We start from the raw sequence: 72089 nt of genomic DNA on the forward strand, positions 1-72089 counted from the left end.
GTGTGAGGAGCACTCGGAGTCCCCGATTCGTCATAGACTTAAACTTCCAAAACTTTTTTGTGCGTTTCGGTGTGACCGATTCACCCATTTCGGTCATACCAAGATCACTAAGTCGATCTAGGTTTTCAATCTCGGTGCAACCGATTTGAACTTTTCGGTCACACCGAGTTGCAGCAACTGCTTGCAGTTATGCATCTCGGTGCCACCGAGTTGTTCCAATTGGTCACACCGACAGGGTCAGGCTATATATACCCACGGGCAAAATTTTGGAAATTTTCTCCGAACTCTTTCGCCCGCACTTAGCCCGCTCTGCCTCCAGGGTCTCCGGATCGTCCTCCTCGTCGCCACTTGCCTCCTGCCGCTGGTCTCCGCTGCCATCAACGGGAATCATCCCCGCCGTTGCCACAGTAGCGAGTTCATCGCCGAACTAGGGTATGAACTTGATCACTGTGCTATCCTTATCTGATTTCTAGCACATTGTGTTCACCATGAATCTTGCCACGATTGAAACTATCTTATCCAGTCAAAAAACACTCCGTAGATTAGAGATGATTTGAAAATTTAGGGTTAGGTTTCCGCCGAAACCATCTCGGACCAACCGAGTTGTGGAACTCGGTACCACCGATTCGGCTCAGGCCATTCCACATGTGATTCTTGGTCTGACCGAGAATTGAAAATTGGTGTGACCGAGTTCAGGACTTTGTGAAACCCTAGCAGTCTCGGTGCCACCGAACTGTGACTCGGTCTGACCAAGTTCACTAGTTTAGGTTCCAACAGCTGCTTCGGTATCACCGAGTTTACAAATTGGTTGATCTGAAATGCTTTCTGAGGAAAACTAAAACTAAGTTTTTGATTCATTCTTTTGCAAAAACCTCTGTATTTTGTGATGCTCACCCACTCTACCTCATCTATAATCTATTCACAAGGTCAGCTGTCAGAGATTGCATTATGTCTGATCAAAGTGACAGTCAGAACAAGTCAGAGGAGCAGGTTCACATGAGTGAGGGCACTAGTCCCTCTAGCAGCTCAGATCATGGAAGCAGGAGCACACCCAACAACTTGCCAAAAGCTGCCACCAGGGCCAGAAAGAAGAAAACTTCTGAATCTGAGGATGAAGACTATGTGGAAGTTGAGGATGAGACCACTTCCAAGAAGAAAGTGGTTAAAAAGGAATATAGCACTACTGTTGCAACTAAGCCAGGTCCGAAGACCAAGAGGCCAGCAGGAAGACAACCAATGTCTAAAGCCAGAGCATCTACTCAAGAGACTTTGGGATCTGCACCCAAAGAGCAGGTTGTGGCAGAAAAGAAAAGGAAAGAGAGGGTCAAGAAGACCACTGCCAGAGTGCTTGGGAGATCTTCAATCATGAAAGACTCTGAAGAAGAGGAAGAGGATGCTGCACCAGCACCTAAGGCACAGAAACTTATGGGAGATGCCATAAGATCAGGGGCTGCTTCATCTAAGCCCAAAGAAGCTCCCAAGCCAGCTGCTCCAAAACCCAAAACTGCACCAAAGAGAAGTGACAGGAACATTCTAGCTGCTGAGAAAAACAAGGCCCCAGTGCCTGAAACTGTTGCTGAAGAAGAAGATGATGAGACACATGTTTTGAGGAAGTTAAAGCCAAAAATTCCAGATCATAATGATGCTCATCCTGTAGCAAAAAACATGAAGATCAGGAAGGACTCAAGATTGAGGCTATGGAGAGAGTCAGATCCATATGCCACCAGAAGGAGAACTGCTGTGGACTACAGGTTCCATACCAAAGAACAACAGGATTTTTATGAGATAGTGTTGCTTGACAAGAAACCAATAGTATGTGACATGAGATGGGTCAACTGGGAGTACATCAAGGAGAATGAAGAACACTATCCAGGAGTATATGACAGTTTCAAGGCTTGTGGATTTGATGAGTTTGTGGCTCAAAAGCTCACAAAGTGGAATGATGAGCTAATCATGCCGTTCTACTCCACAGCTCACTTCTACCCAGATGGCAAGATAGTCTGGATGTCTGAAGGCACTAGATACCAGTCAACAGTAGCAGAATGGGCTCAATTGATCAATGCTCCTGAGGAGAATGAAGATGACTTGGATGTCTATGCCAAGAAGAAGAAGGATCACAACTCCATGGCCAGCATGTACAAGGAGATTCCTGATGCAGATCTTGAGACTCACCAATTTAGACCAGTAAAACACCTGCTGTCAGGACTGCCTACTATCAATTGGATCCTCAGGCACACTCTTCTGCCCAAGTCTGGTGATCACAGAATGATCAGAGGCCACTCCATCAATCTGCTACATATATTTGATGTGCCACAAAAGTTCAAGGTCATGAGTCTTATAGTTGAAACTATCAAGAGGACAGTTGCTGACCAAAAGAGAAGCTGTGGGTATGCACCACAAATCCAGGAGTTGATTAACTCCAAGATGGGCACTGGCACATACTTGTTGGACAAGGAGCAGATGCCTATCTATCCTGACTTTGAGGACAACCAAGTGGTTATGAATGAGGATGAACCATCTTCTGTGCACGTTCAAGCAAAGAGGGAGAAGGCAAAGGCTGAGAAAGCTGCAAAGATGCCAACCATGGAAGAGGCATCTCAGTATCTTCTGAAGAGCAAGCAAAATCAGCTTGGATACTTGATTGCATCCACTCTAAGGATTGAGAAAGGGCTGGCCACCCCGACTCAAAACCAGGAGAGCTTGGAAAGGATCGTGGAGTAGAAGTTCTATGACATGGATGTGAAGGTAACTGAGATCCAGTCTGTTGTGGAGCAACTTCAGGATGATATGCAGGAGAGGAAGGGCAAGACAACCACTGATGCATTTGCCAGAGTGCCTAGATCTCAGAGGTCAACTGCAGTGCCAGTAACAGACACCCGAGCCACTTCATCTGCACCAGCTACAGCTTCAGTGCCATAAGCTCCAGCACCTACTCCATTAGCTCCATCTATATCGACTGAAGCCTTCGTTCTTGGAGTTATCCAGACACCACCACCTGAAGACCAAGCCTGAGAGACCATTTAGTGCTATGCATTTTCTATGAACTTTTTGGTAACTTATTGCCAAAGGGGGAGAAAAATGTATAGATCATAGGCTTCGAGAGAGAGTGTTTCTTTTTTTTATTCTCTCTTGCTTTGGTGGTTGAACTTTATTTGCTTGATTGAGATACTTTCTGTCTGTGTGATACTTGGATGATCATGTGTGTTTGATCATATGCTACATTAATGCTTGTTGGATGACATTATCATTTTATCCCTATATGATCATTCACTTTGCTTGGTGATGAGTGCATGTATTTAATTATTTTCATTTTGAGCGCTCCACCAAGATGTATGTGACATGGAAAAGTAACCCATGAGCCTAACTCTCTGTGCATTTGCAGTCCAAAGCAAATCATAAATTATGCACAAATTTAGGGGGAGCTCTTGCTTTTCACATACTTCTCAAAGCGACAATGTTTTTCACTCTTATTATCATTCGTCGAAGCTTTGATCTATATGTTGTCATCAATTACCACAAAGGGGGAGATTGAAAGTGCAACTATCCCTGGGTGGTTTTGGTAATTTAACAACATATAGATCGTTGAGCTAACATTATTCCAAGATTAATATTTCAAGAAAAGCTCAATGAATGGCATGGCATGGATGAGGAAAGTGGACCCCACAAAATACTAAGGACAAAAAGATTGGCTCAAGCTCAAAGCTCAAGACTCTACATTTTATATTTTAGTGATCCAAGATCACATTGAGTCTATAGGAAAAGCCAATATATCAAGGAGGGATGAGGTGTTGCTTGATGAGGTTCTTGCTTCATAGTGCTTAGTGATATGCTCCAAAACCCTCAACTACCTTCCCACATCCACATATGACCTAAACCAAAAGTCAAACTTGGCCCCACCGATTCTTTCTATCCGGCGCCACTGAGTTCAGATGTCATAGCCACTTCCACAAACCCTAGGCAAATCGGTCTCACCGATAGGGATTTCGGTCACACCGAGATGGGGTTGTAATCTCTCTGTTTCCCTTCGTAACGTTTCGGTCCCACCGAGATTGCAATGTAAACTCTGTGTTTCCCTTTTGTAACATTTTGGTCCCACCGAAATGAGCAAATCGGTCCCACTGAGTTTACCTGACCAACTCTCTGGTTAGCTTATTACCAAAATCGGTCCCACCGACTTTGTGTAATCGGTCACACCGAGATTACGTTATGCCCTAACCCTAACCATATCGGTCCTACCGAGTTGCATCTCAGTCCCACCGAAAATCCTAACGGTCACTAGGTTTGCTAAATCGGTCCGACCGAGTTTCTCAATTCAGTCTCACCGAGATTGGTAAATTGTGTGTAACGGTTAGTTTCTGTGTGCAGGCTATATATACCCCTCCACCCACTCTTCATTCGTGGAGAGAGCCATCAGAACATACCTACACTTCCAATACACATTTTCTGAGAGAGAACCACCTACTCATGTGTTGAGGCCAAGATATTCCATTCCCACCATATGAATCTTGATCTCTAGCCTTCCCCAAGTTGCTTTCCACTCAAATCTTCTTTCCACCAAATCCATATCTTGTGAGAGAGAGTTGAGTGTTGGGGAGACAATCATTTGAAGCACAAGAGCAAGGAGTTCATCATCAACACACCATTTGTTACTTCTTGGAGAGTGGTGTCTCCTAGATTGGCTAGGTGTCACTTGGGAGCCTCCGACAAGATTGTGGAGTTGAACCAAGGAGTTTGTAAGGGCAAGGAGATCGCCTACTTCGTGAAGATCTACCGCTAGTGAGGCAAGTCCTTCGTGCGCGATGGCCATGATGGGATAGACAAGGTTGCTTCTTCGTGGACCCTTCGTGGGTGGAGCCCTCCGTGGACTCGCGCAACTGTTACCCTTCATGGGTTGAAGTCTCCATCAACGTGGATGTACGATAGCACCACCTATCGGAACCACGACAAAAACATCCGTGTCTCCAATTGCGTTTGAATTCTCCAAACCCTTCCCTTTACATTCTTGCAAGTTGCATGCTTTACTTTCCGCTGCTCATAGACTCTTTGCATGCTTGCTTGAATTGTGTTAAGATTGCTTGACTTGTGCTAAGATAGCTAAAATCTGCCAAAGACTAAAATTGGGAAAAGGATAGATTTTTAATTGGTCAAGTAGTCTAATCACCCCCTCTAGACATACTTTCGATCCTACACATATCAGGGCTCAACCGAGCCGCATCTCGGGAGTGCTTCTGGCCTTCACATGTTGGGCGTTGCGAAGGTCCACCTCACAACTACGTTTGTATGCCGTTCGGCCTGCCAAGCATGGCTGCTGCCTTCCAGCGCAACCTGCGGAGTGCCCTGGCTACTCAGGAGGCCAGGCACCACGCCATCCTGACGGAAATGGAGACGGCCCTCAAGGAACCGCCTGGACCCCCAGAGCCTCCCGAGGCTTAGGGCCCCGGTGGCTCGTGAGGAGCGACCCCTTCGCTGCGTACCTTCAGCCGCCCCAACTCTCCTTCATCAACAGAATCAGGTGACATTTTCTGAGTTTATTTAGCTAGGAGCGCCCTCAGGGATGCATCATTCCCAGGACAAGTGGGTCCGTCCATGTGGCATGTATCCCTTTTTATGTCTTTTGCTTACCTTGCTGGGGGCGCCCCTCGGGCTGCATCATCCCCAAGTCGCTCGAGCCAGACCCAGTGGCGCGTATCGTTCATGCATTTACCTGAGCTAGTTTGCCTTCCATGCTTAATCTATCTATGATTATCACCTTCTTGATTGTCGCCCACAGCGGGAGTGTGCGCCGGTTGTTTTTCTTCAGGACCCTTCGCGTGAGAGGGTTAGGCACGGCGTTTGTGCTTGGGTCCGTCCCTGCAGCGTTGATAAATCCAACGACTGAGCTCTGTCCGGCGGGCTGGCCCCGTTCACGTCACCTCCTGGTGCCATTGGTGCTTGGCCTTCTCATGCGATAACCTAAGGAGATTCGTTCGGCGTGGGTTGTCCGACCACCTCACAGGACCAACACAGCGAACAAGAATCAAGACCAGGCATAACCCGCCTTGAGGTAGGGCCTCGTGAGTCCCGCGCTGGCTCACGAGTGCCCAGACACACCTCGTCTAGCCCTGCCGTGCAAGCCACGTGTCAGGGCGGGGCTATAGACGCCCTGGGGGCTCTCCGCAGTAGGGAGTCCCCTCCCACGTACCAGTGGAAGCACCATGTTCCGCGCTGGTAGTCGACACTGCCGAGGAGCGGATATGCCCGTGCAAGTGCGGAAGTGCCATGGTCCGTCCTGGTGATAAACAACTGAGGGCGGCCTCACGGCCGTATCAACCTCAGGGAGCCTCCGGGCTTGGTGTCTGGCCTCAACGCAACGCCTTCCCTCGGGAGAGCCGCGCGAGGGGCTGGGCACGGGGGCTGCACTCAGGTCACTCCCAAGCGTACGCCACCCCGCCAGGTCCCTCGGACCTGTTCGTCATGCGCCCTCCCAAGCAGAGCTAATGTATGAAGGTCGTTTGAACGTCAAGGGGGACTATTGAGCATCGCGACTCAGGAGCCTAACTGATCACATAGCCCCTCACTCCTTGGCCTGTCCTGGTGATCGGGTCGAACCAATGGTGGTTGAGGTATGCGCGGGGTCAGGCCCTGCCGATGTAGAACACAAGACCTACCATTGCATCTCCTTTCCACAAGCTGTTTGCGCCTCAAGGGGGACTCCTGAGCATCGCGACTCAGGAGCCTAATTGACCATGTAGCCCCTCACTCCTTGGACCGTCCTGGTGATCCGGTTGGCCTAACGGCAGCTGAGGTATGCATGGGGTCGGGCTCTGCTGACATAGAACGTAAAGCAAATGGGAAGGAAATCACAAAATCTCAAAGCAAATATTACAAGACATATTGTTCTCCGAATATCAAACACAAGTTTAAACACCTCTACGAGGCATGCTACATGCTGCAGGAGTTTCAACAGGAAAGGAGCCGCAAGCCAGTCATCCCTCGATACCGCTGGCACCTGCAAGAGGTGCCCCCTCTTGGGTGGCATCGCCTTCACCTGCACCACCGGTCAAAGGCGCGGGGGCCAAGGCGTCGAACTTCTCTAGCAGAGCTTCCACCTGACCTTTCACGGCTGCGGCGGCAGCTGAGCAGTGTTCATCAGCCACGGGCTCCAGCAGCTCGTCAAGGCTAGCGGCAGGATCGATGGAGGTGGCTAAAGACGCGCATCAGCGTGGCTGAAGAAAGGACGCGAGCCTCTGCCTCTGCCATGGGGACGATGCCGCGCACGACTTCCTCAAGCGCCTAGACCAAGTAGGGAAGCAACTGGGCAGGGCCGTCCTCATTGGTGGCCAACAGCTTCTCCAAGCCCTTCTCATAGAGCGACTTTAGGGCCTCGCGAGACCTCTTCTCCAGAAGCGCGAAGGCCGCGTGGTCCTCGGCCAAAACCTTTGCCTTGGCATCAAGTTCGGCCTTTTCAGCCTGCACCTTTTGCTCCAGTGCCTCTAGCCGACAGCGCTCAGCGGCCTGCGCCTGCACCAGGTGCTCCAGCCCGGCGTCGTGACCCTTGACGGCGTCCTCCTAGGCCTTCATCCTCTCTTCCTCCGCCTTACGGCCACGGGCAACTTCAGCACGCTCGTCACGCAGGATCTTCAGCTCGGCCTCCAGCGCCTAGCAGCGACCTTGGGCGGCCTCGGCGTGTTGGAAATATGCCCTAGAGGCAATAATAAAATGGTTATTATTATATTTCCTTGTTCATGATAATTTTCTATTGTTCATGCTATAATTGTGTTATCCGGAAATCATAATACATGTGTGAATACATAGACCACAACATGTCCCTAGTGAGCCTCTAGTTGACTAGCTCGTTGATCAATAGATGGTTATGGTTTCCTAACCATGGACATAGGATGTCATTGATAACGGGATCACATCATTAGGATAATGATGTGATGGACAAGACCCAATCCTAAGCATAGCACAAGATCGTGTAGTTCGTCTGCTAAAGCTTTTCTAATGTTAAGTATCTTTTCCTTAGACCATTAGATTGTGCAGCTCCCGGATACCATAAGGGTACTTTGGGTGTGCCAAACATCACAATGTAACTGGGTGGCTATAAAGGTACACTAGGGTATCCCCAAAAGTATCTGTTGGGTTGGCACGAATCGAGACTGGGATTTGTCACTCCGTATGATGGAGAGGTATCTCAGGGCCCACTCGGTAAGACATCATCGTAATGAGCTCAACATGACTAAGGGGTTGGTCACGGTATGATGTGTGACGGAACGAGTAAAGAGACTTGCCGTAACGAGATTGAACAAGGTATCGGTATACCGACGATCGAATCTCGGGCAAGTGCTATACCGGTAGACAAAGGGAATCGCATACGGGATTGATTGAATCCTTGACATCGTGGTTCATCCGATGAGATCATCGTGGAACATGTGGGAGCCAACATGGGTATCCAGATCCTTCTGTTGGTTATTGGCCGGAGAGATGTCTCGGTCATGTCTGCATAGTTCCCGAACCCGTAGGATCTGCACACTTAAGGTTCGGTGACGCTAGAGTTGCAATGGGAATTGTATGTGGTTACCGAAAGTTGTTCGGAGTCCCGGATGAGATCCCGAACATCACGAGGAGTTCTGGAATGGTCCGGAGGTGAAGATTTATATATGGGAAGTCCGGTTTCAGTCACCGGAAAGGTTTCGGGGTTTATCGGTATTGTACCGGGACCACCGAAGGGGTTCCAGGGGTCCACCGGGAGGGTCCACCTGCCCCGAAGGACCTAATGGGCTGTAGTTGGGTGGGAACCAGCCCCTTAGTGGGCTGGTGCACCCCCCAAGGGCCCAAGGTGCCTAGGGTTGGAAACCCTAGGAGCCGCTGCCCCCCCAGGGGGCGGGCGCCCCCTAGTTGGAAACCCTAAGGGGGCCGCTGCCCCCCGAAGGGCCGCCGCCCCCCTCTAGATGGATATAGGGGGCCGTCCCCCTCTCCCCTTCCCCCTATAAATAGTGGGGGGGGGGGTGGGAGGTCAACCGCACCCCTTCTCCTGGTGCAGCCGTCCCCCCTTCCTACACCTTCTCCTCCTCCGTAGCGCTTAGCGAAGCTCTGCCGGAGAACCACGAGATCCACCGCCACAACGCCGTCGTGCTGCCGGAGCTCTCCCTCAACTTCTCCTCCCCCTTGCTGGATCAAGAAGGAGGAGACGTCCCTGGGCTGTACATGTGTTGAACGCGGAGGCTCCGTCGTTCGACACTTAGATCAGAATCAACCGCGTCCTGAATCGCTACGAGTATGACTCCTTCATCCACGTTCTTGTAACACTTCCGCATCACGATCTTCAAAGGTATGAAGATGCACTCCCCTCTCGTTGCTAGTAAACTCCATAGATTGATCTTGGTGATGCGTAGAATTTTTTTAATTTCTGCAACGATCCCCAACAGTGGCATCATGAGCTAGGTCTATGCGTAGTTTCTATGCACGAGTAGAACACAAGTTGTTGTGGGCGTCGATTTTGTCAATTAACTTGCCATTACTAGTCTTATCTTGATTCGGCGGCATCATGGGATGAAGCGGCCCAGACCAACCTTACACGTACACTTACGTGAGACAGGTTCTATCGAGTGACATGCAGTAGTTGCATAAGGTGGCTAGCGGGTGTCTGTCTCTCCCACTTTAGTCGGATCGGATTCGATGAAAAGGGTCCTTATGAAGGGTAAATAGAAATTGGCATATCACGTTGTGGTTTTGGCGTAGGTAAGAAACGTTCTTGCTAGAAACCTATAGCAGACACGTAAAATTTGCAACAACAATTAGAGGACGTCTAACTTGTTCTTGCAGCATATGCCGTGTGATGTGATATGGCCAAAAGGATGTGATGAATGATATATGTGATGTCTGAGATTGATCATGTTCTTGTAATAGGAATCACGACTTGCATGTCGATGAGCATGACAACCGGCAGGAGCCATAGGAGTTGTATTAATTTATTGTATGACCTGCGTGTCAATGAAAACGCCATGTAATTACTTTACTTTATTGCTAACCGTTAGCCATAGTAGTAGAAGTAATAGTTGGTGAGACAACTTCATGAAGACACGATGATGGAGATCATGGTGTCATGCCGGTGACGATGATGATCATGGCGCCCCGAAGATGGAGATCAAAAGGAGCAAAATGACATTGGCCATATCATGTCACTATTTGATTGCATGTGATGTTTATCATGTTTTACATCTTATTTGCTTAGAACGACGGTAGCTTAAATAAGATGATCCCTCGCAATAATTTCAAGAAAGTGTTCCCCCTAACTATGCACCATTGCGAAGGTTCATTGTTTTGAAGCACCATGTGATGATCGGGCGTGATAGATTCTAACGTTCGAATACAATGGTGTAAGCCAGATTTACACACGCAATACACTTAGGTTGACTTGACGAGCCTAGCATGTACAGACATGGCCTCGGAACACGGAAGACCGAAAGGTGGAACATGAGTCGTATAGAAGATACGATCAACATGAAGATGTTCACCGATGATGACTAGTCCGTCTCACGTGATAATCGGACACGGCCTAGTTGACTCGGATCATGTATCACTTAGATGACTAGAGGGATGTCTATCTGAGTGGGAGTTCATTAAATAATTTGATTAGATGAACTTAATTATCATGAACATAGTGTAAAAACTTTGCAATATGTCTTGTAGATCAAATGGCCCACGTTACTGTTGCCCACAACTTCAACGCGTTCCTAGAGAAAACCAAGCTGAAAGATGATGGTAGCAACTACACGCATTGGGTCCGTAACCCGAGGATTATCCTCATAGCTGCCAAGAAAGCATATGTCCTTGAAGCACCGCTAGGTGATGCACCTGTTTTCCCAGCAACTCAAGACGTTATGAACGCCTGGCAGTCGCGTAGTGATGATTACTCCCTGGTTCAGTGCGGCATGCTTTACATCTTAAAACCGGGGCTCCAAAAGTGTTTTGAGAAGCACGGAGCATATGAGATGTTCCAAGAGCTGAAAATGGTTTTCCAAGCTCATGCCCGGGTCGAGAGATATGAAGTCTCTAACAAGTTCTACAGTTGTAAGATGGAGGAGAATAGTTCTGTTAGCGAGCACATACTCAAAATGTCTGGGTTGCACAACCGCTTATCTCAACTGGGAGTTAATCTCCTAGATGATGCGGTCGTTGACAGAATCCTTTAGTCACTCCCACCTAGCTACAAGAGCTTTGTGATGAACTTCAATATGCAGGGGAAGGAAAAGATCATTCCTGAGGTATATTCAATGCTGAAATTAGCGGAGGTGGAGATAAAAAAGGAACATTGAGGGAGTCCTGGATTAGGGGGTCTCCGGACAGCCGGACTATCTCCATTGGCCGGACTGTTAGACTATGAAGATACAAGATTGAAGACTTCGTCTCGTGTCCGGATGGGACTCTACTTGGCGTGGAAGGCAAGCTAGGCAATACAGATATGGATATCTCCTCCTTTGTAACTGACCTTGTGTAACCCTAACCCTCTCCGGTGTCTATATAAACCGAAGGGTTTTAGTCCGTAGGACAACAATCACAACATACAATCATACCATATGCTAGCTTCTAGGGTTTAGCCTCTCTGATCTCGTGGTAGATCTACTCTTGTACTACCCATATCATCAATATTAATCAAGCAGGACGTAGGGTTTTACCTCCATCAAGAGGGCCCGAACCTGGGTAAAACATTGTGTCCCCTGCCTCCTGTTACCACCCGGCCTAGACGCACAGTTCGGGACCCCCTACCCGAGATCCGCCGGTTTTGACACCGACATTGGTGCTTTCATTGAGAGTTCCTCTGTGTCATCGCCGTTAGGCTTGATGGCTCCTACTATCATTGATAGCGATGCGTTCCAGGGTGAGACTTTTCTCCCCGGACAGATCTTCGTATTCGGCGGCTTTGCACTACGGGCTAATTCGCTTGGCCATCTAGAGTAGATTCAAAGCTATGCCCCTGGCCGTCAGGTCAGATTTGGAAGTTTGAACTACACAGCCGACATCCGCTGAGACTTGATCTTCGACGGATTCGAGCCGCAGCCGGACGCGCCGCACTGTCATGATGGGTATGACCTAGCTCTGCCGCCGAACAGTACCCTAGAGGCCGCGCCCGCATCAGCTCCGACCCTTAGCTCGGAGCCAACTGTTCCAATCGAGGACGGGTGGTTAGACACCGCCTCAGGGGCTGCAGTCTCAACGGCAATCGAGCCGAACACCAGCATAATCCTCTGCGCAGCCCATGACTCCAAGGTGCCGGACTCTTTTTCTGACTCCGAACCACCCGCGCCCCTGCCAATCGAATCCGATTGGGCGCCGATCATGGAATTCACCACCGTGGATATCTTTCAGCAATCGCCCTTCGGTGACATTCTGAATTCACTAAGGTCTCTCTCTTTGTCAGGAGAGCCCTGGCCGGATTATGGCCAACATGATTGGGATGCGGACGACGAAGAAATTCGACGCCCACCCACCACCCACTTAATAGCCACTGTCGATGACTCAACCGACATGCTCGACTTCGACTCCAAAGACATCGACGGTATGGACGACGATGCGGGAGGCGAAGAGGAACCACCGCCCACAGGGCGCTGGACGTCCACCTCATCATAGGACGTATACATGGTGGACACACCAAAAGAAGACGGCGACGAGGAATGGAAGGACGCACCGAGGGCTTGTTCCCTCGAGAAGCAGTCAAAGCGGCGGCGCAAGCGCCGCCCCAAATCCCGCCTCGGCAGAAATAACGATCATACAGACCCAGCGTTGGAGCAGGGCGAACCACTGCCGGACCATGGCAATACGGAGAATCAAACCGAATAAACCAATTCTGTCAAAGATAATAGTCCGGACGACATAACGCCGGACAGGCACCCGGAGCAGCAGAATGCCCGTCAAAGGCTTGTTGCCACTGCGAGGAGTCTGAAAAAGCAGAAGCAAAGGCTGAAGGCTGCGCAGGACACACTCCAAATCAGATGGAGTAAAGTACTCAAAACAGCAGCGAAGTACGGCGGCAATCGCCCCACCAAGAGCTACCCAAAGCGGAAGTTGCTACCTGAATTCGATGAGGAGGCCTCAGACCCCCCACAACCAAAAATCAAAACGGCCACCTGGCCGGATAGACGACTCACGGCCAACATAGAGCGGCAAACAACGCCACTCACAAGCCAATACGCGATCCACGCGAGGGCTCGCACCAAAAGGACGGCGCAACCAGATCCATCTATGGACCACGCAAGTGCGCCCCAACATACGATGTAACACAGCAAACATCCGAACAATGCGGTACACCCAGATATAGGGGTGCCGCACACCCCCTATGTTTCACCGATGAGGTGCTGGACCATGAATTTCCAAAGGGATTCAAACTCGTAAACATAGAGGCATACGACGGAACAACAGACCACGGGGTCTGGATTTAGGACTATATCCTCCATATCCATATGGCTCGAGGAGATGATCTCCACGCCATCAAGTGCTTACCCCTCAAGCTCAAAGGGCCAGCTCGTCACTGGCTTAAAAGCCTCCCCAAAAACTCCATTGGAAGCTGGGAAGAGCTTGAAGACGCTTTTCGAGCAAATTTTCAAGGGACTTATGTCAGACCTCCGGACGCGGATGATTTGAGTCATATAACTCAACAGCCCGGAGAGTCAGCCCGAAAGCTTTGGAACAGGTTTATTACTAAAAAGAACCAAATTGTCAACTGTCCGGACGCCGAAGCCTTGGCAGCTATTAAGCATAGCGTCCGTGACGAATGGCTTGCCAGACACCTCGGCCAAGAAAAGCCGAGAACAATGGCAGCATTAACAAGCCTCATGACCCGCTTTTGCGTGTGTGAGGACAGCTGGCTAGCCAGATGCAGCACCAGTGACCCCAGTACGTCTGAAGTTAGAGATGGAAACGAGAAATCACGGCGCAACAGCAATAACAAACGCCGGAATAAAGAAGACAACACGAAGAGCACGGCAGTAAACGCCGGATTCAAAAGCTCTCGGCCAGGTCAGCAAAAGCCGCCCTCTAAAGGCGCCAGAGACGAACTGTCCAGCCTAAACAAAATTCTGGACCAAATATGTCAGATCCATAGCACCCCTGGTAAACCCGCTAATCATACCCACAGAGTATGTTGGGTCTTCAAGCAGTCCGGCAAGCTCAACGACATACACAAGGGGGAGGATACACCAAGCGAAGACGAGGATGATCCTCTCAAGCAAGACACTGGGGAACAAAAGAAATTTCCACCAGAAGTCAAAACAGTAAATGTGTTACACGTGATCAAGGGGAGAAACAAAAGGGCACTCCCAAAAAAATATGCCCAAAGGCATATCACCGCGGAGTCCTGCCACTGGTCGTCTCAACCGATCACTTTCGACCATCGTGATTACTCAGCAAGTATCCGGCATGCAGGATGGGCTGCCCTGGTATTAGACCCAATAATTGACGGATACCACTTCACACGAGTCCTGATGGATGGTGGCAGCAGTCTCAACCTGATATACTAGGATACAATGCGCGAAATGGGGATAGACCCAACGAAAATTTGCCATAGCAATACTACCTTTAAAGGAGTAATGCCAGGCCTAGGGGCTCATTGCACGGGCTCCCTGATACTAAAGGTTATATTCGGCTTCCCCGATAACTTCCGTAGCGAACATTTAACCTTCCACATCGCTCCGTTCCAAAGTGGCTATCAAGCACTACTTGGACGCGAAGCTTTTGCTCGCTTTAATGCAATACCACATTACGCTTCCCTGACGCTCAAGATGCCTGGTCCACGCGGCATCATTATAGTGAACGGAAGTATTAAGCGATCTTTGCGCGCCGAAGAGAATGCGACTGCCTTGGTAGCCGCACACTTAAAACGGCCTCACCAACTAAACCATTTGATAGGTCGTCAAGACCACGGATGCGGTTAGACGAGTCCGGCGCTGCTATATGTAATTTGTACCGGATTGATGGCCACACCCCTATTACAAATACAAGGGGCTCAACACGTGCAGACAAGTGGCAATTTCTACTCATTTTTAGTTATACGTGGTTTCTTTAAAAACTATCTTTTTGCACGACAACTTTTTTTACCTAAGTCCCTCTCTTTTACAGATGATCATCGTGCTACACCCGTCCAGGATACGGCACAACGGAGACACAGGCGCAGACGTGCAGCAAGGACCCGCTCCAAGGATTCTTTTTAGATTAAGACCCTGCGTAAACCTTTTTTACCATCTCTTGTTGATACACATCCCTCGAATTCTCAGCACAATTGAGAAGGATGCTGACGTCTTGACATGTGGCCACGTTAGAATAATGCACGTACCTGGACACAAGGGGCTTCTTACAAAGGGCACTATTTAGGCCCGATTTATATCATAAAGATCGTATACCTTAGGGAGTGTTCGGCGTCGCGAGTTTGGCCTTATATGCATCAGCTCCGAATCATTGTCTTTGGTCAAATGTTGGGTTTGCCCAGCTCCTGTGTTTTGGTGCCTTACGTTCCGCTTTATCGGCTAAGGCAGGACCAGGAGAACTACTGCGATTGTGCCCTCGTTCATCCGGACGAGCACCTCAATAGAGAAAGCCGAAAACTGACTGTCATGATATAGCGTGAGACTGGTCAACCACTCGATGACCTATCAGAATGTTAGAATTCCTCCGCCTTAACGAAGGGCTGTTTTCCGGCCAGGCATGTACGCACCCCGAGATCGGGAGAGTGCGGAGCCACCAGGGGCTATCTAGTAGCCCCACTGTCAAACTCCTATGGCTAAGTGAAAGTGTTAAAGCATTATAGTCCAGTTGCCTCGTTCGCTGCGCTATCACCTCCTTAATAGGACCAAGACGTTGGGTTAAGTGTGAACACGCGTTTTTGCGAGCACCTCCGCGTTATATGCATGGGGGTTGAAGACGACGACTGCAATCTTTCAGGTTATATACATATATACGCAAACGGCCGCACATGAGGCATCACATTACTTTCCGGCAAAAGTATAAATACAGCCTTACTATATTTTATAAAAACATTGTGTTTACAATGGGAATACATGTCATTCAAACATAATATTCTTCGAGCACTGGGACTCTATCAAACGAGCACCCTCAAGAACCTTTTCAAAATAGTGCTCGACAGCCACTCGGCCTATGGCCGAACCTTGCACCGCAATAGTGGTAGCATCCATCTCCGCCCAGTATGGCTTGACACGGGCAAAGGCCATCCGCGAGCCTTCTATGCACGCCGACCTCTTCATCGCGTTGATGCGCGTCACCGCACCAAGGAACTACTGCACTAAGCTGAAATAGATGTTCGGCTTCGGCTTCTCCGGCCACAAATGATCTACAATAGATCTCATGGCGAGTTCGGACAACCTATTAAGTTCGGCCCATTCGGCTAGCTGATCAGTCAAGGGAAGCGGACGCTCTGGAACGTTGAATTGCGACCAGAATAGCTTGTCCACTTCACGATCTGATTGATCTTGGAAGTATTCGACCACATCGACAGCGCTCACCGCCAAGTCCATATATGCGTCTGACGAACTCCACAGCCGATCCATATGGGCATACCATGGATCCCCGAACTTCCTCCGCAGCAGAAAGGGCTTCCCAGCCGCAATATCCCCGTCTTCGCATAGCTCCTCCTTCTTCGCCCTCATAGCAGAGCGACTGTCTTTGGTCGCCATAGTGGCCTTCTCAAGGTCCGCTGCCTTCACTCAGTTCTCTTCTTCAAGGAACTGGCAACGGTCGGCAGTGCCTTTTAATTCTACGGCCATCTTGGCCATCTTTTCTTTGCTTTCGCAATGGGCGGCCTTCTCGGCTCTTAACTCTTTGGCCGCCTTCAAGGCAGCCGCATTACTAACCCTCGCTTGTTCCTTGGCTCGGGCGAGTTCCGGCCGAAGGGTCTCCACGGTGGCAGCTCCGTCTGTAGTCACAGCATATTAAAGATACTGGCATCATGCCGCTCTTACTGTGTGACATTCACCGGAAAACATTACTTACCCTGTGATTCGTCAAGCCGCTTGTTAACAAGCTCGATGTCGGCGTCTGCCACATCCAGTTGCCGTTTTAATTCGGCAAACTCACTAGTCCGGCCAGCCACCGGAGCCTCCACCACCTGCACATAAAGGCAGTCTGGTTATTGCGTGGGACTATGATCCTCTATTTGCCGCCGTTCCCGACGACAACCAGAGTCTCAGGGGCTACTATCTACACAGGGCACACCTAACATGTGCGGTACTATCACATATTATCTCACGTACCTCAAAGCCTGTCAGTAGACTCATAAAGGCTTCATGTAATCTGCTTTTGGTGGACGAAATTCTTTCCATCACCGTACCCATCAGTGTACGTTGTTCTTCTGAGATGGCGGCTCGCCCCAACAGCTCCCTCAGAACGTCCGACCGCATACCAGGCGGTGCCGGACTCTTTTGTTTGCTCTCTTCGAGAGCCGGACGTTGGGGACTTTGGGGGTCTATGGTATTATCTTCTGGCCTCACCTGATCCGGAGAGGCCCTCCGTGATGACACTTCGTGGTCGCCCGCTTCTTGAGCGGAGGAGTCCGGGGGAGGCATTTCGCTTTCCATCATCTCCGGAAGAAGATCCCCCGAAGACGAGCTCAGCTGAGAAGGGCTAAGACCCGAACTGCAAGATATATGCGGCGGTTATTTTCTCAGAAGAAAGATATTATACCTTCACTATTAAAACATTTTATGGATCACTTACGACTCATTGGAGGGCTGGTCCCCCCGCGGACTTTGTGCGGCAAGAGCACCCCCCGAGGCAGGACCCTCTGTTGGAGACTTCTTCTCTCGTTTGGAGGCCTCAGCTTCCGGATCCTCGGAAACATTCCTCTTCCTCCCCCGGTTATCCTCCTTTAAGGAGGCGCTCATTCCCTCGGTTGGAACTGGCAGCAATGGGGGCCCGCTTCCGCCCATATTATTCCCCCCTGTATCTTCCTTCGAGGGCTCCGGGCAAGATGCGAGCTCGAGCATCTTCTCCAATACCGGGTTTTCCAAACCCTCAGGGAGGGGGGCCAAACACCGAATCATCTTCGCCTTTGTTAGCCAGTCCTGGTCAAAGAGCGATCTCTCAGAAATAACTTCATAATGAATAAAGGACAATGTGTTCGGCTAGAAGATTTCTTACTTGTTCGGCGGCATAGTTACTGCTCAGGACCATGTCCTCAGTAGCATCTGGACACACTATTTGAGGTTCGAAGAATGACTTGTACATCTCCTCGTGCGTTAGGCTGAGGAAACTTTGAATGGCACACTGTCCTTCTGGGTTGAACTCCCACAAGCGAAGGGGCCGGCATTTGCAAGGCTGGACTTGACGAACCAACATAACTTGTATTACCACGACCAAATTAAAATCTCCCTCGAAGAGATCTCGAATGCGGCTTTGCAGTATAGGCACGTCCTTGGCTGGACCCCAGCTCAGACCTCTGCTAATCCATGACATTAGTCGTGGTGGGGGGCCCGAGTGGAAAGCGGGGGCAGCCGCCCACCTAGCACTTCTGGGAGCTGTGACGTAAAGCCACTCCCGTTGCCATAATTCGGACACCTCTAGAAAGGAACCTTTCGTCCAGGGAGCTCCTGCCATCTTGCCTTGATGCACCTCTGCACGCTGCATGTTGCCCCTCGATCATCTTCGGCTTCAGTTCAAAGGTCTTGAGCCACAGGCCAAAGTGAGGGGTAATGCGGAGGAAGGCCTCACACACGACAATAAATGTTGAGATGTGGAGAAAGGAGTCCGGAGCTAGATCGTGGAAATCTATCCCGTAATAGAACATCAAACCCCTGACGAAGGGATCCATAGTGAGGCCTAGGCCTCGGAGGAAGTGGGAGACAAACATGACGTTCTCGTTGGGTTCGGGAGTAGGGACGACCTGCCCTCGAGCAGGAAGCCGATGCGAAACCTCCGTGGTCAGGTATCTGGCCTCCCTCAACTTCTTGATGTCCTCTACCATCATTGTCGGGTGGTAGGTGCGACATATGCCAATGGGTGGCTTATCATTGTGGGAGCCAGTAAGACATCGCCGGTGCCTGGAAACAGGATGAGGCGAAGACATACACGCCGGCGAATCTTACCCAGCTTCGGGGCTCTCCGTGGAGATAACACCCCTACTGCTGCTCTGCGGGGTCTCCGCATGATCACTAGATGGACAAGTAGCTACACGATGCTCCTTGAGCTGTTCGGTGGGAGGAGGAAGAAGGGCACGACTGGCTTGCTTCTTCTCCTTGTGTGGTGTCTAAAACTAGCTGGGGATCGAACCCTTTGCATGGGTGCCCCGGGGGGTTTATATAGGCCTACCCCCCGGGGGTACAATGGTAATCTGACTGGGCGTGGGGCCCAGCCGTCTGTGACTACGCTCGCCGGCTTCTGCGCTGGCTGCTGGGGCCCGCCGACTGGTGGGTCCCGCCGGCTGCCAGCCCCTTGGTCGACACGCAGGCCCCACCGTCCAGGACCCTATCGGCTTGTTACTGTTGTTCTATCTTGGTGACGTGGGCTTCGTCGGGGTAGGCGTGGCTACAGTGCCACCGTCCGGCGGGCGATTGCTGTAGCCTCACCGCGTCTTGTCTCCTTAATGGGGCATCTCCTTCGAGGGAGGCGGCAAGCCGGCTGCGGGAAGCCGGCTCCGTCTTGGGCCGATTGGGGGAGACGTGGCCGCCTTCGGGTGTCTCTCTGCCCGAAGGGGCCCACCGCCCGTGGGCTGTACTGATAGTCCATCGTGGATGACATCAGGGTCAACATGGCAACAGTGCTGCGCCGGACGGGTCATGGCCACCCGTATGGCACACTGTGCCGGTCATGCTCCGGGATTCAGGGGTGGCATGCTTCACTGTAGCCACGCCCCGTCACATTGTTGTTAGGTGGATGCAAACTTTGAGGGTACGGTCTCGACCATTTGGTGGGAGCCGGCTTCTTAGAGTCGGCCTTCTCGTGGCCGGCTTCCCGAAGTCGGCCCTCCCGTGGCTTTCTTCGCGAGGGCTAAAGTCGGGCCGCCTTCTGATAGCCGGCCTGGGCGACAGCTAGCAAGGGGAAGGCGGCCCCACGTCTTGGATCCTTGAGAGCCGGACGGGCTCGTAATTTTTTCAGAAGGGCCAGGGGAAGCCGGCTAGGCTACCCATGGCTATTTACTCCTATAGTAGTCCCTGAAGCTGATCGAGCTTCGAGGCGGACAGGGGGACGAGAAGCTTGGTCAGCTTCCTACCCTGAGGAGCCGGCTTTGCTGGTGTATGCCGATTTCGGAGAGCTCCGTGTCTTGCAGGTGGGAACGTGGTCGACCCGTGAGCTGACCGCGGGCCCTCCCGCGGGCCACGTGGCAGTGAAACCCTGCCAGTGCACGCGCGTGACAAGACGCCGCCGCAGGCCCGGGCCCGCCACTCCTAGGCCTCGGCCCGAGCACTGATCTTCTGCGGCCCATGCGGACCGCTCGCCTTCCCGCGGCGATTTTATTATGCCATTAGGGCGCAATAATCGCGGGACGTGGGGGAGTGGCCACAGTCGATCCCCACGTTCCCCCATGCCACGCCTCCTCGGCTCCGCCACGCGAGCCTATAAGTAGGGGGAGGAGGGGGAGAGACAGAGGTTCGCACGCTCTCCCTCACCCCGCCCCTCCTCATCTTCCTTCTTCTTCTTGCTGCCGCCGCAGCCTCCCATCGCAGCGCTGCCGTGCCGCCACATCGTCTTGCTCCCATGGCGCTGTCAAGCTCGTGGGACGGCTCCAACGTCCATGAGGACCACGTTGAGTTCCTCCGCCGGATGCGGCGCCTGCCCGACGCCAACTTCGTGCGGGTCCGCCTGGCGCCGGAGAGGGAGATTTCGCCGGCACCGGAGGAGGGCGAGCAGGTTGTCTTCCGCTCGCACTTCCTGCGCGGCTTCGGCCTTCCGGCGAGCGAGTTCCTCCATTCCTTCCTCGAATTCTACAACCTTCAGCCGCATCACCTCACGCCCAATGCGGTGATGCTGCTGTCGGCCTTCGTCTCTCTCTGCGAAGGTTTCTTGGGGTGCTCCCCACGCTTGAGCTCTAGGGGGAATTCTTCCAGAGCAAACTCGGCACCGTCGTCGCGGGCGTGCCCGCCCCCTGCGGGGCCTACATTGCCATGAGGAGGTCGGGCGGGAACAACCCGTTCCCGCCCATCCCGCTGATCCAGTCGGTGAAGATCTGGCAGAAGTCGTACTTCTATGTGAAGAACGTCGCCCAGCAAGGCGACCACGTCAACCTGCCGGCTTACGTAGGCGGCCCGCCGACTGGGAGGCAACCCTCATGGAGCTTCCGGTCCAGGTCACTGTCTCAGGCCGGGAACGCAGCCGTCTCCCGGCTTCGGGTGATGATCCAGTCGGAAGGCCTGACCGGAGCCGACTTGGTGGCCGCCTTCGTGGAGCGCCGGTTACTTCCTCTCCAAAGCCGGCCCCACATGATGTGTCAGATGAGCGGCCGCTTTGACCCAAGCCGGCTAAGCACCAGGTAGATGCCTCATTCGGAGGTGTCGTACATGGTGAATTACATCTCCAACTGCAAGCTCGCCGAGGACTGGCGATACGGCAAGGCGCCGTATTCTCGCGCCAACCCTCCGCCCATGGTAAGTTTTTCCTCTTTCTTATTTGTTGGTAGCCGGCCTCATGATAGCCGGCTTCTGATTAGTCGGTTCTCCCTTAGCAGAACCCTCTCCTTCCGCTGACGACCGGGGCCGCAGGGATAGAGCGCCAGTACGTCCCCGACCGCACGGTGGACGACGCCGACGACCCGGACTTGGGAGCGGCCGCCATGGAAGACGCCGTCGTGGGGGACAACGACGAGCCCGGAGGCACGGCGCTCACTGCCGGCTTCGAGGACTGGCCGGATGATGCCGAGGTCGAAGTCGCCCCGCGTCGCCAGCCGGTGCCTGATCATCAAGGCGCGGGCTCATCCGCCGTGCTGGCTGTCAGCAGCGGCGCCCAGAAGTGCCGGGCCGCATCGATCCTCTTCCGCAGCCGGCCGAAGAAGTCCAACGCCTCCACCACGGCGACCAAGCGAGATGAGGCGGCCGCGAAGGCGGCCCGCTTCCGCAAGGCGGTGAAGCAGCCACAGGCGGTCTCAGCGTAAGTCATCGAATGCTTGGACGCATGCTTTTCATTGTTCTCTTCGATTGAACACTCTTCCTAACCTTTCCTTGCTCGCCGGACAGGGCACCGCTTTCCCTTGAGCGGGGTCTGGGCGGCTCCGTAGTCGGGCCGACTGGAGGGTCTTCAGGCTCCCGCCGCGTGGACCCCCGCGCCGACCTCAGGGAGGCCACGGAGCGGAACGCCCGTGAGGCGCGGGAGGAGCGGGAGGCGGCGGAACAAGCGGCCGCCCAGGCGGCGAAGGAGCAGGCCGACGCGGCAGCCATGTGAAGGAAATATGCCCTAGAGGCAATAATAAAGTTATTATTTATTTCCTTATGATAAATGTTTATTATTCATGCTAGAATTGTATTAACCGGAAACATAATACATGTGTGAATACATAGACAAACAGAGTGTCACTAGTATGCCTCTACTTGACTAGCTCGTTAATCAAAGATGGTTATGTTTCCTAACCATGGACAAAGAGATGTTATTTGATTAACGGGATCACATCATTAGATGAATGATCTGATTGACATGACCCATTCCATTAGCTTAGCACCCGATCGTTTAGTATGTTGCTATTGCTTTCTTCATGACTTATACATGTTCCTATAACTATGAGATTATGCAACTCCCGTTTGCCGGAGGAACACTTTGTGTGCTACCAAACGTCACAACGTAACTGGGTGATTATAAAGGATCTCTACAGGTGTCTCCAAAGGTACATGTTGGGTTGGCGTATTTCGAGATTAGGATTTGTCACTCCGATTATCGGAGAGGTATCTCTGGGCCCTCTCGGTAATGCACATCACTTAAGCCTTGCAAGCATTGTAACTAATGAGTTAGTTGCGGGATGATGTATTACAGAACGAGTAAAGAGAATTGTTGGTAACGAGATTGAACTAGGTATTGGATACCGACGATCGAATCCCGGGCAAGTAACATACCGATGACAAAGGGAACAACGTATGTTGTTATGCGGTCTGACCGATAAAGATCTTCGTAGAATATGTAGGAGCCAATATGGGCATCCAGGTCCCGCTATTGGTTATTGACCGGAGACATGTCTCGGTCATGTCTACATCGTTCTCAAACCCGTAGGGTCCGCACGCTTAAGGTTTCGATGACAGTTACATTATGAGTTTATGAGTTTTGATGTACCGAAGGAGTTCGGAGTCCCGGATGAGATCGGGGACATGACGAGGAGTCTCGAAATGGTCGAGACGTAAAGATCGATATATTGGACGACTATATTCGGACATCGGAAAGGTTCCGAGTGATTCGGGTATTTTTCGGAGTACCGGGTAGTTGCGGGAGAAGCAATGGGCCTTGATGGGCTTTAGTGGGAAGAGGAGAAAGGGCCAAGGGGCTGCTGCGCCCCCCCTCCCCTCTGGTCCGAATTGGAGTAGGGAAAAGGGGGCCGGCCACCTTTCCTTCTCCTCCACTTCCTTCTCCCTTCCTCCCCTCTTGGTGGACTCCCACTAGGACTTGGAGTCCTAGTAGGACTCCACATCCTGGCCGCACCTATTGCCTTGGCCGGCCTCCTCCTCCTCCATCCTTTATATACTGAGGCAAGGGGCACCCCATGAACACAAGTTGATCCACGTGATCTTATTCTTAGCCGTGTGCGGCGCCCCCTGCCACCATAGTCCTCGATAATATTGTAGCGGTGCTTAGGCGAAGCCCTGCGACAGTAGTACATCAAGATCGTCACCACGCCGTCGTGCTGACGAAACTCTTCCCCGACACTTTGCTGGATCGAAGTCCGGGGATCGTCATCGAGCTGAACGTGTGCTAAAACTCGGAGGTGTCGTAGTTTCGGTGCTTGATCGGTCGGGTCGTGAAAACGTACGACTACATCAACCAAACGCTTCCGTTGTCGATCTACAAGGGTACGTAGATCACACTCTCCCCTCGTTGCTATGCATCACCATGATCTTGCGTGTGCGTAGGAAAATTTTGAAATTACTACGTTCCCCAACAGTGGCATCCGAGCCTAGGTTTTATGGTTTGATGTTATATGCACGAGTAGAACACAAGTGAGTTGTGGGCGATATAAGTCATACTACCTACCAGCATGTCATAATTCGGTTCGGCGGTATTTTTGGATGAAGCGGCCCGGACCGACATTACGCGTACGCTTACGCGAGACCGGTTCTCCCGACGTGCTTTGCACATAGGTGGATTGCGGGTGACTGTTTCTCCAACTTTAGTTGAACCGAGTGTGGCTACGCCCGGTCCTTGCGAAGGTTAAAATGGCATCAACTTGACAAAGTATCGTTGTGGTTTTGATGCGTAGGTAAGATTGGTTCTTGCTTAAGCCCGTAGCAGCCACGTAAAACTTGCAACAAACAAAGTAGAGGACGTCTAACTTGTTTTTGCAGGGCATGTTGTGATGTGATATGGTCAAGACATGATGCTGATTTTATTGTATGAGATGATCATGTTTTGTAACCGGGTTATCGGCAACTGGCAGGAGCCATATGGTTGTCGCTTTATTGTATGCAATGCAATCGCGCTGTAATGCTTTACTTTATCACTAAGCGGTAGCGATAGTCGTGGAAGCATAAGATTGGCGAGACGACAACGATGCTACGATGGAGATCAAGGTGTCACGCCGGTGACGATGGTGATCACGACGGTGCTTCGAAGATGGGGATCACAAGCACAAGATGATGATGGCCATACCATATCACTTATATTGATTGCATGTGATGTTTATCTTTTATGCATCTTATCTTGCTTTGATTGACGGTAGCATTATAAGATGATCTCTCACTAATTATCAAGAAGTGTTCTCCCTGAGTATGCACCGTTGCGAAAGTTCTTCGTGCTGAGACACCACATGATGATCGGGTGTGATAGGCTCTACGTTCAAATACAACGGGTGCAAAACAGTTGCACATGCGGAATACTCAGGTTATACTTGACGAGCCAAGCATATACAGATATGGCCTCGGAACACGGAGACCGAAAGGTCGAGCGTGAATCATATAGTAGATATGATCAACATAGTGATGTTCACCAATGAAACTCCTCCATCTCACGTGATGATCGGACATGGTTTAGTTGATTTGGATCACATAATCACTTAGAGGATTAGAGGGATGTCTATCTAAGTTGGAGTTCGTAAGTAATATGATCAATTGAACTTTAATTTATCATGAACTTAGTCCTGGTAGTATTAGCATATCTATGTTGTGGATCAATAGCTCGCGTTGTTGCTTTCATATGTTTATTTTGATATGTTCCTAGAGAAAATTGTGTTGAAAGATGTTAGTAGCAATGATGCGGATTGGATACGTAATCTGAGGTTTATCCTCATTGCTGCATAGAAGAATTATGTCCTTGATGCACCGCTAGGTGACAGGCCTATTGCAGGAGCAGATGCAGACGTTATGAACGTTTGGCTAGCTCAATATGATGACTACTTGATAGTTTAGTGCACCATGCTTAACAGCTTAGAATCGGGACTTCAAAGACGTTTTGAACGTCATGGACCATATGAGATGTTCCAGGAGTTGAAGTTAATATTTCAAGCAAATACCCGAGTTGAGAGATATGAAGTCTCCAACAATTTCTATGGCTAAAAGATGGAGGAGAATCGCTCAACTAGTGAGCATGTGCTCAGATTGTCTGGGTACTACAATCGCTTGAATCAAGTGGGAGTTAATCTTCCAGATAAAATAGTGATTGACAGAATTATCTAGTCACCATCACCAAGTTAGTAGAACTTCGTGATGAACTATAATATGCAAGGGATGACAAAAGTAATTCCCAAGCTCTTCGTGATGCTGAAATCGACGAAGGTAGAAATCAAGAAAAACATCAAGTGTTGATGGTTAACAAGACCACTAGTTTCAAGAAAAGGGCAAAGGGAAGAAGGGGAACTTTAAGAAGAACGGCAAGCAAGTTGCTGCTCAAGTGAAGAAGCCCAAGTCTGTTCCTAAGCCTGAGACTAAGTGCTTCTACTGCAAAGGGACTGGTCACTAGAAGTGGAACTACCCCAAGTGATTGGCGGATAAGAAGGATGGCAAAGTGAACATAAGTATATTTGATATACATCTTATTGATGTGTACTTTACTAGTGTTTATAGCAACCCCTCAGTATTTGATACTAGTTCAGTTGCTAAGATTAGTAACTCGAAACGGAAGTTGCAGAATAAACAGATACTAGTTAAGGGTGAAGTGATGATGTGTGTTGGAAGTGGTTCCAAGATTGATATGATCATCATCGCGCACTCCCTATAATTTCGGGATTAGTGTTGAACCTAAATAAGTGTTATTTGGTGTTTGCGTTCAGCATGAATATGATTTGATCATGTTTATTGTAATACTGTTATTCATTTAAGTAAGAGAATAAATTGTTGTTCTGTTTACATGAATAAAACCTTATATGGTTACACACCCAATGAAAATAGTTCGTTGGATCTCGATCGTAGTGATACACATAATCATAATATTGAAACCAAAAGATGCAAAGTTAATAATGATAGTGCAACTTACTTGTGGCACTGCCGTTTAGGTCATATTGGTGTAAAGCGCATGAAGAAACTCCATGCTGATGGGCTTTTGGAATCACTTGATTATGAATCAGTTGATGCTTGCGAACCATGCCTCATGGGCAAGATGACTAAGACTCCGTTCTTCTGAACAATGGAGCGAGCAACAAGATTTGTTGGAAATCATACATACTGATGTATGTGGTCCGATGTATATTGAGGCTCGCGACAGGTATCATTATTTTCTGATCTTCACAGATGATTTGAGCAGATATGAGTATATCTACTTGATGAGACATAAGTCTGAAACATTTGAAAAGTTCAAAGAATTTCAGAGTGAAGTGAAAAATCATCGTAACAAGGAAATAAAGTTTCTACGATCTGATCGTAGAGAAGAGTATTTGAGTTACGAGTTTGGCCTTCAGTTAAAAACAATGTGAAATAGTTTCACTACTCACGCCACCTGGAACACCACAATGTAATGGTGTGTCCGAACGTCATAACCGTACTTTATTAGATATGGTGCGATCTATGATGTCTCTTACCGATCTACCACTATCGTTTTGGGGTTATGCATTAGAGACAGCTGCATTCACGTTAAATAGGGCACCATCTAAATCCGTTGAGACGACACCGTATGAACTATGGTTTGGCAAGAAACCTAAGCTGTCGTTTCTTAAAGTTTGAGGTTGCAATGCTTATGTGAAAAAGTTTCAACCTGATAAGCTCAAACCCAAATCGGAGAAATGTGTCTTCATAGGATATCCAAAGGAAACTGTTGGATACACCTTCTATCACAGATCCGAAGGCAAGACTTTTGTTGCTAAATTCAGAAACTTTCTAGAGAAGGAGTTTCTCTCGAAAGAAGTGAGTGGGAGGAAAGTAGAAAACTTGATAAGGTAATTGTACCTTCTCCCTTATTGGAAAGTAGTTCATCACAGAAATCTGTTCTTGTGACTACTACACCAATTAGTGAGGAAGTTAATGATGATGATCATGTAACTTCAGATCAAGTTACTACCAAATCTCGTAGGTAAACCAGAGTAAGATCCGCACCAGAGTGGTACGGTAATCCTGTTCTGGAAGTCATGTTACTAGACCATGACGAACTTGCGAACTATGAGGAAGCGATGATGAGCCCAGATTCCACGAAATGGTTAGAGGCCATGAAATCTGAGATATGATCCATGTATGAGAACAAAGTTTGGACTTTGGTTGACTTGCCCGATGATCGGCAAGCAATTGAGAATAAAAGGATCTTCAAGAGGAAGATGGACGCTGATAGTAGTGTTACTATCTACAAAGCTAGAATTGTCGCAAAAAGTTTTTCGACAAGTTCAAGGTGTTGACTACGATGAGAGCTTCTCACTCGTATCTATGCTTGAGTCTGTCCGAATCATGTTAGTAATTGCCGCATTTTATGAAATCTGGCAAATGGATAAACAAAATTGCATTCCTTAATGGATTTATTAAAAAAGAGTTGTATATAATGCAACCAGAAGGTTTTGTCAATCCGAAAGGTGCTAACAAAATGTGCAAGCTCCAGTGATCCATCTGTGGACTGGTGCAAGCATCTCGGAGTTGGAATATACGCTTTGATGAGTTGATCAAAGCATATAGTTTTATACAGACTTGCTGTGAAGCCTGTATTTACAAGAAAGTGAGTGGGAGCACTACAACATTTCTGATAAGTATATGTGTATGACGTATTGTTGATCGGAAATAATGTAGAATTATTCTGTAAAGCATAAAGGAGTGTTTGAAAGGAGTTTTTCAAAGAAAGACTTCGGTGAAGCTGCTTACATATTGAGCTCCAAAATCTATAGAGATAGATCAAGATGCTTGATAAGTTTTTTTTCAATGAGTACATACCTTGACAAGATTTTGAAGTAGTTCAAAATAGAGCAGTCAAAAAAAGAGTTCTTGCCTGTATTACAAGGTGTGAAGTTGAGTAAGACTCAAAGCCCGACCACGGCAGAAGATAGAAAGAGAATGAAAGTCAGTCCCTATGCCTTGGCCATAGGTTCTATAAAGTATGTCATGCTGTATACCAGATCTATTGTATACCCTGCACTGATTTGGCAAGGGAGTACAATAGTGATCTAGGAGTAGATCACTGGACAGCGGTCAGAATTATCCTTAGTGAAATAAGGATATGTTTCTCGAATATGGACGTGACAAAAAATGTTCATCGTAAAGGGTTACGCCGATGCAAGTTTTGACACTAATCTAGATGACTCTAAGTCTCGGTCTAGATACATATTGAAAGTGGGAGCAATTAGCTAGAGTAGCTCCATGCAGAGCATTGTTGACATAGAAATTTGCAAAATACATGTGGATCTGAATGTGGCAGACCTGTTGACTAAGATTCTCTCACAAGCAAAACATGATCACACCTTAGTACTCTTCGGGTGTTAATCACATAGCGATGTGAACTAGATTACTGAATCTAGTAAACCCTTTGGGTGTTGGTCACATGGCGATGTGAACTATGGGTGTTAATCACATGATGATGTGAACTATCGATGTTAATCACATGATGATGTGATCTAGATTATTGACTCTAGTGCAAGTGGGAGACTTAAGGAAATATGCCCTAGAGGCAATAATAAAGTTATTATTTATTTCCTTATGATAAATGTTTATTATTCATGCTAGAATTGTATTAACCGGAAACATAATACATGTGTGAATACATAGACAAACAGAGTGTCACTAGTATGCCTCTACTTGACTAGCTCGTTAGTCAAAGATGGTTATGTTTCCTAACCATGGACAAAGAGATGTTATTTGATTAACGGGATCACATCATTAGATGAATGATCTGATTGACATGACCCATTCCATTAGCTTAGCACCCGATCGTTTAGTATGTTGCTATTGCTTTCTTCATGACTTATACATGTTCCTATGACTATGAGATTATGCAACTCCCGTTTGCCGGAGGAACACTTTGTGTGCTACCAAACGTCACAACGTAACTGGGTGATTATAAAGGAGCTCTACAGGTGTCTCCAAAGGTACATGTTGGGTTGGCGTATTTCGAGATTAGGATTTGTCACTCCGATTGTCGGAGAGGTATCTCTGGGCCCTCTCGGTAATGCACATCACTTAAGCCTTGCAAGCATTGTAACTAATGAGTTAGTTGCGGGATGATGTATTACAGAACGAGTAAAGAGACTTGCTGGTAACGAGATTGAACTAGGTATTGGATACCGACGATCGAATCCCGGGCAAGTAACATACCGATGACAAAGGGAACAACGTATGTTGTTATGCGGTCTGACCGATAAAGATCTTCGTAGAATATGTAGGAGCCAATATGGGCATCCAGGTCCCGCTATTGGTTATTGACCGGAGACATGTCTCGGTCATGTCTACATCGTTCTCGAACCCGTAGGGTCCGCACGCTTAAGGTTTCGATGACAGTTACATTATGAGTTTATGAGTTTTGATGTACCGAAGGAGTTCGGAGTCCCGGATGAGATTGGGGACATGACGAGGAGTCTCGAAATGGTCGAGACGTAAAGATCGATATATTGGACGACTATATTCGGACATCGGAAAGGTTCCGAGTGATTCGGGTATTTTTCGGAGTACCGGGTAGTTGCGGGAGAAGCAATGTGCCTTGATGGGCTTTAGTGGGAAGAGGAGAAAGGGCCAAGGGGCTGCTGCGCCCCCCTCCCCTCTGGTCCGAATTGGACTAGGGAAAAGGGGGCCGGCCACCTTTCCTTCTCCTCCACTTCCTTCTCCCTTCCTCCCCTCTTGGTGGACTCCCACTAGGACTTGGAGTCCTAGTAGGACTCCACATCCTGGCCGCACCTATTGCCTTGGCCGGCCTCCTCCTCCTCCATCCTTTATATACTGAGGCAAGGGGCACCCCATGAACACAAGTTGATCCACGTGATCTTATTCTTAGCCGTGTGCGGCGCCCCCTGCCACCATAGTCCTCGGTAATATTGTAGCGCTGATTAGGCGAAGCCCTGCGACAGTAGTACATCAAGATCGTCACCACGCCGTCGTGCTGACGGAACTCTTCCCCGACACTTTGCTGGATCGCAGTCCGGGGATCGTCATCGAGCTGAACGTGTGCTAAAACTCGGAGGTGCCGTAGTTTTGGTGCTTGATCGGTCGGGCCGTGAAGACGTACGACTACATCAACCAAACGCTTCCGTTGTCGATCTACAAGGGTACGTAGATCACACTCTCCCCTCGTTGCTATGCATCACCATGATCTTGCGTGTGCGTAGGAAAATTTTGAAATTACTACGTTCCCCAACAGTGGCATCCGAGCCTAGGTTTTATGGTTTGATGTTATATGCACGAGTAGAACACAAGTGAGTTGTGGGCGATATAAGTCATACTACCTACCAGCATGTCATAATTCGGTTCGGCGGTATTTTTGGATGAAGCGGCCCGGACCGACATTACGCGTACGCTTACGCGAGACCGGTTCTCCCGACGTGCTTTGCACATAGGTGGATTGTGGGTGACTGTTTCTCCAACTTTAGTTGAACCGAGTGTGGCTACGCCCGGTCCTTGCGAAGGTTAAAATGGCATCAACTTGACAAAGTATCGTTGTGGTTTTGATGCGTAGGTAAGATTGGTTCTTGCTTAAGCCCGTAGCAGCCACGTAAAACTTGCAACAAACAAAGTAGAGGACGTCTAACTTGTTTTTGCAGGGCATGTTGTGATGTGATATGGTCAAGACATGATGCTGATTTTATTGTATGAGATGATCATGTTTTGTAATCGGGTTATCGGCAACTGGCAGGAGCCATATGGTTGTCGCTTTATTGTATGCAATGCAATCGCGCTGTAATGCTTTACTTTATCACTAAGCGGTAGCGATAGTCGTGGAAGCATAAGATTGGCGAGACGACAACGATGCTACGATGGAGATCAAGGTGTCACGCCGGTGACGATGGTGATCACGACGGTGCTTCGAAGATGGGGATCACAAGCACAAGATGATGATGGCCATACCATATCACTTATATTGATTGCATGTGATGTTTATCTTTTATGCATCTTATCTTGCTTTGATTGACGGTAGCATTATAAGATGATCTCTCACTAATTATCAAGAAGTGTTCTCCCTGAGTATGCACCGTTGCGAAAGTTCTTCGTGCTGAGACACCACATGATGATCGGTTGTGATAGGCTCTACGTTCAAATACAACGGGAGCAAAACAGTTGCACACGCGGAATACTCAGGTTATACTTGACGAGCCAAGCATGTACAGATATGGCCTCGGAACACGGAGACCGAAAGGTCGAGCGTGAATCATATAGTAGATATGATCAACATAGTGATGTTCACCAATGAAACTCCTCCATCTCACGTGATGATCGGACATGGTTTAGTTGATTTGGATCACGTAATCACTTAGAGGATTAGAGGGATGTCTATCTAAGTTGGAGTTCGTAAGTAATATGATCAATTGAACTTTAATTTATCATGAACTTAGTCCTGGTAGTATTAGCATATCTATGTTGTGGATCAATAGCTCGCGTTGTTGCTTTCATATGTTTATTTTGATATGTTCCTAGAGAAAATTGTGTTGAAAGATGTTAGTAGCAATGATGCGGATTGGATACGTAATCTGAGGTTTATCCTCATTGCTGCATAGAAGAATTATGTCCTTGATGCACCGCTAGGTGACAGGCCTATTGCAGGAGCAGATGCAGACGTTATGAACGTTTGGCTAGCTCAATATGATGACTACTTGATAGTTTAGTGCACCATGCTTAACAGCTTAGAATCGGGACTTCAAAGACGTTTTGAACGTCATGGACCATATGAGATGTTCCAGGAGTTGAAGTTAATATTTCAAGCAAATACCCGAGTTGAGAGATATGAAGTCTCCAACAAGTTCTATGGCTAAAAGATGGAGGAGAATCACTCAACTAGTGAGCATGTGCTCAGATTGTCTGGGTACTACAATCGCTTGAATCAAGTGGGAGTTAATCTTCCAGATAAAATAGTGATTGACAGAATTATCTAGTCACCATCACCAAGTTAGTAGAACTTCGTGATGAACTATAATATGCAAGGGATGACAAAAGTAATTCCCAAGCTCTTCGTGATGCTGAAATCGACGAAGGTAGAAATCAAGAAAAACATCAAGTGTTGATGGTTAACAAGACCACTAGTTTCAAGAAAAGGGCAAAGGGAAGAAGGGGAACTTCAAGAAGAACGGCAAGCAAGTTGCTGCTCAAGTGAAGACGCCCAAGTCTGTTCCTAAGCCTGAGACTAAGTGCTTCTACTGCAAAGGGACTGGTCACTAGAAGTGGAACTACCCCAAGTGATTGGCGGATAAGAAGGATGGCAAAGTGAACATAAGTATATTTGATATACATCTTATTGATGTGTACTTTACTAGTGTTTATAGCAACCCCTCAGTATTTGATACTAGTTCAGTTGCTAAGATTAGTAACTCGAAACGGAAGTTGCAGAATAAACAGATACTAGTTAAGGGTGAAGTGACGATGTGTGTTGGAAGTGGTTCCAAGATTGATATGATCATCATCGCGCACTCCCTATAATTTCAGGATTAGTGTTGAACCTAAATAAGTGTTATTTGGTGTTTGCGTTCAGCATGAATATGATTTGATCATGTTTATTGTAATACTGTTATTCATTTAAGTAAGAGAATAAATTGTTGTTCTGTTTACATGAATAAAACCTTATATGGTTACACACCCAATGAAAATAGTTCGTTGGATCTCGATCATAGTGATACACATAATCATAATATTGAAACCAAAAGATGCAAAGTTAATAATGATAGTGCAACTTACTTGTGGCACTGCCGTTTAGGTCATATTGGTGTAAAGCGCATGAAGAAACTCCATGCTGATGGGCTTTTGGAATCACTTGATTATGAATCAGTTGATGCTTGCGAACCATGCCTCATGGGCAAGATGACTAAGACTCCGTTCTTCTGAACAATGGAGCGAGCAACAAGATTTGTTGGAAATCATACATACTGATGTATGTGGTCCGATGTATATTGAGGCTTGCGACAGGTATCATTATTTTCTGATCTTCACAGATGATTTGAGCAGATATGAGTATATCTACTTGATGAGACATAAGTCTGAAACATTTGAAAAGTTCAAAGAATTTCAGAGTGAAGTGAAAAATCATCGTAACAAGGAAATAAAGTTTCTATGATCTGATCGTAGAGAAGAGTATTTGAGTTACGAGTTTGGCCTTCAGTTAAAAACAATGTGAAATAGTTTCACTACTCACGCCAGCTGGAACACCACAATGTAATGGTGTGTCCGAACGTCATAACCGTACTTTATTAGATATGGTGCGATCTATGATGTCTCTTACCGATCTACCACTATCGTTTTGGGGTTATGCATTAGAGACAGCTGCATTCACGTTAAATAGGGCACCATCTAAATCCGTTGAGACGACACCGTATGAACTATGGTTTGGCAAGAAACCTAAGCTGTCGTTTCTTAAAGTTTGAGCTTGCAATGCTTATGTGAAAAAGTTTCAACCTGATAAGCTCAAACCCAAATCGGAGAAATGTGTCTTCATAGGATATCCAAAGGAAACTGTTGGATACACCTTCTATCACAGATCCGAAGGCAAGACTTTTGTTGCTAAATTCAGAAACTTTCTAGAGAAGGAGTTTCTCTCGAAAGAAGTGAGTGGGAGGAAAGTAGAAAACTTGATAAGGTAATTGTACCTTCTCCCTTATTGGCAAGTAGTTCATCACAGAAATCTGTTCTTGTGACTACTACACCAATTAGTGAGGAAGTTAATGATGATGATCATGTAACTTCAGATCAAGTTACTACCGAATCTCGTAGGTAAACCAGAGTAAGATCCGCACCAGAGTGGTACGGCAATCCTGTTCTGGAAGTCATGTTACTAGACCATGACGAACTTGCGAACTATGAGGAAGCGATGATGAGCCCAGATTCCGCGAAATGGTTAGAGGCCATGAAATCTGAGATATGATCCATGTATGAGAACAAAGTTTGGACTTTGGTTGACTTGCCCGATGATCGGCAAGCAATTGAGAATAAAAGGATCTTCAAGAGGAAGATGGACGCTGATAGTAGTGTTACTATCTACAAAGCTAGAATTGTCGCAAAAAGTTTTTCGACAAGTTCAAGGTGTTGACTACGATGAGAGCTTCTCACTCGTATCTATGCTTGAGTCTGTCCGAATCATGTTAGTAATTGCCGCATTTTATGAAATCTGGCAAATGGATAAACAAAATTGCATTCCTTAATGGATTTATTAAAAAAGAGTTGTATATAATGCAACCAGAAGGTTTTGTCAATCCGAAAGGTGCTAACAAAATGTGCAAGCTCCAGTGATCCATCTGTGGACTGGTGCAAGCATCTCGGAGTTGGAATATACGCTTTGATGAGTTGATCAAAGCATATAGTTTTATACAGACTTGCTGTGAAGCCTGTATTTACAAGAAAGTGAGTGGGAGCACTACAACATTTCTGATAAGTATATGTGTATGACATATTGTTGATCGGAAATAATGTAGAATTATTCTGTAAAGCATAAAGGAGTGTTTGAAAGGAGTTTTTCAAAGAAAGACTTCGGTGAAGTTGCTTACATATTGAGCTCCAAAATCTATAGAGATAGATCAAGACGCTTGATAAGTTTTTTTTCAATGAGTACATACCTTGACAAGATTTTGAAGTAGTTCAAAATAGAGCAGTCAAAGAAAGAGTTCTTGCCTGTATTACAAGGTGTGAAGTTGAGTAAGACTCAAAGCCCGACCACGGCAGAAGATAGAAAGAGAATGAAAGTCAGTCCCTATGCCTTGGCCATAGGTTCTATAAAGTATGTCATGCTGTATACCAGATCTATTGTATACCCTGCACTGATTTGGCAAGGGAGTACAATAGTGATCTAGGAGTAGATCACTGGACAGCGGTCAGAATTATCCTTAGTGAAATAAGGATATGTTTCTCGAATATGGACGTGACAAAAAATGTTCATCGTAAAGGGTTACGCCGATGCAAGTTTTGACACTAATCTAGATGACTCTAAGTCTCGGTCTAGATACATATTGAAAGTGGGAGCAATTAGCTAGAGTAGCTCCATGCAGAGCATTGTTGACATAGAAATTTGCAAAATACATGTGGATCTGAATGTGGCAGACCTGTTGACTAAGATTCTCTCACAAGCAAAACATGATCACACCTTAGTACTCTTCGGGTGTTAATCACATAGCAATGTGAACTAGATTACTGAATCTAGTAAACTCTTTGGGTGTTGGTCACATGGCGATGTGAACTATGGGTGTTAATCACATGATGATGTGAACTATCGATGTTAATCACATGATGATGTGATCTAGATTATTGACTCTAGTGCAAGTGGGAGACTTAAGGAAATATGCCCTAGAGGCAATAATAACGTTATTATTTATTTCCTTATGATAAATGTTTATTATTCATGCTAGAATTGTATTAACCGGAAACATAATACATGTGTGAATACATAGACAAACAGAGTGTCACTAGTATGCCTCTACTTGACTAGCTCGTTAGTCAAAGATGGTTATGTTTCCTAACCATGGACAAAGAGATGTTATTTGATTAACGGGATCACATCATTAGATGAATGATCTGATTGACATGACCCATTCCATTAGCTTAGCACCCGATCGTTTAGTATGTTGCTATTGCTTTCTTCATGACTTATACATGTTCCTATGACTATGAGATTATGCAACTCCTGTTTGCCGGAGGAACACTTTGTGTGCTACCAAACGTCACAACGTAACTGGGTGATTATAAAGGAGCTCTACAGGTGTCTCCAAAGGTACATGTTGGGTTGGCGTATTTCGAGATTAGGATTTGTCACTCCGATTGTCGGAGAGGTATCTCTGGGCCCTCTGGGTAATGCACATCACTTAAGCCTTGCAAGCATTGTAACTAATGAGTTAGTTGCGGGATGATGTATTACAGAACGAGTAAAGAGACTTGCTGGTAACGAGATTGAACTAGGTATTGGATACCGACGATCGAATCCCGGGCAAGTAACATACCGATGACAAAGGGAACAACGTATGTTGTTATGCGGTCTGACCGATAAAGATCTTCGTAGAATATGTAGGAGCCAATATGGGCATCCAGGTCCCGCTATTGGTTATTGACCGGAGACATGTCTCGGTCATGTCTACATCGTTCTCGAACCCGTAGGGTCCGCACGCTTAAGGTTTCGATGACAGTTACATTATGAGTTTATGAGTTTTGATGTACCGAAGGAGTTCGGAGTCCCGGATGAGATCGGGGACATGACGAGGAGTCTCGAAATGGTCGAGACGTAAAGATCGATATATTGGACGACTATATTCGGACATCGGAAAGGTTCCGAGTGATTCGGGTATCTTTCGGAGTACCGGGTAGTTGCGGGAGAAGCAATGGGCCTTGATGGGCTTTAGTTGGAAGAGGAGAAAGGGCCAAGGGGCTGCTGCGCCCCCCTCCCCTCTGGTCCGAATTGGACTAGGGAAAAGGGGGCCGGCCACCTTTCCTTCTCCTCCACTTCCTTCTCCCTTCCTCCCCTCTTGGTGGACTCCCACTAGGACTTGGAGTCCTAGTAGGACTCCACATCCTGGCCGCACCTATTGCCTTGGCCGGCCTCCTCCTCCTCCATCCTTTATATACTGAGGCAAGGGGCACCCCATGAACACAAGTTGATCCACGTGATCTTATTCTTAGCCGTGTGCGGCGCCCCCTGCCACCATAGTCCTCGATAATATTGTAGCGGTGCTTAGGCGAAGCCCTGCGATAGTAGTACATCAAGATCGTCACCACGCCGTCGTGCTGACGGAACTCTTCCCCGACACTTTGCTGGATCGGAGTCCGGGGATCGTCATCGAGCTGAACGTGTGCTAAAACTCGGAGGTGCCGTAGTTTCGGTGCTTGATCGGTCGGGCCGTGAAGACGTACGACTACATCAACCAAACGCTTCCGTTGTCGATCTACAAGGGTACGTAGATCACACTCTCCCCTCGTTGCTATGCATCACCATGATCTTGCGTGTGCGTAGGAAAATTTTGAAATTACTACATTCCCCAACAGTGGCATCCGAGCCTAGGTTTTATGGTTTGATGTTATATGCACGAGTAGAACACAAGTGAGTTGTGGGCGATATAAGTCATACTACCTACCAGCATGTCATAATTTGGTTCGGCGGTATTTTTGGATGAAGCGGCCCGGACCGACATTACGCGTACGCTTACGCGAGACCGGTTCTCCTGACGTGCTTTGCACATAGGTGGATTGCGGGTGACTGTTTCTCCAACTTTAGTTGAACCGAGTGTGGCTACGCCCGGTCCTTGCGAAGGTTAAAATGGCATCAACTTGACAAAGTATCGTTGTGGTTTTGATGCGTAGGTAAGATTGGTTCTTGCTTAAGCCCGTAGCAGCCACGTAAAACTTGCAACAAACAAAGTAGAGGACGTCTAACTTGTTTTTGCAGGGCATGTTGTGATGTGATATGGTCAAGACATGATGCTGATTTTATTGTATGAGATGATCATGTTTTGTAACCGGGTTATCGGCAACTGGCAGGAGCCATATGGTTGTCGCTTTATTGTATGCAATGTAATCGCGCTGTAATGCTTTACTTTATCACTAAGCGGTAGCGATAGTCGTGGAAGCATAAGATTGGCGAGACGACAACGATGCTACGATGGAGATCAAGGTGTCACGCCGGTGACGATGGTGATCACGACGGTGCTTCGAAGATGGGGATCACAAGCACAAGATGATGATGGCCATACCATATCACTTATATTGATTGCATGTGATGTTTATCTTTTATGCATCTTATCTTGCTTTGATTGATGGTAGCATTATAAGATGATCTCTCACTAATTATCAAGAAGTGTTCTCCCTGAGTATGCACCGTTGCGAAAGTTCTTCGTGCTGAGACACCACATGATGATCGGGTGTGATAGGCTCTACGTTCAAATACAACGGGTGCAAAACAGTTGCACACGCGGAATACTCAGGTTATACTTGACGAGCCAAGCATATACAGATATGGCCTCGGAACACGGAGACCGAAAGGTCGAGCGTGAATCATATAGTAGATATGATCAACATAGTGATGTTCACCAATGAAACTACTCCATCTCACGTGATGATCGGACATGGTTTAGTTGATTTGGATCACGTAATCACTTAGAGGATTAGAGGGATGTCTATCTAAGTTGGAGTTCTTAAGTAATATGATTAATTGAACTTTAATTTATCATGAACATAGTCCTGGTAGTATTAGCATATCTATGTTGTGGATCAATAGCTCGCGTTGTTGCTTTCATATGTTTATTTTGATATGTTCCTAGAGAAAATTGTGTTGAAAGATGTTAGTAGCAATGATGCGGATTGGATACGTAATCTGAGCTTTATCCTCATTGCTGCATAGAAGAATTATGTCCTTGATGCACCGCTAGGTGACGGGCCTATTGCAGGAGCAGATGCAGACGTTATGAACGTTTGGCTAGCTCAATATGATGACTACTTGATAGTTTAGTGCACCATGCTTAACAGCTTAGAATCGGGACTTCAAAGACGTTTTGAACGTCATGGACCATATGAGATGTTCCAGGAGTTGAAGTCAATATTTCAAGCAAATACCCGAGTTGAGAGATATGAAGTCTCCAACAAGTTCTATGGCTAAAAGATGGAGGAGAATCGCTCAACTAGTGAGCATGTGCTCAGATTGTCTGGGTACTACAATCGCTTGAATCAAGTGGGAGTTAATCTTCCAGATAAAATAGTGATTGACAGAATTATCTAGTCACCATCACCAAGTTAGTAGAACTTCGTGATGAACTATAATATGCAAGGGATGACAAAAGTAATTCCCAAGCTCTTCGTGATGCTGAAATTGACGAAGGTAGAAATCAAGAAAAACATCAAGTGTTGATGGTTAACAAGACCACTAGTTTCAAGAAAAGGGCAAAGGGAAGAAGGGGAACTTCAAGAAGAACGGCAACCAAGTTGCTGCTCAAGTGAAGTCGCCCAAGTCTGTTCCTAAGCCTGAGACTAAGTGCTTCTACTGCAAAGGGACTGGTCACTAGAAGTGGAACTACCCCAAGTGATTGGCGGATAAGAAGGATGGCAAAGTGAACATAAGTATATTTGATATACATCTTATTGATGTGTACTTTACTAGTGTTTATAGCAACCCCTCAGTATTTGATACTAGTTCAGTTGCTAAGATTAGTAACTCGAAACGGAAGTTGCAGAATAAACAGATACTAGTTAAGGGTGAAGTGACGATGTGTGTTGGAAGTGGTTCCAAGATTGATATGATCATCATCGCGCACTCCCTATAATTTCAGGATTAGTGTTGAACCTAAATAAGTGTTATTTGGTGTTTGCGTTCAGCATGAATATGATTTGATCATGTTTATTGTAATACTGTTATTCATTTAAGTAAGAGAATAAATTGTTGTTCTGTTTACATGAATAAAACCTTATATGGTTACACACCCAATGAAAATAGTTCGTTGGATCTCGATCATAGTGATACACATAATCATAATATTGAAACCAAAAGATGCAAAGTTAATAATGATAGTGCAACTTACTTGTGGCACTGCCGTTTAGGTCATATTGGTGTAAAGCGCATGAAGAAACTCCATGCTGATGGGCTTTTGGAATCACTTGATTATGAATCAGTTGATGCTTGCGAACCATGCCTCATGGGCAAGATGACTAAGACTCCGTTCTTCTGAACAATGGAGCGAGCAACAAGATTTGTTGGAAATCATACATACTGATGTATGTGGTCCGATGTATATTGAGGCTCGCGACAGGTATCATTATTTTCTGATCTTCACAGATGATTTGAGCAGATATGAGTATATCTACTTGATGAGACATAAGTCTGAAACATTTGAAAAGTTCAAAGAATTTCATAGTGAAGTGAAAAATCATCGTAACAAGGAAATAAAGTTTCTACGATCTGATCGTAGAGAAGAGTATTTGAGTTACGAGTTTGGCCTTCAGTTAAAAACAATGTGAAATAGTTTCACTACTCACGCCACCTGGAACACCACAATGTAATGGTGTGTCCGAACATCATAACCGTACTTTATTAGATATGGTGCGATCTATGATGTCTCTTACTGATCTACCACTATTGTTTTGGGGTTATGCATTAGAGACAGCTGCATTCACGTTAAATAGGGCACCATCTAAATCCGTTGAGACGACACCGTATGAACTATGGTTTGGCAAGAAACCTAAGCTGTCATTTCTTAAAGTTTGAGGTTGCAATGCTTATGTGAAAAAGTTTCAACCTGATAAGCTCAAACCCAAATCGGAGAAATGTGTCTTCATAGGATATCCCAAGGAAACTGTTGGATACACCTTCTATCACAGATCCGAAGGCAAGACTTTTGTTGCTAAATTCAGAAACTTTCTAGAGAAGGAGTTTCTCTCGAAAGAAGTGAGTGGGAGGAAAGTAGAAAACTTGATAAGGTAATTGTACCTTCTCCCTTATTGGAAAGTAGTTCATCACAGAAATTTGTTCTTGTGACTACTACACCAATTAGTGAGGAAGCTAATGATGATGATCATGTAACTTCAGATCAAGTTACTACCGAATATCGTAGGTAAACCAGAGTAAGATCCGCACCAGAGTGGTACGGTAATCCTGTTTTGGAAGTCATATTACTAGACCATGACGAACTTGCGAACTATGAGGAAGCGATGATGAGCCCAGATTCCGCGAAATGGTTAGAGGCCATGAAATCTGAGATATGATCCACGTATGAGAACAAAGTTTGGACTTTGGTTGACTTGCCCGATGATCGGCAAGCAATTGAGAATAAAAGGATCTTCAAGAGGAAGATGGACGCTGATAGTAGTGTTACTATCTAAAAAGCTAGAATTGTCGCAAAAAGTTTTTCGACAAGTTCAAGGTGTTGACTACGATGAGAGCTTCTCACTCGTATCTATGCTTGAGTCTGTCCGAATCATGTTAGTAATTGCCGCATTTTATAAAATCTGGCAAATGGATAAACAAAATTGCATTCCTTAATGGATTTATTAAAAAAGAGTTGTATATAATGCAACCAGAAGGTTTTGTCAATCCGAAAGGTGCTAACAAAATGTGCAAGCTCCAGTGATCCATCTGTGGACTGGTGCAAGCATCTCGGAGTTGGAATATACGCTTTGATGAGTTGATCAAAGCATATAGTTTTATACAGACTTGCTGTGAAGCCTGTATTTACAAGAAAGTGAGTGGGAGCACTACAACATTTCTGATAAGTATATGTGTATGACATATTGTTGATCAGAAATAATGTAGAATTATTCTGTAAAGCATAAAGGAGTGTTTGAAAGGAGTTTTTCAAAGAAAGACTTCGGTGAAGCTGCTTACATATTGAGCTCCAAAATCTATAGAGATAGATCAAGACGCTTGATAAGTTTTTTTCAATGAGTACATACCTTGACAAGATTTTGAAGTAGTTCAAAATAGAGCAGTCAAAGAAAGAGTTCTTGCCTATATTACAAGGTGTGAAGTTGAGTAAGACTCAAAGCCCGACCACGGCAGAAGATAGAAAGAGAATGAAAGTCAGTCCCTATGCCTTGGCCATAGGTTCTATAAAGTATGTCATGCTGTATACCAGATCTATTGTATACCCTGCACTGATTTGGCAAGGGAGTACAATAGTGATCTAGGAGTAGATCACTGGACAGCGGTCAGAATTATCCTTAGTGAAATAAGGATATGTTTCTCGAATATGGACGTGACAAAAAATGTTCATCGTAAAGGGTTACGCTGATGCAAGTTTTGACACTAATCTAGATGACTCTAAGTCTCGGTCTAGATACATATTGAAAGTGGGAGCAATTAGCTAGAGTAGCTCCATGCAGAGCATTGTTGACATAGAAATTTGCAAAATACATGTGGATCTGAATGTGGCAGACCTGTTGACTAAGATTCTCTCACAAGCAAAACATGATCACACCTTAGTACTCTTCGGGTGTTAATCACATAGCGATGTGAACTAGATTACTGAATCTAGTAAACCCTTTGGGTGTTGGTCACATGGCGATGTGAACTATGGGTGTTAATCACATGATGATGTGAACTATCGATGTTAATCACATGATGATGTGATCTAGATTATTGACTCTAGTGCAAGTGGGAGACTTAAGGAAATATGCCCTAGAGGCAATAATAAAGTTATTATTTATTTCCTTATGATAAATGTTTATTATTCATGCTAGAATTGTATTAACCGGAAACATAATACATGTGTGAATACATAGACAAACAGAGTGTCACTAGTATGCCTCTACTTGACTAGCTCGTTAGTCAAAGATGGTTATGTTTCCTAACCATGGACAAAGAGATGTTATTTGATTAACGGGATCACATCATTAGATGAATGATCTGATTGACATGACCCATTCCATTAGCTTAGCACCCGATCGTTTAGTATGTTGCTATTGCTTTCTTCATGACTTATACATGTTCCTATGACTATGAGATTATGCAACTCCCGTTTGCCGGAGGAACACTTTGTGTGCTACCAAACATCACAACGTAACTGGGTGATTATAAAGGAGCTCTACAGGTGTCTCCAAAGGTACATGTTGGGTTGGCGTATTTCGAGATTAGGATTTGTCACTCCGATTGTCGGAGAGGTATCTCTGGGCCCTCTCGGTAATGCACATCACTTAAGCCTTGCAAGCATTGTAACTAATGAGTTAGTTGCGGGATGATGTATTACAGAACGAGTAAAGAGACTTGCTGGTAACGAGATTGAACTAGGTATTGGATACCGACGATCGAATCCCGGGCAAGTAACATACCGATGACAAAGGGAACAACGTATGTTGTTATGTGGTCTGACCGATAAAGATCTTCGTAGAATATGTAGGCGCCAATATGGGCATCCAGGTCCCGCTATTGGTTATTGACCGGAGACATGTCTCGGTCATGTCTACATCATTCTCGAACCCGTAGGGTCCGCACGCTTAAGGTTTCGATGACAGTTACATTATGAGTTTATGAGTTTTGATGTACCGAAGGAGTTCGGAGTCCCGGATGAGATCGGGGTCATGACGAGGAGTCTCGAAATGGTCGAGACGTAAAGTTCGATATATTGGACGACTATATTCGGACATCGGAAAGGTTCCGAGTGATTCGGGTATTTTTCGGAGTACCGGGTAGTTACGGGAGAAGCAATTGGCCTTGATGGGCTTTAGTGGGAAGATGAGAAAGGGCCAAGGGGCTGCTGCGCCCCCCCTCCCCTCTGGTCCGAATTGGACTAGGGAAAAGGGGGCCGGCCACCTTTCCTTCTCCTCCACTTCCTTCTCCCTTCCTCCCCTCTTGGTGGACTCCCACTAGGACTTGGAGTCCTAGTAGGACTCCACATCCTGGCCGCACCTATTGCCTTGGCCGGCCTCCTCCTCCTCCATCCTTTATATACTGAGGCAAGGGACACCCCATGAACACAAGTTGATCCACGTGATCTTATTCTTAGCCGTGTGCGGCGCCCCCTGCCACCATAGTCCTCGATAATATTGTAGCGGTGCTTAGGCGAAGCCCTGCGACAGTAGTACATCAAGATCGTCACCAGGCCGTCGTGCTGATGGAACTCTTCCCCGACACTTTGCTGGATCGGAGTCCGGGGATCGTCATCGAGCTGAACGTGTGCTAAAAATCGGAGGTGCCGTAGTTTCGGTGCTTGATCGGTCGGGCCGTGAAGACGTACGAGTACATCAACCAAACGCTTCCGTTGTTGATCTACAAGGGTACATAGATCACACTCTCCCCTCGTTGCTGTGCATCACCATGATCTTGCGTGTGCGGGAGGCGGTGATCAAGACGAGGTTCGCCAGCCGGCCACTCCTTCAGCCGGCACAGCCGTCTCCACCGACCAGCCCGGCTCGTCGGTCGCTCCGCCGGCTTAATCTGCCGTCCTTGTTTTTCCTGCTTGTTGCCTTCTGAACAACTTTATTAAGCTTTCGCAGTTCCACCCACTGGGGGTGTATCCAAACTATGTTGAATGCTGGCCTCTTGGAGGTCTTTTGTGTAAATATTATTGTGTGCATGTTTTGTTTCCATTCACGTATGCTTTTTATCCTTAGCCTTTTTCCTTTGCCGCCTTCCCTCTTTGGGGAGGCAAGTACTCGAGCTTTCTTGGATTGAAGTGAAGTGAATGGAAACCGGCCGGCTGGCTACTCTGGTAGTCGGTCGGTGGTAGGAGGCAAACCGGCTTTCGTTATATTGGTCCATTAGTCCCTAGCCATTTTCGTGTGGGCATCCTTTCCTGCTTTTAACTCTTGCCAGCCGGACAGCCGGTTCTTCAAACTGCGACTTTTGGCAAGAGTTAAGCTTGGGTGTCGGCACACTACTTGTCTGACCGCGGGTAGGACTTCTAATATAACTCCAGTCGGCCAGTCCCCGGGCCGACTAGTCGAACCCGGTGCCGGACGGAACAAGTAAATGAAATGATAGGGTCATAAGCATGATACTCTTCATTCGTAGATAAAAGATGGCAGTCCCCGAGCTCTCCTCGGGGGGCCTATTGTCTCGTACTTAGTACAAAAGTTAGCGTGATACATACTGCGTTTCAACTGTAAAATCTTCGGAGGAGGTTGGCGTTCCATGGTCGTTCCGACTCTTTGCTGGAGTCGTCTCTCTTGCGTGCCTTGGGCTTCTGTGCGTCGATTAGGTAGTAGGAGTCGTTGCCTAAAGCTCTGCTGATGAAGAAGGGGCCCTCCCAAGGGGCTGAGAGCTTGTGCTGGCCAGCTGTTCACTAGATCAGCCGGAGCACAAGGTCGCCCTCTTGGAAGGATCTTGGCCTGACCTTCCGACTGTGGTAGCGGCGCAAACCCTACTGGTAGATGGCAGACCGGCTGAGGGCTAATAGCCGGCCTTCTTCCAGCAGGTCGACGCCGTATTCTCATGCTTCCTTGGCCTCCGCCTCCGTGTACATGGTTACCCGGGGCCAGTCGAACTCGATGTCAGTTGGAATGATCGCCTCGGCACCGTACACGAGGAAGAAAGGAGTGAAGCCGGTTGACTTGTTTGGAGTAGTGCGCAGGCTCCAGAGGACAGCCAGCAGCTCATCGAGCCAACAGCGGGCTGAACGCTCCAGTGGTACGACCAGTCGGGGCTTGATGCCGGAAAGGATGAGGCTGTTGGCTCGCTCGACCTGGCCGTTTGACTGCGGGTGGGCAACAGACGCTAAGTCCAGCCGGATACCTTGCGTTGCGCAGAAACATGCCAAGGCTCCCTTGGCAAAATTCGTGCCATTGTCGGTGATGATGCTGTGTGGCACGTCGTACCGAGTTGTTATATCTGCGATGAATGTCACGGAAGTCGGCCCATTCAGCTTCTTGATTGGCTTTGCCTCAATCCACTTGGTGAATTTGTCCACGGCGACGAGCAAATGTGTCATGCCGCCGCGCGCCGTCTTGAATGGGCCCACCATGTCCAGTCCCCAAACGGCGAAGGGCCAGGTGAGGGGAATGGTCTTGAGTGCCGAAGCCAGCATGTGTTGCTTGGAGCTGAAGAGTTAGCACCCATTGCAATGTTTAACCAATTCTTTGGCGTCATCCAAAGCAGTCGGCCAAAAGAAACCATGGCGGAAAGCTTTGGCGACGAGTGATCTTGAAGCCGCATGGTGGCCGCATTCTCCTTGGTGGATGTCTCTGAGGATTGCAATGCCCTTCTCTTGCTCGACGCATCGTTGGAGGACTCCAGTGACACTGCGCTTGACGAGCTCTCCGTTGACGATTGTGTATGCTCCGGCTCGGCATTGGACTTGTCTTGCCTCTGTTTCGTCAGCCGGCAGATCTTGGTTTATTAGGAAGTTGAGGATGGGCTGAGCCCATGATGGAGCCGCGACTTCTCCTATTGCCAATGTGGCTACTGCCACCAGGGTGGGCGGGCTGGGTGGTGAAATGCTGGAGTCGGCCGCCGGCTGTTTTGTTGGTGCAGTCCCCGGGCCGACTACCGCAGTCCCCGAGCCGGGTGCGGCAGTCCCCGGATCGGGTGTAACTGCGGAAGTCCCCGAGCCGGCTACCGAAGTCCCCGGGCCGACTGCTGAAGTCCCAAGGTCGCCTGCTTGGTTCTTCGAGCCGGACCCGGCCGCGTCGGGGTCAGGCGGCACGAAGATAAATCGGACTCTGGAGACGGCTTGATGGATGGCTTGAGGAGGCGTTGTAGAGCGACACCGGTTGGTATTGCTTGCCGAGTGGACCCTATTCGAGCCAGGGCATCGGCCGGCTCGTTGTCGGCTCGCGGTACGTGGAGGAACTCGCATCCTTCAAAGTATCTACTGATTTGCTGAACAAGGAAGCGGTAGCTTGCCATATTTGCGTCCTTGGCGTCCTAGTCGCCGGATGATTACTGGACCACCAAGTCCGAGTTGCCATAACATAGGATCCGGCGAATGCCGAGTTCTTTGGCAAGTCGGAGCCCGTGTATGAGCGCCTCGTACTCAGCTACATTGTTGGAAGCGGCAAAGTGAATCTGCAGCGTGTATTTGAGCTTGTCGCCTTTGGGAGAGGTAAGGATGACGCCGTCTCCCAAGCCGGTGCGCATCTTGGACCCGTCGAAGTGCATGCACCAATGGGTGGAGTCGGGAGCCGGTGGCAGGTACTGAGTCTCGGCCCAGTCGACGAGGAAGTCGGCCAGTGCTTGGGACTTGATGGCGGTGCGGGGCTGGTAGAACATCGTGTAAGGGGCCAGCTCGATGGCCCATTTCGCCACCCGGCCGGATGCATCCCGGCTGCCTATGATCTCGGCCAGCGGGGCGGTGCATACGACCGTGACGGGATGCTCTTGAAAGTAGGGCTTCAGCTTCTTGGCGGTGAAGTACATGCCGTAACACATCTTCTGGTAGTGCGGGTAGTTCTACTTCGAGGCGGACAATACCTCGCTCAAATAGTACACTGGCCTCTGGACCGGCTGGGCTCGGCCCTCTTCTGGGCGTTGTACTACGATGACGGTGCTGACCACCCGGCTGGTTGCGGCAATGTAAAGGAGCATGGGCTCTTTCTCAGTCGGCGCCGCTAGGATAGGCGGTGTGGCCAGCATCTTTTTCAGCTCGTGAAAAGCTTGGTCGGCCTGGTCATTCCACTCGAAGTGAGTGGTCTTCTTCATGAGGCGGTAGAGGGGGAGGGCTTTCTCTCCGAGCCGGCTGATGAAGCGGTTCAGGGAGGCCAAGCATCCGGTGAACTTCTGGATGTCTCGAAGCTCGGTGGGAATCGCCATTCTCTCGATGGCCTTGATCTTCACTGGGTTGCATTCGATGCCGCGTTCGGAGACCAGGAAGCCGAGGAGCTGGCCGGCTGGCACTCCGAACACGCATTTCTCGGGGTTGAGCTTGATTTGGAACCGGCGTAGGTTCTCAAATGTTTCTTTGAGGTCTTCCAGCAAGGTGTCGTGCTTCTCCGTCTTCACCACAATGTCGTCTACGTAGACGTGAGCATTTCTGCCGAGTTGCTTGAGGAGGCACTTCTGCATGCAACGCTGAAAAGTGGCACCAGAATTTCTCAAGCCGAATGTCATGGTCAGGTAGCAGAAGGCTCCGAATGGCGTGATGAAGGCGGTCTTCAGGCGGTCAGCCGGATCTAACTTTATCTGGTGGTATCCTGAGTAAGCATCCAAGAAACTCAACAGCTCGCATCCGGCCGTGGAGTCTATCACTTGGTCAATCCTCGGCAGGGCAAAGGGATCTTTAGGGCAGGCATTGTTGAGGCTTGTGTAGTTTATACACACACGCCACTTGTTGTTCTTCTTCAGCACGAGGACCGGGTTGGCGAGCCACTCTGGAAAGAAAACTTCCATAATGAAGCCGGCTGCCAGAAGCCGGGCTATCTTTTCCCCTACAATCCTTCTCTTTTCCTCCGATAGTCGGCAGCGGGGCTGTTTGACTGGTTTTGCGTCTTCTCGGACGTGTAGTTTGTGCTCGGCGAATTCCTTCGGAACACCCGGCATGTCCTTGGGGGACCATGCAAATATGTCCCGATTCTCACGGAGGAAATCGGCAAGCTCGCCTTCCTATTTGCTGTTCAGGCTTGCCCCGATGACGGCAAACCTCTCGGGGTGCTCGGGGTCAAGGGGTATCTTCTTTGTTTCTTTGGCCGGTTGGAAAGATCCTTGGGCATCATACTCCTTGCGATCGGGGGACATGTTCGGCTGCTTGCCGGCATGGCCACGACCCGGTCCAACATCTTCTTCTCTTCGGCAATCACAAGGGACTCGGCCAGCCGGCTGCTGGCGGCAGCGCACTCGGAGGACTTCTTGTAGTCGCCGGCTATGGTGATGACGCCCTTGGAACTCGGTATCTTCATCTTGAGGTATGCATAGTGGGGGACTGCCATGAACCTGGCCAAGGCGGGTCGGCCAAGCAACGCATGGTAGGGGCTCTCCAGGTCCACCACTTCAAACTAGATCGCTTCCCGGCGGAAATGCTCCTTGTCCCCGAAGAGTACATCGATCTTGATCTTGCCAATGGGGGCGCGGGACAAGCCGGGTACGATGCCATGGAACACTGTCCGAGTAGGCATGAGTTGCTTCATCTTGACATTCAGTTTCTCCAGGGTGTCACGGTACAGGATGTTGATGCTCCTCCCACCGTCTATGAACACACGGGAGAAACGGGCGGCGTGTCTGTCCGTCGCGAGGGTGGCTTCCAGGACCAACGCATAAGAGCCGAGAGACGTCATCACCTCTGGGTGGTCGGCCCGGCTCCAGCTGATAGGTTTTTCTGACCAATACATGTGTCCGGCGGGGTTGGCAGCGACCACGCTAACTTCCTGGTGCTCTCGGTTTTTGCCGCGCTGGTCTTCGGGCTGGCTTGTAAAGACGATGTAGGTCGCATGCTCGTCGGGGAACTCATCGTGCATAGATACGACTGCGGGCCGAGCGGCCGGCAGCGGCGGAGCTGGAGGCGGCGGGCCGGCAGGCGGAGGCGGCGCGAGCCCTTCGCCTTTGGAGATTCGGGTAAGCCAATGGCACTTCCGGGTTGTGTGGTTGGACGGCTTCGCGTCGCTGTGGAATTTGCACGGGGCGTCGAGAGTTTGCTCGTAGGAGAAGGCCGGCTGCCAAGCCGGCCGGCCGCCCTTGGGTTTCTTGGGTGCGGGCCGCCCTTCAGGCGGCGCGTCTTCGACTGTGGCCACCTGTCGACTGGCGGGAGGCGGCGCAGGGCCCTTGCGCTTGTGATCGTTCGGGTGTGGGCGTCAGCCGGAATCCCCTGCCGGCATTTTGGGCGCCGGGTTGAGTACTTTCCCGGACGCGTCTACCCGGAGCTCAGTCTTCATCGAAGAGTCGGCGGTGGTGTATTTGTCCGCTATGTCCAGAAGCTCGTCGAGGGTAGTCGGCTCGTCGCAGAGGAGCTTGTGCTTGAGGAGGGTGCCTTCTCGGCACGCGGCAGTGAAGTACTCTATGGCTTGCACCTCGTGCACCCCCTCGCAGGAGTTGCGGAGCTCGGCCCAACGCGTGAGGTAGTCGCGAGTGGACTCGGCTGGGCCTTGCACGCACAAGGAGAGCTGCCTGGGCTTGGGAGCCCGCTTGTAGGTGCTGGTGAAGTTGCGGATGAAAGCTTCAGTGAAATGTATCCAGCTATTGATGCTGAAGGGCTTGAGGCTATTGATCCAGGTCCGCACCGTGCCTTGCAGTATGAGGGGCACGTACTTCACGGCAACGCGCCGGTTGCCATTGGCTATTCTAACCACCGTGGAGTAGTCGATCTACCAATCCTCCGGCTTCACGGAGCCGTTGTACTTGGGCGTGTCTCTTGGGAGCGAGAACCCTTTGGGGAAGGGCTCGTCGCGGATGCGGGGGCCGAAACAAGGCGGGCCGACATCGTCTTCTTCTTCCAGTGCCAGGGATCGCGCCAGGCGGTCGATCCGATGGCGGGCGTCGTTCTCGCCGACTCCTTCGCGGCGACCTAGTCAGCCGCTGAGAGTCGGATGCGCCACAGGCGGCGGGGTGGGATATCTCTCTCCACGGGGCCGAGGCGGAGGCGGGTTGCCCTGCCATTCCATGGCTCGGGGATGGCCTTCTGCGTCTCGCTCGATGGAGATTCGGCTCCGGCTTCGGCTGGCAGCCGGCTCTTTCTCGCGCCACGCGCGGGTGTTGCTCGTAGTCGGTGTCTGGGACGTCGCGCCATGATCTCGGCGCGGGGGAGGGCTTCCCGCGCAGGCGTCAGCTTCGTGTCGCCGTGCGGCCACGTCAATCAGCTGCTGGATGCACCGGGTCATGTGGGGGAGTTCTTCGGCCTCCAATCCGTCCAACTCGTCTACGGCCGCCTGGGCGGCACGCAAGTTCTCGAGTGGAGTGGCATAGACCGGGCGGTCGACTCCCAGCGTGTTAGCGACGACAGCACTGCGTTGCTTGACAACGCCGGCCCGGCTTGGCCCGCTCGGGGCCGGCGTGCCGAAGGCGGCGCGGTCAGCTTCGCGCTGGTAGGCCTCAGTGAGGCGTCTCATGGAAGCCAGCCTCCGGCCCTCTGCGAGGAGAGCGAGGCGGCGTGCCTCCAATGCTTCATCGTCGGCATCAGCCGGGAGCGGGACGGACAAGTCGTGGGCCGCCGCGTGCTGGGCATCATGGGCGCTCTCGTCAGCCGTGCCGCCGTGGCCGATGACCATCACCTCGGTGGTGACAGTATCGCAGCCATCGGTCCGGGGAAGCGGGTCGTTGTAGATCGCGACGTTGGTGGGGAAGGTGTCGAGCGAGGCCGTGTCGGAGTCGACAGGCATCGGGTCGGTGGAGCCAACCGACTCCAAATCCACAGCAGGCTCGCCGGAGACATGGAGCTGGCTGAGGAGGTTGGCGAGGTGGTCGGTGCCCGCATCGGAGGCGAGCTCGTCGGAGATGAGGGTTTCGTCGAGGAGATCAGCGAGGCTGCTCGCTGCGCAGATGCTGGTGACGCCTTGCAGCGCGTCGTGGCAAGCACCATCGGGCGTGCCGGGCTGGCTACGCTCGCTGGGGAGGAAGAGGGTTCCCGTCCAGAATAGGTCTCTGGACGACGGTGCACCTGGCCCAACGGTGGGCGCCAAATGTCGGGTGGTAGGTGCGACATATGCCAACGGGTGGCTTATCATTGTGGGAGCTAGTAAGACATCGCCGGTGCTTGGAAACGGGATGAGGCGAAGACATGCACGCCGGCGAATCTTACCCAGCTTCGGGGCTCTCCGTGGAGATAACACCCCTACTATTGCTCTGCGGGGTCTCCACATGATCACTAGATGGACAAGTAGCTACACGATGCTCCTTGAGCTGTTCGGTGGGAGGAGGAAGAAGGGCACGGCTGGCTTGCTTCTTCTCCTTGTGTGGTGTCTAAAACTAGCTGGGGATCGAACCCTTTGCATGGGTGCCCCGGGGGGTTTATATAGGCCTACCCCCCGGGGGTACAATGGTAATCCGACTGGGCGCGGGGCCCAGCCGTCTGTGACTACGCTCGCCGGCTTCTACGCCGGCTGCTGGGGCCCGCCGACTGGTGGGTCCCGCCGGCTGCCGGCCCCTTGGTCGACAGGCAGGCCCCACCGTCTAGGACCCTATTGGCGGCTGGTTACTGTTGTTCTATCTTGGTGACGTGGGCTTCGTCGGGGTAGGCGTGGCTATAGTGCCACCGTCCGGCGGGCGATTGCTGTAGCCTCACCGCGTCTTGTCTCCTTAATGGGGCGTCTCCTTCGAGGGAGGCGGCAAGCCGGCTGCGGGAAGCCGGCTCTGTCTTGGGCCGACTGGGGGAGGCATGGCCGCCTTTGGGTGTCTCTCTGCCCGAAGGGGCCCACAGCCCGTGGGCTGTACTGGTAGTCCATCGTGGATGACATCAGGGTCAACATGGCAACAGTGCTGCACCGGACGGGTCATGGCCTCCCGTACGGCGCACTGTGCCGGTCGTGGTCCGGGATTGGGGGGGGGCAGGCTTCACTGTAGCCACGCCCCGTCACATCGTCGTTAGGTGGATGCAAACTTTGAGGGTACGGTCTCGACCACTTGGTGGGAGCCGGCTTCTTGGAGTCGGCCTTCTTGCGGCCGGCTTCCCGAAGCCGGCCCTCCCGTGGTTTTCTTCACGAAGGCTAAAGTCGGGCCGCCTTCTGATAGCCGGCCTGGGCGACAGCCAGCAAGGGGAAGGCGGCCCCACGTCTTGGATCCTTGAGAGCCAGACGGGCTCGTAATTTTTTCAGAAGGGCCAGGGAAGCCGGCTAGGCTACCCATGGCTATTTACTCCGACAATCATGGAGGAGGGAATCCATCGGCCTTGAAGGCTGGATCCGGACATGATTGAAGATCCGGAGCACCTAACCTGGGCTTTGGGTGTTGGAACTCGAGGCAGGGGAAGGGTTTGATTGAGCACGAGAGGGAAAAAGCGAAAACCTTGTCCCTTTATAAAGAGGGTGAATATCAAGCGTCCTCTCCGTAGCCGTTTAGGACTTGCCTATAATCTAGGAGTCCTTGACACGGTTGGGTTACCCACGACCGCATTAATGAGAATCTCGTAATTAGGGGAACACGATCTCTGCTTTGACAAGACTTGTCAAGAAACCGCCTCATGTTATGTGTGGAGCTGGTTGAAGAAAAACGGTTCGAATAATCACCGGGCCATGACATAACGTCATGCTGCCAAAACAAGTCAGCAAATTGGAATTGCAAAAATATTATTCTCTCTATGGCGGTATGTGGAACTTATTTTGCAGGGTCGGACACTATCCTCGTATTCAAATTCTTCTGTGATGTATTCGGAGAAGGAACCCGCCTTGCAATGCCGAAGACAATACTGCGTGCTGGACTCATCGTCATTGAAGCCTGGTTCAGGGGCTACTGAGGGAGTCCTGGAATAGGGGGTCTTCGGACAGCCGGACTATCTCCATTGGTCAGACTGTTAGACTATGAAGATACAAGATTGAAGACTTTGTCTCGTGTCCGGATGGGACTCTACTTGGCGTGGAAGGCAAGCTAGGCAATACGGATATGGATATCTCCTCCTTTGTAACCGACCTTGTGTAACCCTAACCCTCTCCGGTGTCTATATAAACCGAAGGGTTTTAGTTCGTAGGACAACAATCACAACATACAATCATACCATAGGCTAGCTTCTAGGGTTTAGCCTCTCTGATCTCATGGTAGATCTACTCTTGTACTACCCATATCATCAATATTAATCAAACAGGACATAGGGTTTTACCTCCATCAAGAGGGCCCGAACCTGGGTAAAACATTATGTCCCCTGCCTCCTGTTACCATCCGGCCTAGGCGCACTGTTCGGGACCCCCTACCCGAGATCCGCCGGTTTTGACACCGACAAACATCAAGTGTTGATGGTGAATAAAACCACTAAGTTCAAGAAAGGCAAGGGTAAGAAGAACTTCAAGAAGGATGGCAAGGGAGTTGCCGCGCCCGGTAAGCCAGTTGCCGGGAAGAAGCCAAAGCATGGACCCAAGCCTGAGACTGAGTGCTTTTATTGCAAGGGAAACAGTCACTGGAAGCGGAACTGCCCCAAGTACTTAGCGGATAAGAAGGCCGGCAATACCAAAGGTATATGTGATATACATGTTATTGATGTGTACCTAACCAGCGCTCGTAGTAGCTCCTGGGTATTTGATACCAGTGCGGTTGCTCATATTTGTAACTCAAAACAGGAGCTGCGGAATAAGCAGAGACTGGCGAAGGACGAGGTGACGATGTGCGTCGGGAATGGTTCCAAGGTCGATGTGATCGCCGTCGGCATGCTATCTCTACATTTACCTACGGGATTAGTTTTAAACCTCAATAATTGTTATTTAGTACCAGCTTTGAGCATGAACATTGTATTTGGATCTTGTTTAATGCGAGATGGCTACTCATTTAAAACTGAGAATAATGGTTGTTCTATTTATATGAGAGACATGTTTTATGTCATGCCCCGCTGGTCAATGGTTTATTCTTATTTAATCTCGAACGTGATGTTACAGATATTCATAGTGTGAATGCCAAAAGATGTAAGGTTGATAATGATAGTCCCACATACTTGTGGCACTGCCGCTTTGGTCATATTGGTGTCAAACGCATGAAGAAACTCCATGCAGATGGACTTTTGGAGTCTCTTGATTATGAATGATTTGACACGTGCGAACCATGCCTCATGGGCAAAATGACCAAGACTCCGTTCTCCGGAACAATGGAGCGAGCAACCAACATATTGGAAATCATACATACTGATGCGTGCGGTCCAATGAGCGTTGAGGCTCGCGGTGGTTATTGCTATGTTCTCACCCTCATGGATGACTTAAGTAGATATGGGTATGTCTACTTAATGAAACACAAGTCTGAGACCTTTGAAAAGTTCAAGAAATTTTAGAGTGAGGTTGAGAATCAATGTGACAGGAAAATCAAGTTCTTATGATCAGATCGTGGGGGAGAATATTTGAGTCACGAATTTGGCACGCACTTAAGGAAATGTGGAATTGTTTCACAACTCACGCCGCCCGGAACACCTCAGCGTAATGGTGTGTCCGAATGTCGTAATCACACTCTATTGGATATGGTGTGATCTATGATGTCTGTCGGTGTCAAAACCGGCGGATCTCGGGTAGGGGGTCCCGAACTGTGTGTCTAGGCCGGATGGTAACAGGAGACAAGGGACACAATGTTTTACCCAGGTTCGGGCCCTCTTGATGGAGGTAAAACCCTACGTCCTGCTTGATTAATATTGATGATATGGGTAGTACAAGAGTAGATCTACCACGAGATCAAGGAGGCTAAACCCTAGAAGCTAGCCTATGGTATGATTGTTGTATGATGAAGTTGTCCTACGGACTAAAACCCTCCGGTTTATACAGACACCGGAGAGGGTTAGGGTTACACAAAGTCGGTTACAATGGTAGGAGATCTTGAATATCCGCATCGCCAAGCTTGCCTTCCACGCCAAGGAAAGTCCCATTCGGACACGGGACGGAGTCTTCAATCTTGTATCTTCATAGTCCTGGAGTTCGGCTGAAGGTATAGTCCGGCTACCTGAACACCCCCTAATCCAGGACTCCCTCAGTAGCCCCTGAACCAGGCTTCAATGACGACGAGTCCGGGGCGCAGATTGTCTTCGGCATTGCAAGGCGGGTTCCTCCTCCAAATTCTTCATAAAAGTTTGTAAACACCAAGAGTAGTGTCCGGCTCTGCAAAATAAGCTTCCACGTATTGCCATAGAGAGAATAATATTAACACAAATCTAATCTGCTGACGTATTCCGCAGCGTGACATCACACTATGGCCAAGCCTGTATTCGAATCGTTTTCACTTCTCCACCTCAGCATGTTTTGCAAGGCGGTTTCCTTGGCACGTCTTGTCAAAGCAGAGATCGTGTCCCCTTTGTTTATGGGATTCTCGTTAATATAGATGTGGGTAACCCAACCGCGCCACTTATCACGGGGCTTGGGAGGCAAGCGAGTTTTACTAGGCTGGTGGGGACGCATAGTCGCATCTGCCCATATAAGGGGATAAGGATCCACCTTTTTACCTACGCCTTCTTCCTCCTTTGCCTATCCATCTTCTGCGCACCCGAGCTCCAGCGCCCAAGCCCGCACTTCCTACCTCAACCCTCTCCAACAATGTCCGGAGCGGGAGACAAGTGGATGGTCTCCTCCGTCACGGAGGGCCATGTCAAAAGGTTAAGGAAGGCGAGATACTTGTCCAAAGACATCGCGCACCGGCTTCCCGAGGAGGGGCAGCTTCTCCCCACCCCAAGGCCCCATGAGAGGGTAGTATTTCTTCCCCACTTCCTCTGCGGACTGGGTTTTCCTCTCCACCCATTTGTCCGCGGGCTCATGTTCTACTATGGCCTAGATTTCCATGATCTGGCCCCGAACTTCATCCTCAATATCTCGGCGTTTATCATCGTGTGCGAGGCTTTCCTCTGCATTCGCCCCCATTTCGGCCTCTGGCTCAAGACCTTCAACGTCAAGCCAAAGGTGGTGCGCGGCAACCAGGCGGAGTGCGGAGGTGCCATGGCAGGCAAAATTGCCAACGTCCTATGGCTCGAGGGCTCCTTTGTGGAGACCTTGAAGGGGTGGCAGTCAGGGTGGTTTTACATCACCGAGCCACGCGATCCGAAGTGGATCGCAGCCCCTGAATTCCGATCCGGACCCCCTACGCGGCTCACATCCTGGAAGGAGACGAGCTTGTCGTGGGGCGACGAAGAAGAGTTGACCGGACTTAAAAAATGCATCTAGTCCCTAGTGAACAAGCAGCTCAAGCTTGTCAATGTAATCCAGGTCATGCTCGTCCACCGGATCCTTCCGTGTCAAGAACGGGACTTCAATTTGTGGGAGTTCACCCCGGCGCAGCACCGAACTCTAAGCAGGCTCTTCGACACGACGTACGAAGATGTCTGGAGGGGGCTAACCAAAGGTGCCGAGGCTCCCACATCCGCCTCCGAAGACCGCGGATTCAGCTTGCAGCGTCCTGCTGGTGAGGTAAGATATTAACATCTTTTACAGGATGTTAAGTTTTTTCATAGTTTGACTCTATGCGGGATCTAAACTCCCTCACCTTTGACAGGATTGGTGGGAGAAGTCCGGACAGATTAATTGTCCGGCTCCCTTACCCGAAGACCCAGCCCCTGCTCTCCTAGAGAAGCTGCTGGTTCCGGCACCTTATGTGGTGCCGGAGAAGAAGGCCAAGAAGAAGAAGGCCACGGGGACTCAAAAGAGTTCCCGGCATATGGTGGTGTCGGACTCATCGTCCGACGAGTCCGAGACGCACTCCTCCCGTGAAAACGAGGAGGAGGAAGAAGAAACCTCTCCCCTCCAGCGGGGGGAGGAGAGAAGAGAAGGCCGCCCCAGTAGGGGAAGCCGAGGGGTCCAAGAAGAGGAAAACCCCTCCGCCGGACTATGTCCCCGACGCCGACGAGGATGAAGAGGAGTGGCCGGATAGGGCCAAGCATCCGGCGAGATCGTAAGTGTTCGGGTACCAGAGTAACTCGTGATATTCCTTTTGTTGCACAACTTTCCCTAATGTCGGATATAATCATGTAGTCCGCCCAAGGACGGGCTCGACGAGTCATCGAGCGGCTCCCTAGATTCATCGGACGTGAATTCAGTTCCGCCCGCTGCTTCCCCCTATGCTGCGAATGACGCCGAAGTGGCGTCACGACAAGCTCCGGGGTGAGAGGAGGTGGTCCAGGAGGAGCCGCGAGGCGACCTCCCGGACTCCAGGAGTGAAGGGGAAAAAACCCCCTTGGCTCCAAGTCCGGCTTTAAGCCAGACACTGCGCCGGAATCATCAACGGTTCCGGATCGCGGTAGGCGAACTCCTGCCAAGAGGAGCAAGCCTACTGAGCCAGCGGACTCCGTCCAACCGGAGGCGCCGGACAATCTGCTGGAGGAGCTTAAGGGCGCCTCCATCGACGAGGAGCACCGTGCCATCATGAGTACGGTGGTCTGGAAGGTTCAGTCTACCAAAAGCGGACTGACTGAAGCTTGTGCTAGCCTTCTAACAGGCTTCGAGGTAAGTAAAAATATGTAAAAATATTACCGTATAGACAGTAGCCCCTGATGCTATGTTTGGCGTTCGGAAAGAAAAGACGAATAGAGGATCTATTAAATATCGCAGGAGTCTAACTAAAAATGAGTCAATATATGTATGCAGGCTTCGCTACTGGCCACCGCCGCACTGACTGCGGAGGTGGGTGCCCTGAAGCAGGGCCTCGAGCGGACCGAGCAAGAGCTCGGCCTTGCCAAACGGCAGCTCGAGGAGAAAGAAGGTAAGAGATACCTTATAGAAAAAATGCCTATAGGAAGGCGCAATTGCAAAAAATGACAGGAGTATACTGCTTATTGTAGGGGCCACAACTGAGGTGGCGACCCTCAAGCAGGTACTGTCCGAGGCCGAGAAGAAAGCGGCGACGGAGCGCGCCGAGCGGGAGAAATTTGAGGCGCAGGTCGGCGAGGTGCGGCAAGAGCTTCAGGTTCTCATGCAAAAACATGAGAGTTTGGAGCTCGACTCGAAGATGCGAGCGTCCGAGCTTGCTGCGGCCCTTAAAACTGCCAAATCTGCCAAGGCCGAAGCCCAAAACGCCCTCCAGGAATTGGATGCGGTGAAAAAGATAGCGGCGGGTAAGGCATTCTATATGCAAAGCAGACATATAAAAGTAAACTACTTGTTACTTACCTGAATCCGGAGCTCTCCAGGGGCATTCGCAGATCTTCCCCGCAGCGTATCCGATGCTGCCGCATTCTACCGAGCCGAGGAAGGCAGCTCGACGGAGAAGGTGTTCTGGTCTCATTACGCTGAGGCCGGACACCTTGTGCCCTTGAGCGACCAGCTAAAGCAGCTGGTCGAGCTCCACAAGGCGGCCGAACAGGCCCTAAAGGGCTTCATAGTTCGGCTATGGCCTGGAGAGGCCCTGCCTAGGAGCTACTTTGGACTGGTGCGGCGGTTGGTGGAGGCTTGTCCAAGGCTCGAGGTCATCAAGCGCTCCGTCTGCATCGAAGGTGCCCGTAGGGCCCTTGCCCGTGCAAAGGTGCACTGGGGTAAGCTGGACGGTGAGAAGCTTGTGAAGGACGGGCCGCCGCCGGGGAAGGAGCATCGCAAGCCCGAGAACTATTACAAGGATTTTCTTGCTGGTGCCCGCCTTGTGGCGGATGAATGTACCAAGGATATAATTTTTGAATGAACTCGCTCGTGTTCTCCTGTGCGCTGAAAACTTGTTCATATGCGCTAAGCAATGCTTGAATTTAAAATATTACTTTCTGTGCGGCCGTTTATCAAAAAATTGAGAGATGGCCAGTCGTCGGCTTCTTCCCCCATGCCACTAGTGCTGGGGTGTTCGGGATAAACCTGAGCGCTCTTTTTCCCATGATTGGGTCCGTCGAGGGAGGCGGTCAGCACAACGAACAAGGCAATCGGACTATAATGCTTGAACACTCTCACTTAGCCATAGAACTCTATAATTTTAGATTTCGGCGAAGCCCCTAGTATTCGGAAGACCGAGTTCGGGGCGCTATCCACGCCTTGGCCGGACAAAGCCGGTTCCTCGCTCGAAGCGGCATAAGCCTTTAAGGACTCGAAAAACCTCTCGAACAGCGATCGGTCTCTCGCCTCATCATGACAGTCAGTTTTAGCTTTCTCCACTACGGTGCTCGGCCCAACTCAACTGGGGCATAATCGCAGTGGTTCTCCTAGTGCTACCTTAGCCGATATAGCGGAATGTAAGGCACCAAAACATAGGAGCCGGGCAAACCCAACTATTGACCCAAATCATGATTCGGAGCCGATGCATATAGTGCTATAAGTTCGTGGTGCCGCACTTGTGAAAGTGGACGGACTTCTCACGCCATATTGATGGGTACTGAAGCCCCTGGCATATTTTTCCGTACCACAGTGTACGGGTGCAGCATGTTATTAATAAACATATATATAAAAAGAGGGTAATGCAAAAAATAGACAAAAAGCTATGCGTTGTTTATAGAAAGGCTACTATGAAAGCGGGACGATATAAATAGTGCGATAAGAAAAATGAATTGGACTATTTAACATGTCCTGGCCAGGGGCAGGCCGCGGAATTGTATTAAAAAACAGGTATACTGCTCGCAATAGAGACCACCTGGGAGTTCCATAATGCGGCGTGGCTTGTCTGCTTCCCTGGATCTTGCATCATTTGTGCGGCAGTTGAATTGCCGAACATGTCGTCCGAAGTATGGAGTCCTGAGAGTAAGAGAAAAAAGGAATCCGGCAGCCCCTGGTGTGGTTTAAGCCGTATTTTGGGCGTGCCGTGATAGTGCCCCTTCCCTTGTGCCCATGGTATTTCAAGAGCGTAGTTATGTACGTGAAGCGCTGGTTTCGCTATATCGCGAGGGCTAGGGTTGGGGCCGCATTGCTACGCTAGCTCGGAACATGCCAGGCGGTCTTGTTGTAGGGTACTCCGGGTGCGCTTGACAGTGTCCAGCTTTTTGAAGGCCGAACTGGAGAACTGCCTAGAGAGGCTGCTTTGTACTTCTGCTGCGAGCGCTGCCGTGTGCTCCTCCGTTCGGAGGGAGCGTTCAGTGTTCCCATTGACCGTGATTACTCCTCTAGGGCCTGGCATCTTGAGATTGAGGTATGCATAGTGCGGTACCGCGTTTAATTTTGTGAATGCGGTTCGCCCGAGCAGTGCGTGATAGCCACTACAGAACGGGACTATGTCGAAGATTAACTCCTCGCTTCGAAAGTTATCCGGAGATCCGAAGACCACTTCCAGCGTAACTGAGCCTGTACAGTTGGCTTCTACACCTGGTATGACGCCTTTAAAGGTCGTTTTGGTGGGCTTGATCCTCGAGGGATCTATGCCCATCTTTCGCATTGTATCCTGGTAAAGCAGGTTCAGGCTGCTGCCGCCGTCCATGAGGACTCTTGTGAGATGAAATCCGTCAATGATTGGGTCTAGAACCAATGCGGTGAAGCCGCCGTGACGGATGCTAGTGGGGTGGTCCCTTCGATCGAAGGTGATCGGGCAGGAGGACCATGGGTTGAACTTTGGGGCGACCGGCTCCATCGCATATACGTCCCGTAACGCACGCTTCCGCTCCCTCTTGGGGATGTGGGTTGCGTATATCATGTTCACCGTCCGCACTTGTGGGGGAAATCCCTTCTGTCCATTGTTGTTAGGCGGCCTGGGCTCCTCCTCGTCGTCGCTATGCAGCCCCTTGTCTTTGTTTTCGGCTCTTAACTTGCTTGCCTGCTTGAACACCCAACAATCCCTGTTGGTGTGATTGGCTGGCTTTTCGGGGGTGCCATGTATCTGGAACAAGCGGTCGAGTATTCGGTCCAAACTGGACGGGCCCTGAGTTTTTCTTTTGAATGGCTGTTTCCGTTGACCGGATTTGTAGCCTCGGAATCCGGCATTAACTGCCGTATCCTCGTTGCTGTCGCTATTAACACGGCGCTTTTGTTTGTTCCGACATGACCTGTCACTTTTGTCCTTAGTATTCGAATTACCAGCGTTCTTGGTTAAGTTGTTACTGTGAGCTAGCCAGCTGTCTTCTCCCGCGCAAAAGTGGGTCATGAGTGTCGTGAGGGCTGACATAGGTTTCGGCTTTTCCTGTCCCAGGTGCCGGGCCAGCCACTCGTCACGGATATTATGCTTGAAGGCCGCTAAGGCCTCTGCATCCGGACAGTCGACTATCTGGTTTTTCTTTGTTAGGAACCGTGTCCAGAATTGCCTGGCTGATTCTTCTGGCTGCTAAATTATGTGGCTTAGGTCATCGGCGTCCGGTGGTCGCACATAAGTGCCCTGGAAGTTGTTAAGGAATGCGGCTTCCAGGTCCTCCCAAGAACCGATTGAGTTTGCTGGCAAGCTGTTAAGCCAATGCCGGGCCGGTCCCTTAAGTTTGAGTGGGAGGTATTTGATGGCATGTAGATCATCGCCGCGGGCCATGTGGATATGAAGGAGATAATCCTCGATCCATACCGCAGGATCTGTTGTGCCATCGTACGATTTGATGTTTACGGGTTTGAAGCCCTCAGGGATTTTATGATCCATTACTTCATCTGTGAAGCATAGTGGGTGTGCGGCGCCTTTGTATTGGGCTATATCACGACGCAGCTCGAAGGAGTTTTGTCTGTTGAGTTCGGCCCGGCCGGATTCATTGCGTCCGGAGTGATGATCACCGTCACGTGTCGTGGGGTGCCTGCGTGATCCGTAGATCAATCTTGTTTGCCTTGCCTTGTCCTCCAGGAAGTCGCGCAGGTCGGCCGCATTTTCCCGTGCCTTAGTATGCTTGACACGGTGCCGGGGCATGGCTTGAGTGGAGGGCCAAGAGGCCTCTCTGTCGCGGCCACGAGGTGGCCGGTCAGCCATGTGATGCGCTGGTGATGTAGGTGCTTCCTCCTCTAGTCGGGGTAGCAGCCTGCACTTTGGGTAACTCTTGGAGGGGCGTTCGAGTTCATACTCTTCGGCCGCAAGGACTTCAGTCCATCTGTCAGCTAGCAAATCCCGATCAGCTCTAAGCTGTTGCCGCTTTTTCTTGAGGCTGCTTGCCGTGGCCATGAGCCTGCTTTTAAAACGCTCTTGTTCGGCAAGATCCTCTGGCACGACGAACTCGTCGTCGTCGAGGCTTGCCTCGTCTTCGGAGGGAGGCATATAATTATCATCCTCAACCTCTTGGTCCGCCGCCCTCTCGTGAGGGCTGGCTTCTCTGTCCTCCTGTGCCGAATTTTGCTGGAGGGGGTGTTCTTCGGCGCTATCCGGAGTAGTATTATCTCCCGTGCCGGAATCACCGTTTTTGCTTTGGCGGGATTTAGAGCGGCGCCGCTGACGCCGGCTGTCAGTGTCAAAACCGGCGGATCTCAGGTAGGGGGTCCCGAACTGTGCGTCTAGGCCGGATGGTAACAGGAGGCAAGGAACACAATGTTTTACCCAGGTTCAGGCCCTCTTGATGGAGGTAAAACCCTACGTCCTTCTTGATTAATATTGATGATATGGGTAGTACAAGAGTAGATCTACCACGAGATCAAGGATGCTAAACCCTAGAAGCTAGCCTATGGTATGATTGTTGTATATGATCTATCGACTAGCCTGGCCCTGGTTTATATAATGCACCAGAGGCCTAGGTTAACAAGAGTCCTAGCCGAATACGCCGGTGGGGAGAAGTCCTTGTCTTGATCGCCAAGTCTTGTGGAATCTTCCTTGTATGCGCCAGCTGTCCGAACTAGCCCATGAGTATACGGCCACGGGGGTCCTCGGCCCAATCTATCAGATCGGGAGATGACGTGTTGAGTACCCCCTAGTCCTGGACACCGTAAGTAGCCCCCTGAACCGGTCTTCAAGTTAGGGACGCTCCTCGATTCTTCCAAACTGTTCTTCATCTTCGGTCGTCGGTCTTGAAAACTGGTTCAACAAATCTTCTTATCTTCGATCTTGAGGATCGCCGAAATGCATTCGACGAGTTTATACGTCGGGTATTCCGAGGAGCCCCTTTAAGTTTCCGGCCTTTATCAATGCCTTATTATTTTTATGCCACACCTCGGGTTTGAAGTTGTTCCCGGGAGGCAGTGTCCTCTTGCGTCCGAGCTCTAACGCCGGACTGTATTTGAGGTATCTTTTGCAGCCGAGCACCAAAGCCGGACCGCTTCCCAGCTCTAACGCCGGAATGTATCCGAGCTCCAACACCGGACTATGTATCCGAGCTCCAACGCCGGACTGTATCCGAGCTCCAACGCCGACTATATCCGAGGTGTCATATCACCTTGGTTCAAAAAAATTTGAAGGAGTTTAGCCGAGCTTAATGCCGGAAATGCCCTCTATGGAGCCAGCCACTAGCGCCCGAGCTTTATGGCGGACTGCTTCCGAGGTGGTGCACCACCCTGAATGTGGGCCGATTTTTGTGAATATTTTTTATCGGTGCAATTTATTCTCTGCCGAGATATATAGCCAGTAGCCCTCAAGGTGTGTATCGCTCTAAAACCCGAGATGCACCAGAAGGATGACGTAAGACCGCTGATCCTAGTAGCTGCTGAGACTCATGTTAATTTGCAAAATCGTCCTGAGGATCAAGTCCAAGCTCAGCAGAATACTTCGGGACACTAAAAGCGGCATGCTCAGTCCTCGAGACTCCGGTTGGGTGCGGCCTACCAACCTGAGGATCAAAATCTCCTCGGAAACTATATTGCACATAATTTTTTTTGCATTGGACAAGCAATGCAGTAGCCCCCAAGACACTGGTCGGGTGGCAACACCAGATCAGGGGATCGATGTGCCCCTTTAATATTTTTAAATAATAAGCCCGAAGCCCAGTAGCCCCCAAGCCTTAATGCGGGCACAGGTGGCCGAATTAAGGATCAATATCCATAGTAAAATCACAAATTATGTGTAATGACTCTATGTATCCAAGTACTTTACGTCATTAATGCTCAGATCCGTATTGTACAAAACTTTGTTGACCGACCATCGGCTTCCACCTCCTCGGCCAGTAGCCGAGGAGTGTTTGTCCTACTTTATAAAACCTTTATGAGGGCAAAGATTTACAACAAACAAGGCAATCTGGCCATACGGTTTTATAAACAAAGGTACGCAGAGAGTTATATTACTGTTTAACAGAAGAAATGTCTTCCAAAGAAAATAGTCCCGCTATCGGTTCCTTTCTTTGGGTTATCATGCTAAGCATGATCATTAAACCTCAGCTCTAATGTAAGAGCAAAATATCGAGGATTTAGTTTGGGAGGCCAGTTAATAGCCCCCGGTAGTGTTCGGCGACAGTCGGGGTCAAGCCGTAAACACTTCGGCCAATGTTATGAACGGCCCGTCATTTAACATAGTCATCGGATCGCTGACTAGTTTACGCTTATTGTGACAGTCATTTTTCGGCTTTCTCCACTGAGGTGCTTAACCATGTGAGCTGGAAGCACAATCACAGTGGTTCTCCCTTTGCACGCCTAGCCGAACAAAACGGAACGTAGGAAGCAAGTGCAGGAGCCGGGCAACCCAACTATTGACCGAAGACACAATTCGAAACCGATGCATATATAGCAATACCTGAGAATGTTTTTGCCGAATCCCTAAAGGTGTCCGGTTTTGCATTGCGAGACTAATGCTGGAAAAGCAAAAATAGTTTAAAAGTGCCAAAAAGCTTGGGAAACCAAGAAACGTCAGTAAAAACATGACGTCCGAACAAGATCAAGTGTTCGGTGCCAATCCGAAAATTGGTCTTAAAAAAGGAAGTGCTTCTGTCGTGCCTTAACATGATACATCCTATCTCAAGACTTCGAGCGGGTCAGCCTACGGCTTCAACCTCCTATCCCGAGGGCGGAGTACTTCTCATTAGGCCAGTTTAGCAAACTAAACTCTAGCGGCTTTGAGAGAGAAATTAGGCTCCCCGGCTAGTGACCGCACACTCGCGTCGAAAAAAGGAGTGATAAATAATAATAAAACTTTGCAACGACTAAGAAGAAGAACACTTATTATAAAATGGCTCAAATAAACTTAAGAGCCCCCAAGTGACTTGGGTAGAAGAATGATTGCATGTACCGAAGTACTTATATCATATCTATGTTCAACCGAACTTTAAACGCGTCTTAACCGACCGTCGGCTTCTCCCTCTTCGGTCAAGGACCGAAAAGTGTTATGTACTCCATCGGTCGAGAATATCGACGGTGTTTCCAATAACCAGGCAATCAGGCCATAAGGCTGTAACAAACAAAGCGCGCTCAGGGAACTTATGCTATATTACCGTGAAGTGTAAGAAGCATCTTCGAAGAAAATAGTACCCCCACCGATACCTCTCTTCGGTGCTCATTGTTATTATGAGACTTGTGCAATAGATTTTTTGTACTCATGAGTTCCGTTGTGTGCCGACCATCATTGAAAACTATAAGAGCGCTAGTTTTCGGCTTCACCCAATCTGAGGTCCGGCTCGGGCGACCCGATCGTGACAATCGCAGAGGTGCTCCCTTTACTCCCTAGCCGAACAGTCAGGAACGTAGGGTTAAACACAGGAGCGAGGCAACCCAGCTTGCAAATCGCTTAAGTCAATATGGTGCATATTGTGGCGTAATACACGAACAAGGAACGAAGCCGTACAAGTATAATCATATACAAGTGGAAAAGCTTCATAAAGGAAGCCCCCAAGTAAACGGGGTATTTGAATTTATGCGTCACAAACAAAGTTTGGACAAGGAAACTTTTTACAAGCAACTTTTTTCCAAAAAAGTATAATGTTTGGTCGAACCGAACACAAGTTAGAAATTAAAGCTTTGAGCATGAAAGCGACTTAGCTGGTTAATGTGTTCGGTATTGATGACGCGGACCGAGCTTGATGCGGGGCAAGGTTCCATCCCCCAAGCCGGTCCCGAGGTGGCGGAGCGGAGAGCTCGACACGCCGAAGTGGTGACATAGCACGGTCAATGCAAACCGACAGAGTGATGACGAAGTCCCCGGATCATTTTCCTGTGCACAAAAAGTAGTGCAAACCGAAGATAATAGTGATAATAATAATTAAAAAAATCGTTGCATAATAAATAATTTATGCAAAGTGAGTAATAAAAGAAATATGGCCTGGCGTCGAAGTCAATGTCGATGCAGGGCGTCGGCGTGATGCAGTAAAGGCGTGGCAAAGCCTGAATTCATAGGTCGGTCCGAGTTCCGGATGCGGCGTTCGCCGGACTATGTACGGAAACTGACCGAACCACCAGGCGACCGTCGTTAATGCGGCCATCATTTGATAGACCTGTGGTACAGATGATGGACAAACAAGAGTAATAATTCCTTGGGAAAAATAAACCCAAACAAGCAAAAATACTAGGATTGATAGAACCTGGTTTATTTGTTGTAGCAATCCGAAGAAAGGTGATTCCCAAAATTGGGACCCGATCCGCACACCCATTGCTTGAATGGCGATAAAGCGACGGTATGGCGATGCTGGCAAAGGTTGGCTCGCCGAGGCAAAGCCCTCGGTCCAGCTAACATGACGGAGCTGGTCGGCTAGTGACGGCGAAGTTTCCGGAGTAGGTTGATGAAGAGAGGGCGAAGCCCCCGGTCCAGCCGAGATGTCGAAGCCTCGATGTCAGCCGATGAGTCGAATTAGGTCGGCATGACAGACACCGGCTTGAAGAAGCAATAGTGCGGCCCTGCCGATGCAGGTCGTGACGTGGTCGATGCTGGCTTGATGAAGTGACCGTGCGGCGATGCCAGTATACCCGCTCCGTGTAATCCGTGGGGCGGCGATGTTGGTGATGATTTTTCCTTCGCGATGCCAAACTCTTGTTCGGCTTGCCAAGATGATGATCTGAAGAAATTGAGCTTGGCTCAATAAAGTGACAGCGTGTCTAGCGCAGGTCGGCAGCCGTAGAGCAACGTTATCAGGCTGGTTTGACACCAACGTGATGGTGAAGATCATATTGAAAAAGACTTTAAAATTAGCGGGACGCGTTTGGGAACAAAACACAATACCCCATACAAAACTTCCTTCAAAAAGAATGTCCGAAATCCCGTTCATAAAAAAGATGAATTCGGGTCAGATTCATTCTCGCGCAGAAAACAGATCCGAAAAGTGATGCATTAATCGGAAGGTTCCCGGAGTTTGGACGGTCGGATCGAGCTGAAATTTTGAGGGCTTGTAGATATAGTAATTCCGCAGCCGATCAACGGCTGGATCTTCCAAAGGACGTCCGAGCTAGAAGCTGGACATCACGCCCTAAACTCGTCCAGATTCCCGTCTAGATTTGACTGGGCTCCGGTATATTATAGATTGCCGGAGATTCCTCCATCGGAACTCGATGAAATTTTGCATGGTCTTTGAAGACTCAATTACGCACAATTCCACCGAAGGGATCATCAAAGCGATGCTCTAAGAGTTGGTGGCAGCGGATACAAGTTCGTTGTTTGGATAAACAGCACGGTCGCTTGAGGGCAATGTTGACGTTGAGCCCGCGAGCTCCATAGATGATTCCTCCGTGATCTTGATAGATATCGGAGTTGATGTTTGATGAAGGCCCTCGTCCGAACATGGTGATCCGAACACGGGGCGCAATTCTTGGTCGAGCCAAGGTGACTAGTCGAGCTGGTGACGAAGATGCCGAAGTCGCAGTTGATCTGCAGGCGAGCCATCAATCCTTTTGTCGATCACACAGCGGAACTCTCAATGAAAGCACCAATGTCGGTGTCAAAACCGGCGGATCTCGGGTAGGGGGTCCCGAACTGTGCGTCTAGGCCGGATGGTAACAGGAGGCAAGGAACATGATGTTTTACCCAGGTTCGGGCCCTCTTGATGGAGGTAAAACCCTACGTCCTGCTTGATTAATATTGATGATATGGGTAGTACAAGAGTAGATCTACCACAAGATCAAGGATGCTAAACCCTAGAAGCTAGCCTATGGTATGATTGTTGTATATAATTTATCGACTAGCCTGGCCCTGGTTTATATAATGCACCAGAGGCCTAGGTTAACAAGAGTCCTAGCCGAATACGCCGGTGAGGAGAAGTCCTTGTCTTGATCGCCAAGTCTTGTGGAATCTTCCTTGTATGCGGCAGCTGTCCGAACTGGCCCATGAGTATACGGCCACGGGGGTCCTCGGCCCAATCTATCAGATCGGGAGATGACGTGTTGAGTACCCCCTTGTCCTGGACACCGTCACCGGCGCTTGGGCTGTTTCTTAGAGGTATCGTCCACCGCTGTTCCATCGCCATCTCCATATATATATGTCATATGACGAGGTGGCCTTCCAACGCCCTACAGGTGCTGGTTCTTGTTCGTCTCCTGCATCATCGTCCATGCCGTCGATGTCTTCGGAGTCGAAGTCAAGCATGTCGGTTAAGTCGTCGACAGTGGCTACGAAGTGGGTGGTGGGTGGGTTTTGAATTTCTTCATCGTCTGTATCCCAACCTTGCTGACCGTAGTCCGGCCAGGGCTCTCCTGATAAAGAGAGAGACTTTAGAGAATTCAGGATGTCGCTGAAGGGCGAGTGCTGAAAGATGTCCGTGGCAATGAACTCCATTATCGGCGCCCAATCGGATTCGATCGGTGGGGGCGCGGGGGGCTCGGAGTTCGGAGAGGAATCCGGCTCCTCGGAGTCACAGGCCATGCGGAGTGCGGGGCTGGAGTTCGGCTCGATCGCCTCTGAGATCGCAGCCCCTGAGGCAGCGTCCAACCGCTGATCCTCGATTGGCGCAGTGGGCTCCGAATCAATGGTCGGAACCGATGTGTGTGCGGCCTCCAAGGCGCTGTTCGGCGGCAGAGCTATATCATGCCCATCGAGACAGTGTGGCACGCTTGGCTGTGGCTCGAATCCGTCGAAGATTAAGTCCCCGCAGATGTCAGTCGTGTAGTTTAGGCTTCCTAACCTGAACTGATGGCCAGGGGCGTAACTTTCGATCTGCTCAAGGTGACCAAACGAGTTGGCCCGCAGTGCGAAGCCGCTGAAGTCGAAGATCTGTCTGGGGAGAAAAGTCTCACCCTGGACTGCATCGTGGTTGATGATCGAAGAATCCATCGGGCCTGAAAGCGACAACACAGAGGAACTCTCAATGAAAGCACCAATGTCGGTGTCAAAACCGGCGGATCTCGGGTAGGGGGTCCCGAACTGTGTGTCTAGGCCAGATGGTAACAGGAGACAAGGGACACAATGTTTTACCCAGGTTCGGGCCCTCTTGATGGAGGTAAAACCCTACGTCCTGCTTGATTAATATTGATGATATGGGTAGTACAAGAGTAGATCTACCCCGAGATCAAGGAGGCTAAACCCTAGAAGCTAGCCTATGGTATGATTGTTGTATGATGAAGTTGTCCTACGGACTAAAACTCGCTGGTTTATATAGACACCGGAGAGGGTTAGGGTTACACAAAGTTGGTTACAATGGTAGGAGATCTTGAATATCCGCATCGCCAAGCTTGCCTTCCACGCCAAGGAAAGTCCCATCCGGACACAGGATGGAGTCTTCAATCTTGTATCTTCATAGTCTTGGAGTTCGGCTGAAGGTATAGTCCGGCTACCCGAACACCCCCTAATCCAGGACTCCCTCAATGTCTCTTACCAATCTACCGCTATCATTTTGGGGTTATGCTATAGAGACTGCCGCATTCACTTTAAATAGGGCTCCATCGAAATCCGTTGAGACAACACCGTATGAATTGTGGTTTGGGAAGAAACCTAAGCTGTCGTTTCTGAAAGTTTGGGGATGTGATGCTTATGTCAAGAAACTTCAACCTGAAAAGCTTGAACCCAAATCGGAAAAATGCGTCTTCATAGGATACCCTAAGGAAACTATTGGGTATACCTTCTACCTCAGATCCGAAGGCAAGATCTTTGTTGCCAAGAGTGGATCCTTTCTAGTGAAAGAGTTTTGCTCAAAAGAAGTAAGTGGGAGGAAAGTAGAACTTGATGAATTATTGCCTCTTGAACCAGAGAGTAGCGCAGCTCAAGAAAATGATTCTGTGGTGCCTGCACCTACTAGAGAGGAAGTTAATGATGATGATCATCAAACTTTAGATCAAGTTGCTACTGAACTTCGTAGGTCCACAAGGACATGTTCCGCACCAGAGTGGTACGGACACCCTGTCCTGGAAATCATGTTGTTAGACAATGGTGAACCTTCGAACTATGAAGAAGCGATGGCGGGCCCGGATTCTGACAAATGGCTTGAAGCCATGAAATCCGAGATAGGATCCATGTACGAAAACGAAATATGGACTTTGACTGACTTGCCCGATGATCGGCAAGCCATAGAAAATAAATGGATCTTTAAGAAGAAGACAGACGCGGATGGTAATGTAACCATATATAAGGCTCGGCTTGTCGCTAAGGGTTATCGACAAGTTCAAGGGGTTGACTATGGTGAGACCTTCTCACCCGTAGCGAAGCTGAAGTCTGTCCGAATCATGTTAGCAATTACCGCATTCTATGATTATGAGATATGGCAAATGGACATCAAAACGGCATTCCTTAATGGTTTCCTTAAGGAAGAATTGTATATGATGCAGCCGGAAGGTTTTGTCGATCCTAAGAATGCTGACAAGGTATGCAAGCTCCAAAGCTCGATCTATGGGCTGGTGCAAGCATCTGGGAGTTGGAACATTCGTTTTGATGAGATGATCAAAGCGTTTGAGTTTACACAGATTTATGGAGAAACCTATGTTTACAAGAAAGTGAGTGGAAGCTCTGTAGCATTTCTCATATTATATGTGGATGCCATACTATTGATGGGAAATGATATAGAACTCTTGGAAAGCATAAAGGCCTACTTGAATAAGTGTTTTTCAATGAAGGACCATGGAGAAGCTGCTTACATATTAGGCATCAAGATCTATAGAGATAGATTGAGACGCCTCATTGGTCTTTCACAAAGCACGTACCTTGACAAGATATTGAAGAAGTTCAATATGGATTAGTCCAAGAAGGGGTTCTTGCCTGTATTGCAAGGTGTGAGATTGAGCATGGCTCAATGCCCGACCACGGCAGAAGATAGAGAAAAGATGAGTGTCATCCCCTATGCCTCGGCCATAGGGTCTATTATGTATGCCATGCTGTGTACCAGACCTGATGTAAACCTTGCCATAAGTTTGGTAGGAAGGTACCAAAGTAATCCCAGCATGGAACACTGGATAGCAGTCAAGAATATCCTGAAGTACCTAAAAAGGACTAAGGATATGTTTCTCATTTATGGAGGTGACGAAGAGCTCGTCGTAAAGGGTTACGTCGATGCTAGTTTCGACACAGATCTGGATGACTCCAAGTCACAAATCGGATACATGTATATTTTGAATGGTGGGGCAGTCAGCTGGTGCAGTTGCAAGCAAAGCATCGTGGCGGGATCTACATGTGAAGCGGAGTACATGGCAGCCTCAGAGACTACACATGAAGCAATCTGGATGAAGGAGTTCATACCAACCTAGGAGTTATTCCCAATGCGTCGGGCCCGATGACTCTCTTCTGTGACAACACTAGAGCTATTGCCCTTGCCAAGGAGCCCAGATTTCACAAGAAGACCAGGCATATCAAGCATCGCTTCAACTCCATTCGTGAAAATGTTCAAGATGGATACATAGAGATTTGTAAAGTGCATACGGACCTGAATGTCGCAGATC

The sequence above is a fragment of the Triticum dicoccoides genome, chromosome 6A (assembly GCF_002162155.2).
Source record: "Triticum dicoccoides isolate Atlit2015 ecotype Zavitan chromosome 6A, WEW_v2.0, whole genome shotgun sequence".
Classification (NCBI taxonomy): domain Eukaryota; kingdom Viridiplantae; phylum Streptophyta; class Magnoliopsida; order Poales; family Poaceae; genus Triticum; species Triticum dicoccoides.